At 34.2% G+C, this 72089-nt stretch overlaps 2 protein-coding genes and 4 pseudogenes across 2 annotated transcripts; 3 read left to right on the top strand and 3 right to left on the bottom strand.

Moving 5' to 3' along the window:
• The first annotated feature begins 13764 nt into the window (after positions 1 to 13764).
• Positions 13765 to 17660, top strand: LOC120215453 (annotated as a pseudogene).
• A 2356-nt stretch (positions 17661 to 20016) lies between these two features.
• On the bottom strand, positions 20017 to 21716 carry LOC120215455 (transcription factor DIVARICATA-like). The gene is made up of 2 exons (XM_039213143.1): positions 21158 to 21716; positions 20017 to 20766 (listed from the first exon to the last, which is right to left on the bottom strand). The coding sequence occupies exons 1-2, from the start codon at positions 21571 to 21573 to the stop codon at positions 20448 to 20450; spliced, it is 735 nt and encodes a 244-aa protein (XP_039069074.1). The 5' UTR covers positions 21574 to 21716; the 3' UTR covers positions 20017 to 20447.
• Positions 21717 to 24194: 2478 nt separating this feature from the next.
• LOC120215468 lies at positions 24195 to 24976 on the top strand (annotated as a pseudogene).
• Positions 24867 to 27701, bottom strand: LOC120215463 (annotated as a pseudogene).
• A 10577-nt stretch (positions 27702 to 38278) lies between these two features.
• LOC120215462 (actin-like) lies at positions 38279 to 64197 on the top strand. Its single transcript, XM_039213146.1, has 6 exons — positions 38279 to 38291; positions 56453 to 56460; positions 62426 to 62495; positions 62634 to 63027; positions 63438 to 64051; positions 64125 to 64197. The coding sequence occupies exons 3-6, from the start codon at positions 62436 to 62438 to the stop codon at positions 64188 to 64190; spliced, it is 1134 nt and encodes a 377-aa protein (XP_039069077.1). The 5' UTR covers positions 38279 to 38291; positions 56453 to 56460; positions 62426 to 62435; the 3' UTR covers positions 64191 to 64197.
• Positions 44615 to 46372, bottom strand: LOC120215461 (annotated as a pseudogene).
• Positions 64198 to 72089: the final 7892 nt, after the last annotated feature.

The raw sequence follows: 72089 nt of genomic DNA, 5'->3' as shown, positions 1-72089 counted from the left end.
CATTAAATTTTTAATTCTTTACATTTTGGTCACTGACCTGATGTTTTGGATGTTACAAAGGTAGTGGATGTAGACTTAGTTGAGAAGTCGAACCGCTATAAATCATTTTGACAAATTTTTTATGTTTTATTGCTTCTAGACCAAAGATTTTTAAAGGCCAATTCACCCTTCTTTGCTGCTTTCGGTTGATCGTTTTGAGCCCAATAATTGGTATTAGTGTGGGTCATAATCAATGGTTTAACAACCTTATAAAGATCCTAGAAGTGATTTATCAATTTCTTATTCAACCGAAAAGATGACTTCCACTTCTGGTTCATTCTACATAGAGGACTCCCAACCGATTAATAAGCCTCCATACTTCAATTGAGCTAACTATGGTCACTGGAAGAACTTAATGAAGTTATTCATTCAATCCATTGATCTTGGAGCATGAGAGATGATCATGAATGGCTATTCTTGTCCAACGAAAAAGATAAAGGAGTGGAGTGACCAAGAACGGAAGAAATTTCAACAAAACGTCATGGCCATGCATATTTTATTTTGTGCATTTGGTCCCAATTTATATGAAGAAGTTTCTTTATGTTATAATGGCAATGAGCTTTGGGATAAGCTTGAAGAACTTCATGGTGACAAGAAAGAAGAACCATCTAGTTCAAATCTCCTCCCCAATCCAAAGGTGGTGTGCTTTATGGCTCTTGAAGAGCCCAAGGTATCTTATAACTCAAGTGAATTAAATTCATATTCTTTTGATGAGTTACAAGATGCATATGATGAATTGATTTTGGAATTTGAGACTATGAATTCCAAATATAAGAAATTGGTTTCTAAATTCAAAAATGAAAATGATTTTCTTTTGAAATCAAAATTAGATTTTGAAAAACAAAATGAAATTTTGAAAAATGATTTTGAGTTTTCAAAAATCAAAATTGAAGGTTTAGAAAAAGAAAATTCTGATTTGAAAGTTAAGCTGGAATGCTTAACAAAAAAAATTAAAAACAATTCATCTATTTTAAAAATGGCAAAATGCTTACATTTACATTTTCATGGTCACAATGTACATACTTGTCCTATTAAAAATAGAAAACATTTCAAAATTAGACAAGTATATGTTCTTAAGGGAACTAGAGACATTGATATTAACCCTCTAGGACCCAAAGAAATATGGGTACCAAAATCCAAATGAATATCTCTTGTAGGTGTATTGGAGTAATAGTGATGAAGATAAAGACTTTCAAATGCTCTAATCACACAAAGGAAAGATAGATAACCTCTAAACTTAATGATTATTATTATTTTTTATGTTGGTTGCCTATTTTGTTTTATGCATGCATGAGTATTGATCATGATTGATTACATGTTGTTTGTTATCTCATGTATGTTGAAAATGTGTTATGATGGACATGTTTTAAAGTTAAATGTTTTTATTAATTTTTAGTTCATCATAATTTTTGGGGTCAAATTATATTTCTATGTTTTAAATGATTCTTTTAAAATACTTTGACCTTAATTTGTGCTTTTATTGTAAACCATTTTCAAAACAAGTGATGACATTAATTTATTGAATATTTTTAACATTGGGAATCACTTTAAGCTAATGATGTCAAGTTTGATAATGTTTTGAAATATATTTGTCACACCCCAATTTAGGGGCTAGATTTTATTAATTTAAAGAATCTAATTAAAGTCGTAACAAGGGAAAAGTTGAAGACCAAATTGTAAATTTTTAAAAGTTACAAGTCAGTTTTGGAACTTGTGGGAAGTTCAGGGACTTAACCCTATATTTTACCATTTTTTATGGTCAGAGAAAAATAAACCCCTTGATGAAATCCCGAATTCCTAATTTTCCCCCAAATCCCTAAGCATTCCCCGCATGTCCTCCCCGTTTTTCAACCGTTTGAGTGTCACCCTCATCGTGATCACCGCATCACTCCGACCAAAATCCCTTTGATTGATCATAGAAAGGTCCAGGAATGAATGATTAAAGTTTCGTCGAGAAACCCCCCCCCCCCCGTACGCACGTCAATTTTTCATCAATTCTGGCCACCTCAAATATCAGCTCACCTCATCACCTACACCGTTAGTTTCCTAGTCGTCGTGCACTCAAAACCCGATTGAGTTGTCACCCATCATCGTCATTTTTGCATGTTGCCAGTGTGGGTAAGCTGGGGTTTATAGTTTAGTTAATTTTCTTCTGATTTTGGCAAATATTGATTTTATTTGGTGAGTGCTTGAACAAGGAATAATCGAAAGCCATCCCCCGACTCGCCACTGTTGTCACATGCCACTACGCGTTGCCACGTGCGCATGGGGCTTGTCTCTCAGCTCTGGTTTCTTCTAGAACCGGTCAAGTCAGTCTGAACCGGCCTAACCCGGTTTGAACCGGGTTTGCTTGACCTGAACTAAATCAACCCGACCCGTTGACTTTAAACTGATCCGTTGACTTTTACCAAACCTGTTAACTGTTAACCGGTCTGACCGTTGACCCTTGACTTTGACCCAAAAAGTTAATATTTTTGAAAAGTCATATTTTATGTTTTTCGACGGCCTAAGTCTGAATCTGAAGTTTGTTTTTCCGAATTCTCACTCGGTAAGTCATTTTCAGTGTTTTATATTTGGATCCAATTTGGTTTTTTTTGATTAAATTCAGTTTTTTATGTAAATTAGTTTGTTATGTATCCGATATATTATGGAACGATGAATTAAAGTTCGAGGGCGATCGAATGGAGTTTAAATGGTCGATCAATTTGGCTTGTAAATCGAGGTAATACATTACTACCTTATGCATGTTGTATGGAACATGTTGGTATTGGGAAACTCATGATTGAATACGGTTACATGTTTGTAGTTAAAAAAATTCTAAACTCAATCTAATTTTGAAATAAAATAAATTAAACTGTATAAGGCTCAAACTACTTGCTTAGACACAAGAAGACTGATAAGAATGATTTCAAGTTCAGCGATTAACTAGAAAAATAAATAACCTTAGAAACTCTAAATTTTATTTATCCTCGTTAAAAACTTTAATACTGAAATTACCTGATTATAAAATCACGAAATTACCCCTGAAGTGTAGAATGACCAAAATACCCTTGAAGGGTAAAATAACTATATTATATGGACCAAGTTGAACTAAATGAAAGTATTGTAGGTTTCTAAATTATAGAAACGATTGAATTACTCTGAAAACTCTAAAGTGATAGGGATAACTTGACTACTTAAATGACCTAAGTACCCACAAAGATATAGAATCAAGCGAATAACTTGGATAAATCTAGAAACATTGATGATCTTATATGTTGTACCGTCCATAAGGGTTTTGAACCATGAATCAAGCACGTCGACATTTCTTGAAATCGTTGCAATACAGAAATGAAAAAAATACCATTAGAATACATATTCTTCTCCCTAAGATCCATTCTACGATGATTCTATAGATGATCAATTCAAGAAGAGTTGTCAGTATTAAAGTGTGAATACCCTTGAAGTGTAATGATTTGACCGGCTGATAGGTATCACAGTGTTGGGATTTGTTCAGTTTGAGTTAACTCGATATCCTGATAAATTGACACAAATCTTAAATACCATGAATCATCGTTTCTCTCTTATGAGATCAAATTACTAAGAATTCCCCAAGAACCTAATGTCTAAAATGCCCCCGATTTCCTGAATAATGGAATCACTCATTTCATATATGAAATCACAAGTAACTCTGATGTAAAGAATTTGGAATACCTTTTTGAGTTCATAGTGCCTCCGAAAATTTTTCGAATACTATAAGATCTTGATAAATCATGTCTCGAATAATTGATGAATTAGTCAGTTATCAAACCCTTTTATAAGGATTTCATTTTTGAATTTAATCAGTTTACAGAAGTTTCATGGCTCCCTACCTGATAAATACCAAGTACCTTCGAAAAATAATTGGATCCTCTAATGTGTTCTCTATATGTTATATGATTGTTTTATCTATTTTGAAATATGTTTTACCGAGATTCCTGAGTTACTGGAGTTTTAAGTCTGTTTGTCTAATTCATGATCTCTGGATAATGTTTCTGCTGAATTGATATGTCTGAACTTTGATTTCTCCACTATCGTAAAATATTGCCTTAAAACTAATTTCTTCGGGGTACTCTGGGATCTGGTATGAAGTATTTGCAGGTTCAGCTCGGTCAAACTGGTAATTCCTTATATATGTTCATACTGATCAAACTGGTAATTCCTTACAGATCTAAGGTGACCATTGGGTGGGCTCCTAGGCCTAGAAGGTAATACCTTTTGGACCCTAAAGTACTCCATTAGGGTGGCACCTATACTATGTACTTTAGGTAAGTCCTTATAGAACTGAGAGCACTCCCCTCAGGTGGGGACCTACGTTTTGGCTAGGGTAAGACGTTATGGACCCAAAGTGTTCCCTTAGATTGGCACCTATGCCCAATGTGCCTAGGGTAAATCCTTATGGATGCAGTTCTGGGGAACTTCATATTGGTGTTCGATTGGAAGGGTTTATTATGGTTTTAAAAATATGTTTTAAATTATTATTGTTTTAAAAGGATCTATATTTTTCACTGGTTTTGTAGGAACACACTAGACATTCTATTCCAATCTCCTGAAGTTAATCCTCTGAATATTCTCTCTGAATTGAAATCTTCATGTCTTTTACTCAAAGAAATATCAGTGGAACCACAGCTTATCCTGAAAATCTGTAGGTGTCTGAATCAATAAGGAAAATTATGCTTCCCTGTTATCTACATGTCCTTCAGCATCACTTGGTAGTTTTGTATTACTGAGCTTCCCAAAGCTCACTCTGTTACTCACTATTTCAGGTTAAAAGAATCGAATCAGTGTAGCTATTGATATCAGTAAAAAAGTTCTATACGGCTTTGCTTGCATAATACAATACATGTGTAATTAGGGGGCATGTCTGTCACATTTGATTTTATTTATATTGAGTCTTAAACTTGTATTTTAATTATAAAATGTTTTATGATTTAGGCATTTTAATAGAAATTTTAATTTTTCCCAGATTTTTTTACTGTGGGTCGCTTCGATGGCCCTAATGTGACACCTCGGATCTGACCGGGTCACCTGCATTGGTATGAGGGTGTTACACTCTTTCAATTGGTATCATTTAAATGATGCATATGTAAGAAAATTTTAAATATTTTTCTTAACTTGCTTATGCCTTCTTTGACATCCTCCATACCTAAAATTGATATTATATATATTTTTTCAAATATCAGTTAGTATCAATTTTTGTTTACATAATTAGTATTCCATGAGTTTTTATGTTTAAAAGTTTTCTTGGGATGTCTAAGTAAGGGTGAGTCATAGAAGATGATTTTAATAGATTTGCATGAATGCCAATCTAAATCATGCAAAATGTGATTTATGAAATATTTTTTTCTATTGCATGATTATATAGTAATTAGTTTGAATACTCATCAATTGATTTTAAATGTTTGGATCTTGATATTTTGATGAAATTCATTCTTTTACTTTTTGCATATTTGCATATATATGTTATTTCATCTTTAATATACAAATTCAAATTGTTAAATGTTCATGCATTTGCTTTCAATAACAATTGGTATAAATATTAAATGCATAACATTATGCAATGCTTTATGCATATGAGATTCAATATGTCATTTTTAATTATTGCATAAAGTATAACAAGTCTTAGATTTATTGAATTTCATGTGTTACTAACATACTTTCTCATCTAATGGAAATTCAATATTCTTCTTAAGTGAATAAGTGTTTTTGTGCCAAAAGTTTTTATGGAACGCTTTCATTAAGGGAAAGCGTTGTTTTTAAATTATTTATATGCTTAAACCTTTTATTTTTTTTTATTCTCCATTGTTGAATTATTTTTTATATAACAAAAAGTGGGGGAAGTAAGTGAAAAATTAAATTTCTCAAAGAAAAGGGGGGAGCTTAATTATTTTTTTCCTTAAATTCTTTTTTCAAAATATATTTTTCTAAAGGGCAAATTTTATAAAAAAAATAATTTTTCAAAGAAGTTTTGTTATGTCAAAAAGGGGGAGATTGTTGAACTTATATTTTGATATAATAAATATTTGTAAAATTGATTTTGGACTTAATCAAATTTTTCAAAAATAATTCAAAATCCTAAATAACTTGGAAAATATGTGTTCTTAATTGCTTTATATATATATATATATATATATATGAAATATTTTAGAGTTAATACATATTTAATGTGTTTAATATGTGTTTAAAGCTTTTTAAATATGAAAACAATATTCTGTCACTATTTGACATTGCTCATGACACTGTTCATATATGAATATTGTTCATAGTTTGAAAACTTTGTAAGAGTTTGGAAACTCTTATTAAGATTTTAGTGCTAAACCTCAAAACCTAAAAAATAACAATCCTCCTTCGCCAACCTAGCTCCGACCACCGTGCCGACCACCGCTTATGGTGGCTGAAAAACCCAAGAAGTACCCTAATTACTCCTCTCCTCCACTCAAACATATATCCGAACCCAAATCACCAAGATGAGACCTCCACTGTCGTAGATCTAAACATGCAAGGTTTGATGTTCATACCCTTTCGACGTGGGCTCTTTAAACTTCCCAACTATAGTTCGTCCTCCAGGCGAAGTCGTATTGATTTTTAATTAGTATTTTAGAAGAAATTGAGGAGTAAATTGTAAAATTTCATAGTTAGTAGACCATTTTATAAAGTGCAGGAAATCCATTGACTAAACTCATAGTTTAACCATTTTTATTTTGAAGAGAATTATAAACCCCTATTTCCCGTATATTCTACAGAATTATCCCCAATTTCCCTCCCATGTTGACTCTCCTTTCCATTCCGATCTACTCACCGTCCGGCCACTATTTGACGAACCGAAACAACCATCGTGTTATAGTTTAACCATTTTTTTTGAAGAGAATTATAAACCCCTATTTCCCGTATATTCTACAGAATTATCCCCAATTTCCCTCCCATGTTGACTCTCCTTTCCATTCCGATCTACTCACCGTCCGGCCACTATTTGACGAACCGAAACAACCATCGTGTTCGTTGTCGACTGAAAAACAAAAGCCCTCAAGCCTCTTGTCGTGAATCGGCGTCGTTCGTCGTTAATTTCAATCGGAAGTATCGTCGGTTTTAACTCAATTTTCGTTAGTTTTCCGTTGATTCATGTCAATGCGACCATTCGTTTTCGACACCTCCTGCACCATCGTGTTCCTTGCATCGTTCCGAGTCCACCGATGTCCTCCGTATCTCTGTCGTCGCCAACGTGTGGAGGGGTGAGAAAGTCAAAATTTTTGATGTTTCGGAATCAAGCTCTCCACCGTTCAAAATTTTGAACCGAGCTTGGTAAGTGTCTCAAAATACCTTAAAATAATATTTAGAAATTTTTCAGGAATTTTTTGAACACCGTAATACTGTTCACGCGCCACCCCCTAAGAGTGGGCTTCTTCTGGCAGTAGAAGAAAAAAAGAAAATTGGTTTAACCGGTCCGACCCGACTCGACCCATTGACCAGTGTTGACCGTTGACCGGCGTTAACCACCGTTGACCAGAACTTTGACCGGCGTTGACCGACCCTTGAACGTCCATTGACTTTTTCCGGGTATACCTATCTTGATATTTTTTGACATTTTGAGTTCATTTTTTGGGTCCGTTTCACCAAATTTGAACCCGATAAGCTATTTTTCACTGATTTATCATTCGATTCGATCTGTTTTTCAGAATTAAGCCTTGTTTTTTATGAAATTTATATTGTTATGTATTTGAGGAATTATTGGAAGTTGAATTAAGGATCGTGGGCGTTCGAATGGAATTTAATGGTCGATCAGTATTGCATGAAAATTGAGGTAATACATTACTACCTCTTTATGCTTTATGGAACATGTTGATAATGGATAAATGAATTGATATATATATGATTGGTCTATTATGCCTTTTTTGGATGGATTCGAACCGTATACGGTTTAAGTGATAAATTATGAAATACCCTTATGTTGTATTATGACAAGAATTGTCCCTAGAATTTGAGATCTCTAAATTATAATTATTTTCGTTAAGAGTTAATACCGAAATTATTTGGTTAAGAAATTACGAAAATGCCCTTAAGAATTAAAATTGTCTGAGTTGACCCTGAATGAGAAAGTACCCTAAGATTTCATTCTTAACCCGATAAATTACGGATTTAATTATTAAGATCATGTCTTTGTACAGAAAATTTCTAATATTTTGTTTCTAAAGTTTGAGAAAGCTATTGACCTGAAAATCTCCGAGTTATGAGTAAATACCTGAAGAATGATTTATCGATGGTGTTCTTTTGTCAGAATTGTTTGAAAGGACTGAAGTAAATGATAAGATTAAATTAAATATAAAATCAGATAGAAGGAAAAGATTGAAATACCCTAGATATGTAAAATGACCAAAATACCCCTGTAATGGAAATGACTCAAGAATATCACCAAGCTCAGGAATAATTGGATATCCTCGAGCTCTGAAAAGAATAGAATAAAACTGAGCACCAGAATGACCAAATTACCCTTATGACCTAAACTAAGTATAGGTGTTGGATTAATTAAGGAATCTAAATAAACATGGATGTGGTACTGCTCTTAAAAGTTATGGATCACATATTAAGCCGAGCAACCAATGGTAGTGTTATATCAGTACCTGAACGACATAAATGTCACTTGAATACGTGTTCGTATTCTCAAGTTTGGCTCGATGATAATTTTGGAAGTGTTCAGCTCAGCTCAACTCTAGATCACATTCAGTACTAAGAATTTGATATTTGTTAGACAAATCAACCACGAAGACCAAATTTAATTGAACAGAAGTACAGTATGTATCCGAAATTCAGAAACGTCTGGATTACCCTAGAAAACCCCAAAGTAACTAGAATAGACTTGACTGCTAAATGAATTAAGCAACCTCAAGGATTGAGGATTAAGTAAGTGATTTGGATGAGTCTGGAAACGCTAATGAACATACATGATGTAATGTTTTTTTATGGGTTATGAACTACAAATCAAGCACGTAAGCATTTCATGATATCGTGAAAGCGTGAAAATGAAATAAAGAGCATTGGAATATCTATTAGTTTCCTAAAAATATATTCATGGATGATTCCGAAGATGATCTATGGATAAAAAATTTTGGTATTAAAAAATAAATACACTGGAATGATAATGAATTGGCTAGTCGACAAGTATTAGTTCTGGGAACTATTCATCTAAGAGTTGTTTGATAATCCGATCAATCGATATATATTGTAAATGTCCTGAACCTTTATTTCTTCCTTATCAGCTCAAATCATATTATGAGTAACTGATGATTCTGTCAGTTAATGAACTCTTCCAATAGTGACTCTAACTTCCACATTCTATCAATACACGAAAGATCCTTGTTTCTCTACCTGAAGATTATCCATATCTCTGAATAATATCTTTAAAAAAAACTAGTGTGTTCCCTAATCACATAAATATTTTATCTGATTTCCGACTTGAATTATGTTCTGATACATGACCTGATTCTGTTCTGATTTCTGATCTGGATTCTGTTCTGATATCTTATCTGAATTCTGTTTTGATTTCTGATATCTCCGTTTACTGACGGAGAAATGTTTTATATGGGGGTTTATTGTTGGAGGAAGTATATCTGTAGGCTTCTCGGTTGTGTGCTTAGGGCCTTACTGGTTGTGCGGGGTGTATGGTTCTGGGGAACCTACACAAACAGATTGTGAAAAGATGGGGGTAGTGTTCATGTTTTCAATATATATATATATATGTATATATATATATATATATATATTAAAAGATATGTATCTTTTTACTAGTTTTACGGGAACACACTAGATAACCTATTCTGATCTCTTGAACCCAATTATCCGAAATAATTTCCTTGAACTGCAAACTTACTATCTGTTACTACATGAGATATCAGTGGGACCTCAGCTCAGCCTAAAAATTTGTAGTTTGAACCAATTAGGAAATATATTTTATCTATATATGCACGTTCTTCAGCATCATTTGGTAGTTTTGTATTACTGAGCTTTCCAAAGCTCACTCTGTTGCTCACTTTTTCAGGTTAAAAGAATTGTACCAGTGCATCTATCGAAATCAGTAAAGGAGTTCTTCCGGCGTTGCTTGCAGAGTATGGTACATGTGATTAGGGGGCATGTAATTGTTTTATTTTTTATACGAGTTTGAAAATCTGTTTTATTTCTAAATACTAATAAATTTATTTTGTATTCATAATGATTTTATAAGTTTACATTTTTTAATAAAAGTTTTAATTTTCTGAGTTTTATAGTGGGTCGCTCTGGTGGCCCTAATATGACACCTCGGATCGGATCGGGTTACCCGTATCGGTCTGAGGGGGTTACAATGCATCAATTAAATTTTAATATAAGTTGAACATGTGAGAGTTGAGAGGAATTTGCTTGCAAAAGTTGCCATTTTGTAAACTTGAATGTTTGTAAAATTTGATTTATTTATGTCAATTATTTTTACTTAATTCGAGTCGTAATTAAATTTTAAGGTTCTTGTTATTGGATATTGCTATATGATATTAAATTTGGGTAATAAATAGAAAAAAAAATAACATTTGCAAAGCAGGTTTCGTTTGCGGCGTTTTAAGATAAATAGCGTTTTCAGTTAAAAACGCCACTAAATTACCTACTTATTGCTGAACCTATTGCGATGTTTATAAGGAAAACACCGTTAAATGTATGAACCTATTGCGGCGTTTGTAAAAAAAACGCTACTAAATGTTTGAGCCGCACTGATTCATTTTTTATTTACAAATGCCGCCAATGTTTGCGGCGTTAGCTTTAATGGTGTTTCTTGCTGCGCTTTTTTATATGCCAGGAAGTTTTTTTACGCCTAAAAACGTTGTTATAACCCCATTCTGATGTAGTGATATTAGTCCCCATTCTATGAATGAATGTTGTTAATTATTGTATGCTTACATGAATACTTAATTACTTGTATGATCGATATAAATTATAATCTGAAAAGTTTAAATTAATCTACTTTTCACTTTGATTTTTAAATGTTATGTCTCCTGTCCGTGTAATTATCAAACCAGACGAAAGTATTACAATTAAAATCATGTGAACATTCGATTAAATAATATTTAATTAATTTTAAATCTATATATCATATAAAAACTAAATCTATTTTAAAACAAAAATAAATTCCACAACGTCATTCACATCTAAAGGATGTCATCAAGTTTTTTTATGCAAAGATATCATCAATTTTAAACTAATTCTTATAAGATAACGATATGCATAATGATCGTTAATAAAATAGACATCAATGTTTTATATGAAAAATCCTTTCGAGATAAACCACACACAGTGGAGGAGAAAATTCACTAATATTAAGAGAGGAAGAATACAAGAGAAATCATTATGGACAACCTAATATCTAACCCTAACCTTTTAAATTTATAGAGAGAAACACTTTATTATAAATTAAACTAAATAAAGTAAAAAATCTTCTTTATAAAAAGCTACTTTAATGAAGTTCTCTACTTTTAATCAAATCATGTTTATTATTTTCCTAATTAAATTGTGTCATTTTGAATTCGAGTAAAACTTTAACAAATCTCCACCTTGACAAATTCTGAAAGCATGAAGGATTCGAGACAAAATACTCAAATTCGATGAGGCACTCAAACTCAACAAAAGCAATTATTCACTTCAACGAACAAGTTCTTCACCTTGAGAACATATTTTTTTCTTCTTCCACGAAACCCCTTAGAATGGTATTCTTCAATAATAATTGTCAATTGATTTCAAAATTTATCGAAACTTAGATTTAGTCTTCACATCGATAAGGAAATCATAAGTGCTAACTAAATTGTGTTACTTTGAATTCGAGTCAAACTTTAACAAATCTCCACCTTGACACGAATTCTGAAAGTAACCTAAATTCGATGAGGCACTCAAACTTAACAAAATATTCTGCACTTCAACGAACAAGTTCTCAACCTTGAGACATATTCTCCGCTTCTTGCTCGAAACCCTTAGAAGGGTATCTTCAACAATGATACCAATTGAATCCAAAGTTTACCAAAACTTGGATTTAGTCTTCACATCTGTAAGGAAATCATAAGTACTAACTTGCTTCACTACTTGTTCACTACAAGTAATATCATGTATAACACTATCTTGGTCAATGGCAATTCAATCTTTTTGTGTTGCTCACAGAACTAAATTTTCTTCTTCTCAAATCTGTTAGAACTGAACTCTCTTTTCTTCTCAAATCCGTTATATTCACAGAATAGAACACTTTTTTGCCCAAACCGTTATGCCCAAGGTTGTTTGTTCAACACAAAATTTTCCTTTGCCACGAAGAAAAAATTATAGTTCATCTTCTATAATGTTGAACTCTGTAAATATAAAGGTTGACAGTCTTTCTCTATCTTTCATCATATAAGAGAGCTCTTGCAAATTTATGTACCTTTACCTTCCACAATTTGAATATTATGTTATGATCCAACGACGATATGCATACCATGATTTACGTGGAAAACCCTTGTGGAAAAAACCACGAGCAAAAGAGAAGAAAATTATCAATATTGAGAGAAGAAAATTCATCAATGTCAAGAGAAGAAAAATACAAGAGAAGTCTTCATGCACAATCCAATCTCTAACCCTAACCTTTAATATCTATAATTGATTACAAAGAAATTAAATAAAATAAAATTTATTTTTATAGAAAATTACTTTAATAAAATTTCTACTTTAATTAAATATAATTGTTACAGAACTACTTTTAATCAAACCAAATTATTACTTTCCTAATTAAATTATGTAATATTAAATTTGAGTAAACTTTAAAACTAATAATAACATACACAGAAGGGATTATACTATAAATTAAAATAAAAAGATTAAATCTAATTTTTTAAAACAAATATTAAAAGCATATATTGAATGAGCTACCATGGATACTCATTTCCCTAAGAGGGGTGTTCAAATTTTCGAACTAATTTGGTTAACCGACCGAACCGAATTAGTTCGGCTAATTCGGTCGGCCACCGAATTAGTTAGGTCGGTTAACGATTAAGAAAATTTTTAGAATTCGATTAACGGTTAATTCGGTTCGAAATAGATTAATTAATCGAATTAACCCTTAAATATTTATTAATATTTTTTTCACCCCATAATATGCTGTCCCCCACTTCTTTTAATTGCTCCTCGGTTATCAATTTTTTTATCTTGATTTGTGTAAGGTGTGGGCACGTTCCTAGCTATGTTCATTTTCCCATGAGAAAAAGGACGTGTGGTTGAATGAAATACTCACGTGCATGCTATGTTTTACACTAAAAAGTAAAGCTCTATTGAGAGATAGTGAGAGAGGGTTTGGGGTTTAAAGTTTCCGGCTTTCTTCCCCAGGTGGAGGCGTGGAGCATGACTCTGCATTACCAAAAGTGTAGTATAGTGGAGATCGGTTATCAAAAAATTTTATATTCCACTATTTTTTAATTAAAAAATTTTAAATTCTAAAATTTTAAAACATTTCGGTTAATTCAAAAATTAACAGAATTTTATTCGATTCGGTTAATACTTTCATAAAAAAATCAATTCGATTAACGATTAAAGAAAAAAAATTAATTAAAGGTATTTTAATTCGGTTCGGTTCCATTCGGTTTTAACGAATGAACACCCCTAGAATATATAGAATATCCATTATGCGTGTTCGACAGACTCCTTCGCCAAATCATATGTTCCATATTAATCAAAATCCGAAACGCCATTGTTTTCATCCTTTAGCAGCTAGCTGATGCAGTGCCACATCATGTCCTCTTCGCTCTCAATAAATCTTTATCTCTCTACTCTCCCTTTCTTTGCATACTCTTCAAATTCAAGCAATTCTTCTTCTTGTAATTTATACTTCCCAATTCTGTTAAAGTTTTACCTTTTTCAACAATACCCATTAGCCTGTGTAGTCGAAAAAGACGTTTTTCTGAGTTTCCAAGGTTGAAGAGTGAGAGGAAAAAGAGGTTCAGTGTTGTCAGAGCAAGTGAAACGACTGTTACAGAGCTGAGTGAAGAAGATGGGGAGCAAGAGGAAATTCCTCCTTCGATTGATTCTGAGAACAGTTCAAAACCTCGTCGTATTGCTCTCTTTGTTGAGCCCTCTCCTTTCTCGTGAGTCACTCTCCCTTTGCTTTTTACGTTTCATTCTTATGCTTGATTCATCTTCTTATTGTACTTTGAATGTTAGTTGATGTGCTTAGTAATTGAAAACTACATTTCATGTTGTTTTTCTGTCAATTATGTGGAAGTTTGGGTCTTTTCGTATAGTTTAAGGGTCAATGTGTTACAACTATTCTGTTTAATATAAAAATTGGCACTGAGAACTAATGCATTTGTTTCCGTTTTGCAGATATATCAGGGTAAAAACAGGTTCCAGAATTTCAAAATTTAAGGGAAATGGGAGATGAGGTATACTCACTGCATTCAGCTTTGCAGCTATGATCATTTATTTGTAGCTAATGTGTTTATGGCAGTGCTTTTGAATCATATTCCATGGAAGCTTAGTCTAAGTCCCGTTTGCATCTTAAGAAGCATGAGCACTTGAGTTGGCGTCGTATTGCTTAGGAGATTATTTCTTTTTCTTTTTATTTGATTCATGTCATTTTGTAGTTGACAGAACTTAGAGGAATAATGGTCAAGCGACTAACGAGGCTGTACAAATACTGGTTTAGCTTAAGTTCATTCTCAGTAAAAGTTCACAGCCAAACCAGCTAAATTTTTCAATGATGAACTAAATGTAAGGTTATTGATCCTAATAGGTAATGGTTGTAACGACACACGAAGGGGTCCCACAGGAGTTCTATGGAGCAAAGCTGATTGGATCAAGAAGGTTGGTATACTCCATGAAATTCAAGCTAAAGGTTGCACTATGCTTCCACATTATTTCCATTTTGTTCTTACCTGTGCTTTTCTTTGCTTGATGTTGTGCTTTCCAAGGCTAAATATCTAGAAATGGAAATAGAACTTTATTTAGGAAAAAACAAAATACTAGTTGCTTAACCTTTGATCACATTCTAAAATGTTTACAAGCCAGAGGTGCAACCCTGCAAAAGTTACTATTTACGAAGCATTCTTAAGCAGATTTGATTTTGAACTTCAGAAAGGGGTTGGTAAACAGTGTTATCAATCGCATAAAGTGTAAGAAATGTTTGAGATGAGTATTTACAATTGATTTAGTATTTGTGTCTTTGTCCCTGAGTATTCAAATAGCCTGGTTCGTGAAAGATGTTAAGCACTGTTCTTTTGTGAAGATTTATGAATGCACAACATCCTCACATTATCAAGAATAAATCTCTATAACTGTCGGTTAATCTTAGTTTACTTCATCCTTAAATTTCAATCTTGTTCTGGTCGTATTATATTTTGTTTTGAAGTTACCATCTGTGTCAAACAGTTCGACATAACTGTATGTTTTTTCGGTTACATTAGTTTATTCTTTGAACATTCTTTCTTATATTTGTTCTTTAATATATTTTTATTCTCTTTTCTCATTGCAGTTTCCCCTTTCCTTGGTACCAGAAAGTGCCCCTTTCCTTGGCACTCAGTCCAAGAATAATTTCAGAAGTCGCACGGTTTAAGCCTGATATAATACACGCCTCTTCACCTGGGATAATGGTGCACTTCTAATTGCTGCTTTACGAGATCTTGATAGATTATTGTGATTTCGTTCAATTGAAAAGGTAATAGGAGTGGTAGGAGGCATTCCTGATTTCTATGGACTGCATTGCAGGTTTTCGGTGCTCTCTTTATTGCAAAACTACTATGCGTACCCATAGTGATGTCTTACCACACCCATGTTCCAGTGTGAGTTTCATTCTTCTTTGATTCACATGATAAATCCGTCATCCTATCTCTTAAAAATATAACCAGAAAATCATTTGATACTTCTCAAAAGTTGTATTATTTGAGGTACTAAAATCTGATGAACTGTTATATGAAACCCAATCCCAAGTCTAACTTCTCATTCGTTCTACAGGTATATCCCAAGATATACTTTTAGTTGGCTGGTGAAACCTATGTGGTTGATATTAAGTATGTAATACCTTTTTTTAACCCTCCTTTTAAGCTAGTATTCATGCCAATCTCGGAGTAATAGACACTTATTTTGCTCTCTTTTATCAGAATTTCTTCATAGAGCAGCAGATCTTACACTGTTTCCATCAGTTGCAATTGCAAGGGATCCAAGCAGCTAGGGTAACTGCTGGTAAACATAACATCCTATATTGAACTAGCCTTTACATTTTAACTTAGTTGTTAGTACGATGTCAAGCCATGTAAACACCTTGATTTATTTCCTCTCTCCGTTGCTTAACCCGGTGTGATAAAAGCATCCTTTACTTCATTTTTTCTCTTATTTCCTTCTACGGATGCTGACCTGTAATGATTTGCAGATAGCTCAAGGCTAAACTAACCTTTTAATTTATCAATACTTTCAGATAATAAGATTCGTCTTTGGAACAAGGGTGTGGATTCTGAAAGCTTCCACCCTCGATATCGTTCTCATGAAATGCGTTTAAGATTGAGGTGCTCCACATTTGCTTTATTTTGTTCCTCTCCTAAATTACAATAGAGTATTTAAATGCAGTATATTTTTTGCTTTATACAGCAATGGTGAACCAGAGAGACCACTCGTAATTCATGTTGGTCGTCTTGGAGTTGAGAAGAGTTTGGATTTCCTCAAAAGGTAGCATTTGTGAGTTGCATGAAAATTTGTTGCTAATATATTCCTTGTTAATTTCTTTAAAAAATAACGTCATAGCTGAAAATGGAAAACCTAACAGAGTTATGTCAAAATTCCATTCATATACTCTTTCGGTTTATGAAATTTTCAAAATTTAACATTGGGAATATGATTTTTCAGTGTATGGATAGACTTCCTGAAGCTAGAATTGCATTTATTGGGGACGGACCATACAGGTAATCCTTGTGATGTTCATGAACTTAACCTACTCTCGATGACCAAATACCCATATCTTGTATTAGATTAGCCCAATCAAATATCGTACTCTTTCACCGAGAATGCCCTTATTGGATCAGCGAATGCTTTGTTATGATCTAAAAATTTCAGGGATACTACGCTCTCCCTAAAACAATATTTAATATCATTGCAGGGAAGAGCTAGAGAGACTGTTTTCAGGGATGCCTGCAGTTTTTACTGGAATGTTACAAGGTGAAGAGCTTTCTCGAGCATATGCAAGTGGGGATGTATTTGTGATGCCTTAGGAATCCGAGACACTCGGACTTGTTGTTTTGGAGGCAATGTCTTCAGGAGTCCCTGTGGTGGGTGCTCGTGCCGGGGGGATACCAGATATAATTCCGGCGGATCAGGAGGGAAAAACCGGCTTTCTCTTCAATCCCAGAGATCTTGATGACTGCTTGAGCAAACTGGAACCCCTGTTACAAAATCAGGAGCTCAGAGAAACCATAGGCAAAGCTGCACGGAAAGAAATGGAGAAGTACGATTGGAGAGCAGCCAATAAGAAGATACGAAATGAACAGTACAATGCCGCCATTTGGTTTTGGCAGAAGAAGAGAAAGCACTTACTTAGACCTCGACAATGGCTGGCAAAACGACTTTTCCCATCTCCGGAGATCAACTATAGGTGATTTAGTTGGTAGAAATAAAGGAAATTGCAAGTTTATAGGGATTGTCAACTTCTTATAGGTTTTCAAAGAGGCTCTTGTATGGTATTTATGATCGATTCTTTTGCAGCAACGTTTATTTGTTGTATATCATGGACGTCAAATGCTTGGGATGCAAATTTGCTGTTAGAAATAGCCAGGATGAACTGAGGGTGTATTGTTGTGCGATCGCATCTCTTGAAAATTTTAAATTCTTTTATAATTTAGATATTTTTTTATATTTTCTATTGATGATCTAATTTCGTATCACATAACTTTATAATATAAGTTTCTAGGTTTACACCTTAAGATTAAATCATGCGGAATATATATAATATATGGGGTAAATGGACATTTTTTTGCTCAAATGTGGCAAGTGGATCCAAGCTTGAAAATGTGTTTATTGAGCCTTGAGACTTAAAGAGTAATTAGGGCTCAATAGCCTTAACAAATAGCAATTGAAGCTTCTTCTGCCTAGTTTCATGGCTTCATACCCTCCAAAATTTGGTCCATTTGCATTGGCTATGATGTAAAACATGTCTTAATTGCAACAGATTTTCATTGTTTTGTTAAACTTGGAGACCTAAATCATTTCGGTATCTTATATTTTGAAGAATTTTCTAAAAACAACGAGCCTCGTCCCAATATTGGTACCTAGAATTTGGTATCAATCTATCTTGAACCACAAGTCTTTAATTCTTGACCACCAAGTTTTCCGTGTTTAAGTTTAACATGTTTGATTTAATCTATATTAATGCATGCCATTCATTAACTAACAAAGATTTAGCGGTGATTTATTAATGAGTTGTGCTCTAAGTTGTGACATCACATATCCTTCAGTCATTGCGTCCGATTATATGGAACAATACACACTGTATAGAGATATTTTTGGTTTGTGTTTTAATCAAGTTATTTCAATTTTATAAATTAAACCCTAATTTTTAAATAACGCAATTAAAGTAGGGTTTTAAACCTACAATAGATTTGAAATTTGTATTTGTAACAGGTGTTTTTAATTACAAAATGAATCTAGAAATTTGGCTATTTAGTATATCTTCTAAAATTAATCTTAGTTTTTCAATTTAATCCCTAAAATGCTTTTTTTTTTGTTGCCCTCCAAGTTCCAAGGTTTAGCCCTGACTAATTTGGACCGATGGTGGGTGAGTCTCCCAGTGGAGATTTTCTACATACACAATGACTCGAACCTGAGACATTGCTTAAACGATATCAAATTGCTTACCACTTAAATCGACTCTGATGGTCCTAAAATGCTTATTTTTAAATTTAAAGAGTTTTATAAATTCGTTTAAGCTGATTTTTTTGAGTGATTTGAAATGAAAGTGTAGTGTAATATTTTAGTTTTTAAGTGTTTTAAATAGTTTTGGTGTGAAATAACTAAAATATCTTGTATGTACCATCTAATTGATTTATTAGATTAATCATGTCTATATTAATGATTTTATGTATGTTTGAGTGTGATTAACCTACATGAAGTTGATTCATGCTATCGTTTATATTGTACGTATTAAAGGGAAAAAAAACTAAGACGTGTTGTATCTTTAGATGAATGAAGTCATTTTTATAATTAATCTAACACTTGACATTCAAGTCAAACTGTCTCGGATGGATTTGAGATACCACACCCAAATCCTTCAAAATTATTCATAAATTCAATTTAAACTCTAAAATTTCTCACCTTACAAATTCCAAAATTCAAACATGATCTATTCTTAATATGAAGAATAAGATTTTGTTCCCTTAACATTTGGTCGATGTTACACAATTTTCAAACATCCAAGTCATTTTAAACGACCAAACAAGATTTTTCTTCATGTCCAAGTAACGTTTAAGTTAAACTAGTCACCTCAAGATTTCAAGTTGCTGGTACAATCATATATCGGTTTCATCATACATGTCCTAGACAAAGGTACAGGAATCTGTATGAAGACAACTTGGAGAACGCCATGACTTTCAGTTCGCCAGTCTTCTCCCACTAAATTGCTTCTGATTGATGGTTGAAACTTGAAGTCCATTGATGTAATTATAAGCTCAGGATTCAACAGCTTGTTCTTTTTTGCAGAAATGAAGGTTAAAAAGGACGTGAAGATGACAGGTTATATATATATATATATATATATATATATATATATATATATATATATATATATATATGTGTGTGTGTGTGTTTGAATGAACTGCTAATAAAGTGAGCAAGGTGCATTTCCTATACAACTTGCAGAAAAAAAGTGATCCTTTTAAAAAGGAAAGTGGACTGTTTTGTCATTAAAAATAAAGAAAATTAAAAACTTGTATTTTGCATATTGCTTCATGTTGCCCTTAAATAGTTTTGTCTAGTGGGTGGGACCGAAAATTATATGTGCATTGTGCAACTAGTCTTCATGTAAATAAGCTTCTTTTTACAATGATCCAGAATTCCAATGATAACCTCAAACACCACCAAATGATCTTTGATAAATATGGGTTAAATCTGCATCCTCAAGATATGCACATGTGGCATGGACCAAGGTAGCCGACATTAGGCTTGATCTTCATCTCGTTAATTGATGATTACTTTCGGAACTCTACACACTTCATCACCGAATTCACCAATGTTGCATCGGGAAAGGAGTGTTGTATAATCCGAATTGAGATCATGAAAGATTTCCTCTTAGCAAACTCTGTTCTTCCAGCTTGTGTCCATGTGAAGAAATCACAGACGGGGGAGAGGAAGGCATTCATCTGGTCGAAAACTATAGCTGCTCCTTCATTTTGTTACTTCCATTCGAAATCAAAGACCTCTTCAGTAACTCCAGCCACTTTCGGTTTCCCTTGTGGCTGCATGGTTGTGGAAGAATCATTCGAAGACAAAGGCTTGCCATGATCCAGTGAAGAAGTTGTCGTATCGGGGACGTTAACTGTTGTGATATCATGGATACTTGACCTTCTCTTATCTTTCCCTCCAGTCAGCTGCCTGATGAAGTACTTTTGAGCATGGCTCGCCACCTGTGTCGGGGTTCTAGTCATCACGAAATTGCGCGAAATGTTTCTCCAATCCCCTTTACCATACTTTTTAAGCCCCATTAAAAATTGCCTGTCATTAATAACCAAATAGACATCAGCTGCTATAGGATGCTAGCTAAAACAAATTCCAACATTCATAACAATTTCAAGGATGAATCAAGAGAGCACATACATACCATAAGTTCCAGATTATTTCGCTTTAAAACAGAATCGACTACATTCACAGTGGTTTCAAGTATCCAAATTATCAATCTTCAACAAAAAGCAAACTCCGAGTTCAACTCTACAGATTCTACACTTGATATCCTAAAGACTAGTTCATCCAATCATAGTTAAATGACAACGAAAATTATCAAAGACTTAACTTAACTCTACAAATTCTACATGATAAAACCAACCATAGCTTGATTTATCCTATCACGGTTGAATAACATCCAAATTTATCAAAAGACAACAATCACCTGTGTTCTTCTTCAGTCCATGGCACTCCTTTCTTCCTTTCTTGATCAGAAGGTCCTCTTTTTCCACCTGGAGTGCAATAGTTTCTGAATCCATCAAAGGCTTGACTAACATCAACCCACTCCAATGTAAAAGAATCAGCGCTATATCCAGGGATTGGTATAAGCCCGGCCTCGATATCACTAACATCTTCTTCCAATTCTCTGTAATGTTTGATCACATCTCCTACTGTTTTACCAGGAATCATGGCTGCCACCTTCAACCATCTATCAGGAGTGTCTTTGTCATATAAAGCCAAAGCATTTTCAAAACACTTGTTCTCATAGGGAGTCCATCTTGTACCTTTGCTCTCTTGAAAAAGCCAATTGGATGTCTGGTAATAAGAGGCTGGGGAGAGGATTTCAAGTCCCCTACTCATAGCTGCCAAAAATGAAGAAAATAGAAGACTTTGCTTTTTCTCCTTTGAGTGAAATGCTCAAAGAAAGAGAGAATCCAATACAGAAATATGCCAAGGAAACATTAATGGAATCTGAGTACCCTTTTTCACATAATAGAGGAATCTGAAAAAGAAACCAACTTCCAAAAGCAAGGAAAGTTAGAAGAAAATTTAGTAGATCTTTGATGTATGAATGGAAAAACCCTAGACAGCCATAAAAGATCCAAACTCATACACAATAACTATAAATACAAAGACGATAAATTTAAAAAACTGAAAATCAAAACCCAGATAAAAATTCAAAAACCCAAACCAAGGAGTGAACTTTGAAAGACAAAGGTGAAAAGAAAAACACAGAAAATCCAAGTTGTAAGCTTTAATATTCACCTGGGAAGGTAAAGCCAAAGCAAATAGACCGATGAGAGAGGAGAGCGTGAATGAGAGCTTATATGTATGAAACAGAGAATTAGCAGCAGAGAGTGAAAAGCAAAGGGGTCAGAGGTGGTGAGTTGTGATTGGTGAGAATGGAGATTGTGCGCGCTATCTGTAGTTGGACCAAACCGAAGTTGTATATGTTATTAATATATTGAAATCGATGCCAGTAAAGAGACAATGAGCAATGGCCAAATAGCCAACAGGCTTTTAAGCTTTTCACCCTGCCTGCCTGCCTGCCTTGCTGAACGAATGAATGAAAACAACTAAAATGGGTGTTGGATTTTTTTTTTTTTTTCATTTTATCCGAAGAAAAATATCAATTCTATTCTAAATATGAAACAATAATTCATCTCTAGTATTATCTCTACATTACTATCAACTTTATTTTATTCACAATATTTAACTATTATAATATTAATTTTATAAATATAAAATAAAATATATACATTTATAATAAATATCAAGATAAAAAACATAAATAAAATATTCATAAATAAAATTATAAAAATAAAAATAAAAAAATTACAATTCATAATAATAATACAAAAAATATAAATTACATAATTATATATTTTAATTTTCTGAATTAAAATATTAATTTTAAAAATATTTAATTAGAACATTTCGTAGAAAAAAATAAGCATTTACTATCTTTGATTTATCTAAATCAAATAAGAAAAAACAAAAACTAAAAATTATAAATAAAAAATTGTAGCCAACTATAGTAACACTAGATGTAGCGTAAAACTAATAGTCACGCTAAAGTAGAGAAGGAAAGTGGCGCAGGAGTCTCCAAAGTGGAGATTCAACTCCACTCCAGTGCTGGAGTTGCTCTGACAATGGCGATGAATTGTTGACATGTAGCTGTAGCACGTGACTGGAATTTTAATTCGACATAATATTAAAATTAACCTCTAATATTTATCTTAATGATTATTTTAATTTAATTTTTTTGTAATATTTTAGTTTAATATATCACAATTCATATTCAAAGCAAGTCATAACATATATAAGTTAAAAATCATAAAATTAAGTGAAACAAAATAATTCAAATTAACTACAACATAATATTTAAGGTAAAACATATTAAATAATAAATATAATTATATAACTATAATTAAAAAATAAATTTGGAGTTAAAAAAATCATAACAAAATGATATTGTTTGGTTTAATTTTTTTAAAAAAACAATTTTACATGGCTAAGAAATATAGAAGATCCCAACTAACTTCTATAAATAATAGAGATAATTTGACATTCAAAATCATGGAGCCTTTTGGTGAACATTGAGTGAACTATTCTTTTACTTCAATCAAGCTCGAATTTTAGGCTTCAATCGAGCTTCTAAATTTTTTTTGAGTTCAAGCCTTTTCGAGTTCAAGTTTCAATATTATATTTCGAGTTCGAGTTAAACTTCATAATTTTTAGCTTGTGAGTTTAAGTCGAGTTAAGTTTACTTTTAAATTTTTCAAGTTCGAGTCGAGCAGCAATACTCGAGTTCGACTTGACTCGTTTAACAAACGTCGTCGTTTGGTTTAATTTTAATAAAACAAAAACAAAAAATGCCGTTTTTTCTCGATTTTTAGCCGGTCCGGTTTGAAATGTTCAACGATTCTGACCAATTCACTAGTAGCGGTTCAACCGGTCTAAATTAAACCGGACTAGGTAACGATTCCCGGTTAAACCGGTTGAACCGACCGGTCCGGTCTGATTTTCAAAACAGAGTATCCAACGCATAAAATCCCAAAACTCGAGGAAATGTTCTGAAAAATGCAAAAGATGCATTTTGATACCCCTTTCAAGGTCGAAAAAGGTAAATTCACAATGCTTTATAGTTTCTAAGGGGATAATGTACACATAAAAATGAGATGTTCAACGAAGAAGAACAGCAATATCCAGTTCTAAATAGAAGAAACATACAAAAATTAAGCCGCCATTGGGTCATCCTTCCATCGCTCATTGAATAAAAAAAATGATAGCCCTCAAAGCCATTCAAGCCTCCTTCACCACCAGTTGTAAGCATGCCTTTTTCCAAACAAGAAGAATTGCATACAAAAAGAACTCCATACTGTGTTTCAGCAAGCCGAATGATTCGAGTCTAATTCCGATTCCGAGTCATCGTCACCGGAAGGAGACACCGCAATCAAGAGCTGCTTGCTCAAATAGCAATGTTGCAGGCTCAGAAAGTTTGCCTCACCGACTACTTGAATGAAAGATCGGCTTATCTCACGCAATTTGCGGAAGAAGCCAACGCTGAGTTTAATAAAGTTGGAGAAGATGCTCTTGAAGGACTTGAAGAATCTGGTGAAAGGGTAGGGTCTATTCTAAAAGCTCTCTAAGAGAGTCTTGGTTGATATGTAATTATGCTTATTCATTTGTTATTTAAGCAGATAATGGAGAACATTGAAAGCCAAATGCAAGCCTTTGAAGAATCACAAGAACTGAACAGGCAGGAGATTGAGATGAATGAAGACCAGTTAGCTGAGTTTGAAGGTCAAATAGAGAAAGAAAGGAATGAAGGGTTGTTCTTTAAGAACCTGACAGATAAAATGCCTATTATAGACAAGGAAAAAGCCAAGGAGGAAGCTGAGAAGATTAAGGAGATTACTAAAGAAAAAGCTGGGTCAAAAAAGCAAGGAGGAATCTTTACCTTGCTCTAATTGCACTGCTTGCCCTTGGAATTGCAGACTCTTTCATCTCTGCATCCGATTGGCGAAAAGTTGCGGTTCTTGGAGATATTTTAGTTGCTTTATTTTCCCAGTTCATCTATGAACAGACATTGTTATCAGAAGCAGAAAAAACAGATAAGAAAGATGAAAACAAATAAAGGCTCTTATCATATCTAATCTAACAATCTTATGCTGTAAAGTTATCCATAATTATTCAGGTTAAATGTAGCATGATCCAATAGACCCAAGTAATAACTTAATACTTGGCCTTGATACATCAAGCAATGTTTCTTTTGCATCATCAACATCTGATCTTAGTGATATAGCTGCCATCACTATTACCAATATGCGTTTCAAAATCTGATGCTTTATGAAGTTTTTCTCACTCATTGCAGTGAAAAACAACAAATGTGAATGTCCCAAAGGGAAAGACAAAGCTTTTATCAAAAGGGTGTGTGGTTTCATGTCATTTCAAAACCCTAAACAATGTTAATCCAGCCTACAAGAATCGGTATGTTGTTAAAAGGTGATTGGTTAACAGTTGATTTTTAACCTTAAGTGCTCATGCATCCATACCTCTAAACTTCAAAAGAATGTTCCTGGCAAAAACCATCCTTCATGCACATCCCGTGACTCCAACGAATGAGAATTATAGCAGTTCTTGATCCCAGAACATCTAAAGAACTTGGGATCTCTTAAAGGTACGCAACTCAAAGAGACTAGTCCCCAGGATTCGTGTGCTGGTGAAGAGTGCAATCATTTCAAGTGCTAACTAGAAGAGTAAGACTCTCACATAGATTAAAGGCCAAAAATCCAGAAATGGAGTTTAACTGCAAGTAAATTTTAAATTGAAAGAGCCGTTTTGAAGCCTGTGGTCAATCTGCCCTGACAAGGATGTTCCATGTAATAACAGTTGGAAGAATTCCACGCTCTAAAGCATCATCCAAAAAGCCAACTGCATCTGACATCTTACCACAAGAACAAAGTGCCTTGAGAGTAATGTTATAAGAAATAATATCTGGCTGCAGTCCATCAGTTGAAATTTGTGTCCAGATCTCTGACGCCTTCTTGTATTCTCCAGTTTTGTAAAGCCCTTCCATGATAGTATTATAGGTTACGAGATTAGTAGCATGGTTCCTTTGCCTAATCTTTGAATAGAGCTGTAAAGCATCCTCAACTTTGCCAACAGAGCAAAGGCCATGAATGATAATATTGTGCATGGTTACATCAGGCTTTAAAGCCTTTTCAAGCACATGGTTCCATAAGTTGAGTGCCATGTCAACATTCTTCCTTTGGAAAAGGCCTTTCATCAATGAGCTGTAGGTGATCATGTCCGGTTTCCACCCTTTCTCTAGCATTTCCTTCAAGATAGAGTATGCCTCACCAAATCTTTCAGCTTTACACATGCCAGAAATGAGAACATTATATGAGACAACAGAAGGAAAATAACCCATTGAGTTCACTCCCCTGAAAAATTGAACTGCATCGTCAAGTCTGGATGCTCAGACAAAAGCCTGAATCAAGGGATTATAAACATAAGGATTCAGTTTATGACCACACTTGACAATCCGACAAAGTAAACCAGCTACTTCATCTAGCCTCCCTTGTTTTCCTAACCCATCAATCATTGAGGAATATCCAAAGCTATCCACTTTACCTTCCCCAAGTTCAGACTCTTGCAATATATCCAAAGCCTTTTCTAAGTATCCATTCTTACACAACCCATGAATCAAAACTCCGTAAGTAGAAGCATCAGCACTGCAACCTCTCTGCTGCAAGATCCCCCATAGAGAAATTGCTTCATCTACCTTCCCGTCCTCCAACAACCCTCTAATGAATATATTAAAACTAACAACATTAATACAACTCTCTTTTTCCATCAATTTCCACAATTCAAAACAGTCTTCAATTTTTCGAGCTTTACAGTACCCATTAAGCATTGCATTATAAGTAACCACGTCAATCATGACACCATTTTCAACCATGTCTTTATAAACTCTCTCAGCACCATCAATATTGCCTGCCTCGCATAATCCATGAATCATACTACTATAAGTAAACAAATCCTTCTCCCTTTCATTCTTCTTCATCCTCTCCCATATACTCAAACACTCATCAAACTTTCCACATTTGCACAAACCATTAATCATAACATTATAGGTAACCGAATTCGGATAAGCTGAAGAATCTTCCAACAATCTCTCCCAAACCTCATTTGCCTTAACAAAATCTCTATTTCTGAAAAATCCATCAATTAATATATTATAACACATAACATCCGGGATCACTTCTCTCTCAAACATATCGTCGAACAATTCCGAAGCAACAACCAAGTTTCCACCTTTAACAAGCTCATTAATCAAAGCCCCATAGCTACGTACATTTGGTTGTAAACCCGTTTCCCAAATGCAATTCAATAACTGCTTCGCTTCCTTAAAATGTTTCTTCCTACAAGCAATCTTAATCAAAATATTATAGGTTTGCAAATTTGGCTCCATTCCCACTGTTTTAGCATCTTCCCAGCGATTCGACTCAGCAAAAGCGTTGAGTAAAGTGTTGTAAGATCGAATACCAGGTTCACAGCCGAAACTTTGTTTCATTCTCTGGAAGAGATCTAATGCTTCATCGGACATTGAGTTTTTAGCATAAGCTTTTATTACCGTCAAAGCAACGTCTTCTGGGCAGTTACATTTCTGAGTTTCGATGAGTTGAACGATCCTACTCAAGTGGAAAATGAGTCGGGAGTCGACAAGTCGACGAAGGATGTGGTGGAAAACGTCGGGCGAGTGGGTGTAACCAGGATGACTGGTTGCTGAGTCGAAGAGAGCCAAAGCCTATTGAGGATTTCTCTCTAATTTGAGGAGCTTGAGAAGCCGCTTTGGTGAGAGGTTTTTGGGGAAGGTGGTCATGGAAAATATGCTAGGGAATTCTTAGTCGCATCGTCGAATCATCTAAGCCTCCGCTGCTGAGGACAGAACTTCGGCGGCCAGAAATTGGAAAAATCCAAAAATGGGGAACTTTTGGGCTGGCACGAAGCCACTACCCACCGTAATAAATTGGCCCATTAGCCCCCAGAATTTTATTTTGATATAGAGAGTAAATACTACAGTGAACAGTAAATTTATTGGTTAATGTGATAAGTTTATTCAAATAATATTTTTAAATGGAACTAAGTGACGGAGTCTCGTTGAGACTAACATTTTAATATTTTTTAGAGAATTCATCACGTTAATGTGATGAGTTCATTTAAAATAATATTTATATTTTTAAAAAAAATTATTTATAATAATTTAAAAAAATAAAAGAACCTATCACATTGACATGATATGTTCCATTGAAATTTAAAATTAACTAGTCGTTTATAATCTTTGGACAACAAGCATATTTTTAAATTTTAAAAATATAGAAGTTGAAACTTGTCATGTCGACGTGATGAATTTCGTTGAATTTTTAAAAATATATTTTTAAAATAACAAACTAATTTATTAAAAAATAATAATATTTTTTTAAAACTAATACAATCACTACAAATAAAATTAAAAAATTCTTATATTTCCTTAATTCTTGAGGATGTCGAGGAGTGATCAAATAATAATGACGTGGGGCTCGTCGATTTTTTCGTGGTCATCCGCCTTGATCGCCTTCATCTTTGTTTTCTTCTTCTTTAACAGAAGGTATATTGAAACGTCAATCCACTTTAATTTTCATATTCGAGTGATAGTGATGGAGTATTTAAAGTATTTGACGCTATCATTGACATTATTGACCCAAATTGTCCATAAAAATCAGCACCTTATTGACCATATAGAATATGATCTTATTCACCCACAGGTTCTGTCGAAGATGGTTAAGTGCGTTGCATTACATCCCATGAACCTCCAACTCAATTAAGTCGGCTCTCCATTGAAGCATGATATGAAGGATAAAAACAAAAAAAAATTCGCAAAAGTATAACCAGAAGAAGAAGATTTGATGATGATTTACCTTTGCATATTTTACCTTTATTTCTTCTCATTCAGCCCTATGTTCTGGTGTTATTAAATATAGTTTCTCATTTGCGTTATAATTTCGGAGGTTGGGAGATATTTTGAAACCCAGATCATCAACTGTAATCTTGAAACGCATAGGCATAGATAAATGTCGCTCATTCTATTGTTGAATGTATACAACATGTTTTCTCGGCCAATTCTCTCTATGCTTTGTGGCATGCATCTTAACAATAGAAAAATGAAGTAAAGTAATTATGGCACACCACAACTCTGAGCCTTTAAAAAATCTTACTGACAGGAACCGATGGATTTTCAACACACAATATGGAATCAACTATAAAAAGTAGTATAAATTCTTAATATTTTTTTAAATTACTAAAATAAATGCATAAATAAATATTTACCACATGTCGATCGGTGATATCGATATTGGTTCATAGATCAATTTTTGCTACACCTGACAACTTTATCTCGATAGTTTTATTTCGTCATCTAAACAGGACTGTAGCAAGACTATACAACCCACTACATCAGCTTTTTGACCCCTCTCAACGATATTAGCCTTGTAAAGTTCACGGTATAAAAACGTAAAAAATCTCTAATTCTCAACTAATGTTATGACACTCAGTAAAATTATTCAATATTGGATCAATTGAAGAAGATACGATCGGGTTGCAAATTTGACCTCATCCTCGGTAGAGTTTTCACCCACTTGAAATTTGGAGTCCAACCAAGTAATTTGTGTTCACATCCCGTCTACGACATCTAGTGGTGGCCTTTTTCTCCAAAACTTGCTCAACAATATCAAATCGACTGTAAGTGTTGTGCCTCACCAATATCGCACAATTTATAGGAACATCGAGTTGGTAAGCAACGTTTTTCCATGTAATCATCGCTTCACCACTCAAAAAATGAGATGTGTTTTGGGCCTTCAACGTTCAATTGACACCAAAATCAGCGCATGATTCACCTTATAACCACGGAGAAATATGATTGGATACAATCCAGATTGTTGTAGATATATAATAGTCTACTCGTGTAGATCTTTAAGTATCATTCCTCACTGATGAATACTTCGTTCTTCTTCCTACAATATCAATTTCAGCAAATTAATCAAATTTTCAAAACAACAAAATTAATAATTTGAACAATTAAAAATATAAGAAATTTTTTATCGAAGTGAGTTCAAGCAAGGAAATATGGACAACATCCAGGCATAACCATTTGGGTAAACATTTCAATAGGAATTCTTAAAAAAACATTTTTTCATAAGTATTTTCTTCTTCTTAATAATTCACAATAAAACCCTAAACCCTAAACTTTAAACTCCTACTTAACCATAAACCCAACAACTAGTATTTTTAAAAATATCAGGGAACTCGTCACTTTAACATGACGAGTTTCAAAATGACTGTTGCTTCTGACCGTTGTCTAACGACTATAAACAATTAGTTAATTTTAAATTCCAATGGAACTTGTCATGTTGACATGAAGAGTTCCTTTATTTTTTAAAAAAATTGTTAAAAAATTAAAATTAATTACTTTATTTTCAAAAAAATAAAAATATTATTTTAAATAAACTCGTCACATCGATATGATGAGTTTCTAGAAAAATATTGAATCCCACGGGACCCACTCAATTGGGTCTATTTAAAAATATTATTTGGACAAACTAGTTACACCGACAGGACAAATTTACCGTTCACTATAGCATTTGCCATATATACCAGAATAAAATTCTAGAGAGCCTAATGGGCCTATTTATTATAGAGCTTGGCCTAATGGTCCAATTTTGCCCAAAATATGAGAATATTTGGACCACTAGAAGCCATAAAATAAATTTGTGTCAAAACTTGGATTGGGTTAGTGTCATAACCACTTTTTAGGTGGAAAAAATCTTTATTGTTTAAAAACAGTTATAACTTTTAATTTTGGAAAATAGGTGATTTTGAATTAAATTGGATAGAGTCGCCATCAGCCTTTGAGTTAGGTAAGTCGAATACCTAAAAACGTCTTTTAAAAACAATTTAAAAAAATATTTTTAAGACAAAAGGTGGTCTACGTTTACAAAGATTCAATTAAAACGGGTTCGAGAGTCGGTTACGTGTGGGGAAGGATTAGCACCCCACAACGCCCAAAATTGGTATTGTTTCGCTTACACGTTTTTCGTAAATGGTGAAAATCATGAATCGAATACAAAGTTAAACTATGATCCAATTATTGAATATTAATTAATTTGTTTCAAATTAATTATTTAAAAGAAAATCCTTATAATCGATAAGAAATCTAGCAACAATGTGTACTTAAAGGATTAAAATAGTATAAACAAAAATTTAAAGGTTTAAAATAACAAAAATCACAACATAAAAGACTAAAATAGTAAAAAAATGAACCTTAAGATACTAAAATAGTAAAAACAGAAATTTAATGGACAAAAATAGTAAAAACTAGAATTTAAAAGACTAAAAAAATTTAAGGAACTAAAATAACAATTATAAAAAACATAATCAAAATCACTAAAATTAAATATTACAAATATTAAAAATGAAATTAGTCAATAAATTATGTATAGGACTAAAACAAAATGACAAGAAACATAGAGGACTAATCAATAATTTATCTTAAATGTCAAACAATGATTAAATTGAAATATTTACAAATGTCAGGACAAGAGTCAAATATAAACAAAAATAATATAACATATAAAGAGTGACTTAAACGTAAAACTTGAAAGATACGAGCTCAACATAAAATATTATAAGATTTTTGTTTATGGTTAAAACAAAGTATTAAAAACCAGGAGGGATCTTAAATGTAATTAACCCCTCAAGTTGAAACACGCATGCAACGGTGTAGTTTTGAAGATGATATAACATCATCTTTTAAGGGTTTCATTCGAAACTTTACTAATTTTTCCCTCAGCCGTTTTCCTTTCTTTTCCTCTCCCCTTCTTTCTTCTTCTTCGGCCGAACCTTGCCAAGGCCGATACTCCGATCAGCCACCGTAAAATGATGGTCAAACTTTAAACCGACGAAGCACCCAAGCTTCCTTTTTTCCTCTAATCCTCAAAACGAGCAACTAAACAAACACAACGATCCTTAGTTCCCAAATGAAAGCTTCGACCGAAACTTAAGCCCTTCATAGCACCGTCGTAAATAAGTGGTTTTTGTTATCTCGGCCACCACCAGTGGTGGCCAAACAACTCAAAACTAACCTTAACTCAAAAAGGTTTCAATTTTCCCATTTTTATAATTCCAAATAACCCTAAAACGTTCGATATTCCACACAACTTAAATTTCTGGTGACCGTAGTTTCTAAAGGTGGAGACTTTTTGATTTCAACGGGTATCCCTAACTACAAAGGTAAAAATAAATATAATATTTTTCTTATTTTTTTATCATTTTTCGAAAATGAAGGTAAAGAGCACTTGCATGTAAAATACCTCGAAAAACATTTCTTGCATATGGAAATTTTTATTAATCTGTATATTGATATTTTCGAATAGTTACATCCCCTTTTCTTTTCGGGTCCTTGCATGCATCATTTATAATGATTTTCTGAATGGGTTTTCTACTGTTTCGAATAGTAGTAGGGCATGATACTGAATTTCTTGAGATTTTATTTGATTTAAAAAAACAAGTTTAGTGGATGGTTGATTCAGTTGATTTTTGGTTGTTGTTTGACGTATGTAATGACGCAGCGCCTTCGATGGTTCATCGGTGATGGCTGGTCCAGTGGCTCGATTAGAGCATTCGACGACGACTGGATAACTTTAGGGTAAAACCCTAATATATGCTAGCTGAAGACCGTTGATTTTTCATCAGATCCAATGGCTACAAGGGTGATGACGACTTGATATTGTAGTTTTAGGGTTTTAAAACCCTAGCTGAAGATGAGTCAGTTCGTGGGGCCTTGGGCCGGGTCAGATTCAAATCAGTTCCTGGGCTTCTGGACTTAAACTTTTTTTGGACTTGGGGTTATTTATCTTGTAATGGCCCTACAAATATTATAATATAATTAGAATAATAATAATAATAATATTTATAATAATAATAATAATATATTTTCGACCCGAACAAAAACGGGTGTCTACAGCAGCCCCTCTTTGTACATTCTTGTGTTAACAAGAATATTGCAATTACAAAAAAGATAACCATTTTTTGTCCGATTCTTTTTTTTTTGGTTTTGAAAACTTGATGGTGTTTGATTTGGGAGACGACACTGTTCATACGTGATGAAGAGTTCGGGTCGTCTAAGGATGACAAAGCTCCTACATAATGAGGAGATCTAGTCAGGGAATAACACTTCTTATACATGATGAAGAGTTCTTGGCCATCTTTATGAAGGGTGATAACTCGGTTCCTACGTGATGAGGACGACTGGTTATCAAAGGTTGACACGACTCCTACATAATAAGAAGATCAGGTCGGGTGATGACACGGCTCATACGTGATGAAGATTTATGGCCATCTAAAGGTGATAACACGGTTCCTACATGATGAGGACGGATGGCTATCTGGGTTGACATAACTCCTACATAATGAGGAGATATGGTCAGTTGATGACACGACTCATACATGATGAAGAGTTCTGGCCATCTAAAGGTGATAACACTGCTCATACTATGATGAATCTTGGTTATCCAGGGTTGACACGGCTCCTACGTGATGAGGAGATCTGGTCGGGTGATGACACGGTTCATACGTGATGAAGAGTTTTGGCCATCTAAGGGTGATAACACTGTTCCTACGTGATAAGGACTACTGGTTATCTAAAGTTGACACAGCTCCAACGTGATGAAGAGATCAGGTCGGTGGATGACAAATTGTTGTGATACTAAGTCGTCCATTTGAAATAGTGAGTGACTTCTTCGTCGTGAAGTCGAGCTTTGAGTTGGATATCTTTCATTGTGAAGTTGAAATCCAATCTTGTGTTGTATTGTTTCACCAAATTAGCTTTGAGTTGGATATCCATCATTGTGAAGTTGAAATCCAATCTTGTATTGTATCGAGCATGATATCCTTTACTGTGAAGTTGAAATCTAGTTTGACATATTCAACCTTGGTCTTCTTCTTGGCTTAAAGACCTTAGTTTAAATTTCAACTGAAAAGTAGTTCCTCGTTTCCACATGTAGTTGATATGTCATCGAGGTGAATGTAATCGAACTCGAAAGTTTTCATTAACGGATAACCCTCCTCGCCTTGAGTTATGCTGTACTAATCTGAGAGATTGCCCCATATATTCTTCTTGATTTAAAGACCTCGATTTAAACTTTAACCAAAAAGTAGTTCCTTATTGCTGCCATGCAGTTGATATGTTATCGAGCTGAATAGAATCGAACTCAAAAAACTTCATTGACAGATAACCCTTTTCGCCTTGAGTTATGCTATAAAATTTGATATGCCTTTGAGCTGAATGGAATCGAACTCGAAGGTTTGAAAGATAGCCATTCTCGCCTTATGTTATGCTATAAATTTTATTGGGATATAGTTCATTATTGCTAAATCACAGCCAACCCAGGTCTTCTTCTTGACTTAAAGGCCTCAATTTAAACTTTAACCGAAAAGTAGTCTCTCATTGCTACTATGCAGTTGATAAAGCTTTGAGCTGAATGGAATCAAACTCGAAAGTTTTCGTTAACAGATAACCCTTCTCGTCTTGAGCTATGTTGCGAACAGTTCTTTTAAGTGAAGGATGGCTCCCCTTTACGGGTCTAAGCTAAATAAGATGATCTTTGGATGACTCCCCTTCACAGGAAAGTCTGATAATCTGATTTTTCCTGCTTGTGAAGGAAATGCCTTCAGAAGATCTAGTCGTTCGTATCAGGATGTTGAATCCCCAAAGATGCCCCAATATTCAATATTGAATCTCCAAAAATACCCCAACATTTAATGTTGAATCTTCAAAGATGCCATCTATTGATTCAGCACTGATTCTAAACATGAGCTTTGTGTCTGAGAACCACATGTCAAATACCAAGATCCACTCTAGAGAGATTGTCTTGTTTGAAAAGTATTTTTCTTCTTCTTTTATTTTCAAGATATGAAAATATCAATTAGAAGAGTTTTGAAAAATGTTTAATAAAAAGTTTTGAAAATATTGTCCTTTTCTAAGTTTTACAATTGAGACAAATCATAAAACTAGAGTTCATTGGATATCAAAGAATTAATTACACTGTTAATCCTTCAATAAATGATAGCTATTTGACAAGTGTCAAGATCAAAGCTATCTTTGGGAAATTGTTAGGTAAGGAAAGGAAAAAGTCTCAGGTTATTGCTTTTTTGGTCAATGGTTTGGCCTTCTTGTTTCTTTGATGTTCACTGATTTTATGGGGTAACTGGTATGCTCCTCTACTGGAAGTGTTCTCTGGCTCCCAGCTCTCATGGTCATACTCGGATTGTGCAATGCCTTATCAAGGAATTTGTACGATCGCCTCAGCTGCACCATTTTTATATTCGAGCCGTCTTTTCAGGTTTTTAACTCGAATCCTCTTTTGATTTCACAACGTCATTTAAAATTTACGTCTTGAATCCCCTTTTGTTATTTTTCTATCATGCATTAAGGATTTTAGAAAACCTTTTGCAAATAAAGATTAATCCTGATGTGCAGGATGAAATCTGAAGATAATATCTTTTGTTTTAGATATCCATGCATTAATATAAAGGACTTTTTAAGGCACGTAATGTAAGCCACAGTTCATGGTTATGAAAGAAAATGATAAAAGGCCCAAACAAATATTTAAGGGTTATTAAACTAATGATCAATTCATTCTGATGCATTCAATCCTGTCTTGCTCAATATGAATCTTCTCGTATGTGTCTCTCTCTTGATGCTCTATGATCTTCGAGTGAAGTGATTCTGGAATGATTGTGCTTGATTAATCTCATGGTTTGAAGTTTGATGTGTCATTTGAGTCAATTCTCGTTCATTTTTCTTTGCCTTTGCCTTTTCTTTTTTCTTTTTTTCTTTCTTTTTTTCTTTTTCTTTTTATTCTTCTTCAAGTGTAATATCGCTTGACTGAGTCAGAATTTACAGGATTAGGCAAATATTCTCCATCCATTTCAGTCACAACCAAATCTTTTACAACATAAGGACCTTCCCAGTTTGGCATCCACTTCGCTCGAAAGTCTTTTTGCATAGGGAGGATCTTTGTCAGCACTAAATCACCTTCATGAAATTCTCGAAACCTGACCTTCTTATCATAAGCTCGCATCATCCTTTTCTGGTACATTTGGCCATGACAAATAGCTCTCAGTCTTTTTTCTTCAATCAAATTCAATTGATCAAATCTACTTTGTACCCAATCAGCCTCATCAAGTTTCAATTCCAACAATACTCTCAAAGAAGGAATTTTACTTCAATAGGTAAAACTGCTTCCATCCTATATACCAAAGAAAATGGTGTTGCCCCAGTAGATGTGCGAACGGAGGTGCGCTAAGCAAGTAGTGCAAAAATGTAATTTCTTATGCCAGTCTCTATATGTTTCAGTTGCTTTTGTGATGATCTTCTTGATGTTTTTATTCGTTGCCTCTACTTTCTCATTCATTTTCGGGCGATAAAGAGCCGAGTTGTGATGTTTGATCTTCAACTTTGTGCAGACTTCCTTCATTAAAATCATTATTCAGATTCAACGCATTATCTGTAATGATCCTTTCTGGTATTCCATATCTGCAAATGATTTCTTTTTTTAAAGAATCTGCAAACTGCTCCTTTTGTGACATTAGCATAAAAGGCAGCTTCAACCCATTTGGTGAAGTAGTCGATTGCCACTAAGATAAAACAATATCCATTTGAAGCATTCGGTGAAATTGTTCCAATGACATCGATGCCCCACATTAAAAATGGCCAGGGTGAATTCATTACATGGAGTGGTGAAGGAGGAACATGTATTTGGTTATCATAGATATGGCATTTATGACATCTTCGAGTAAATCTGATGCAATCTCCTTCCATTGTGGACCAATAATATCCAAACCGTGTCAATCCATTTGCATGTGTTCTACAAACCCCTTTATGGACTTCTTCAAGTATTTTCTTGGACTCAATTCTATTCACACATCTCAAAAGCGCCTAATCTTTACTTTTTTGTACATAATGTCTCCATCGAGAACATACTCTATTGTCAATCTTCTCAAAGTTCATTTGTCATTCTCAGTTGCCTCAGCTGGATAAGCTCGATACTTCACATATTGGAGAATATCATAATACCAAGGGAGACAGTCTTCCTATTCTTCCTCAATGTTGCAACAATGAGCTGGCATTTCTCTTATACTCATTCCAATAGGCATCATTTGAGACTGATCATCAGCCTTAAACATGGCTGCCAACGTAGCTAGAGCATCAGTTATTTGATTTTCTTCATGAGTAAGATAAGTGAAAGAAATTTCTTCAAACTCCTTGATCAGATTCATCATCAAGTCCTTGTATTCTATCAATTTGGAGTCTCGAGTCATCCATTCCCCTCAAAGTTGATAAATAATCAAATCAGAATCACCAAATACTTCCAAGATTTTAATTTTGCGCTCAATTGCAGCTTGAATACCCAAGATACATGCTTCATATTAAGCCATTTTGTTTGTGCATTCAAATATGAACCTACTAGTAAAAGGATAATGATCTTCTTCTGGTGAAACTAGTATTGCCCCAATTCCATGTCCCACAACATTCGAGACACCATCAAAGTTCATTTTCCAGGCCTCATTATTCGGAGCATCTTCTTCCATCGCAAATATACTCATTACGTATTCATTTGGAAAATCAAATTTTACTGACTCATAGTCTTCTAATGTTCTGCTTGCCAGGAAATCAGCAATAACACCTCCTTTTACTGCTTTCTGATTTATATAGACTATATCAAATTCAGACAACAACATTTGCCATCATGCCATTCTTCCGGTTAAAGCAGTTGATTCCATCAGATATTTTAATGGATCCATTCTTGATATTAACCATGTTATGAGATACAACAAATGTTGTCTCAGTCTCTTAGTAGTCCATACCAAAACACAACACAACTTTTCAATTGAGGAGTATCGACTCTCAAAGTCAGTGAATTTCTTATTGAGATAGTAAATAGCTCGTTCTCTTTTTCCAGTTTTTTCATGCTTTGCCAGTACACATCCCATTGAATTCTAAAAAACAGTCAAGTATAAGATCAATGGTTTGTTTGGGATTGATGGCATTAAAATCGGAGCATTAGTCAAGTAACTCTTAATTTTATCAAAACATTCTTGGCAACTATAATCCTATTCTCCTGGGTTTTGCTTTCTCAATAATCGGAAGACTGGATCATACTTCTTCGTTAACTGAGAGATGAATCTGGCAATATAATTTAACCTCCCCATAAATCCTCGTACTTCTTTTTGCGTTCTAGGGGTTGGTAATTCCAAGATTGCTTTGACTTTATCAGGATCGACCTCTATCCCATTTTCACTGACTACAAATCCCAATAATTTCCCTAAAGTAGCTCCGAAAGTGCACTTGGTTGGATTAAGTTTGAGCTGGTATTTTCTCAATCTTAAAAATAGCTTCCTTAGGACCTTCACATATTCTTCTTCAGTTTGTGATTTGACAATAATATCATCCACGTATACTTCTATTTCTTTATGTATCAAGTCGTGGAACAAAGTAACCATGGCTCTTTGATATGTTGCCCCAGTAATCTTAAGTCCAAAGGGCATCACCTTGTAACAAAAGGTGTCCCACAATGTCATAAATGTTGTATTTTCCCTATCTTCGGGGTTTATTTTGATTTGATTGTACCCTGAAAAACCATCCATGAAGGAGAAAAGAGTATGACCAGTTGTATTGTCAACCAATGTGTTAATATGTGGTAGTGTAAAATTATCTTTGGGATTTGCTCGGTTGAGATCCCGGTAGTCTACACACATCCAAACTTGGCATTTGTTTCACCTTTCGGTATCTACTCTGCATTGATGTCTTCACTCATGTGAGCAGATTTCTTCCACATATATAGATAAATGAAACAAATTCGTTCAACATCTCATACACAGAAGTCCTTGCAGAAGAGGTATCCCCAGGGGAATAGATTTTCAGGAATAATTTTTATTCACATGAAAACAATTTAATTAATGCATGATAGAATTATTTTGAATTAACTCTCCTTTCTGCTTCTTGCTCCCAGCATGTTTCAATTGTTTAGACCCAACTTCAGAAAATTGATGCGAGATGCCTCACGTTGTGTCTTCTGGTATGAAGGTTCATGCTCAAGTGAACAACTCAATGCCTTAGGTTTTATGCAGTGTTGCATCTAAAAAGACGATGGTGTGACTTTATTGACTCAAAGGTATCGGTATGACTCTTTGTATCTTCATGTATTATTCTCGGTAAAGAATCGATGGATTTTTTAGACAGAATAAGAAAGGTTTGATCTTGCCATATGTCATAAATCTATAATTCTTGAAGAATTAAAAGAATCTTAAATTCATTAGATATTCGAAGAACTAAAGATTTAAAAAATAGCTCAATTATTCAACCTTAGAAGGTAACATAAGTTCATTCATTTAAAAGATTAAACAAATATAAAATATAGAATAAAAATGATTTTTAACAAAACAATGTTCTCATTGCAATGTGGTAGATGAAATGCTCTCATCCTTCTTCGATTGCTCATTCTCCTGAATCCATCAGGTTATGGATCTTGCAATTCAATGATTTACAGTTCTCAGCGAAATGTCTGGAGCTTCCTATGTGGTAACTATACATGAGATCAATATCCTAGCCCTCGGGATATGGGGACTATTTTCTCATATCATTCTGGAAGGCTCAGTTCTATAACCAGTTGAACAAACTCCAACTATACTGATTTCAGCTTCTTGCTTCCATGTAGTGTCACGTGGTTAGGACCACTTTATAGAATCCTTCATGAATTAGCTCCATGTTTTTTCTATGAAAATGCTTAAAAATGAAATGCATATGCAAAATGAAAAGATGCAAATGCATATGCAAAAATGTTGATCCCAATGATGAATATTGTAGAATAATTTTCACCAAAAATAAATGCTTTCACATTATAACATAGCCCATTTTTCATACACGCCTTCGCTTAAATATTGAGTCTGAAGTGGATCGTCATTTCATCTTGGGTCTTCGTCCTTGAAAATGATGTCCCTCAAATGCTTTGTATCCTAATTCTATTAATGCCCCGGTGATGCTGAAGTGCATTACTCTTTAATAGTTAATGATAAAATGATCATAGATAAAAATCTATTGCTGGACTACTCCTTGGATCAGTGGATCGTCATTTAAGTCTCGAATGTTGCAAGATCTTCAAGATCACTACTTTGTATTGTATCTTCTTATTTGGAACTAATGCCCCTCAACGCTTTGTGGACTAACTTTATTATTATCTCGGCGATGCTGAAGTCAATGCGTCGCTTCTTGAAGGCTAGTTATGAGATGATCGTAGATAAGAATCTACTGTGGGATTACTTCTTGGATCAAATGATCAACTTTCCAATCTCAAATGTTGCACGATCTTCGAACAAGTCTCATTCTGGTACTCTGGACTTCTCTTAGCCCTCAACGCATGTCTATGTACGCGACTACTTGATTGAAATTTTTTATCTCTTCTTGTGCAAAATTTCCACTTGGGTATCCCCTTGAGAATCAACATTTTCGCATTATGTTATGACGATGCAATACAAAGAATGATGAAAAATGACACAAACAAAAGGAATAAGTTAGTGTATAAAAACAAAATAAAAAAAATTAGTTAGTACAAGTAAGATAATCGATACAGATAAAAATGTTATTCAAAGATGAATATAACACTTACCCCATCATGGTATCTACCCAAACATTCTTTAATTAAATAACATTCCTACCCAGACATGATTTCTACCCACAATGATTATTTTCAAGGAAATGATCATAACCGTATGGTATCTAGTTCACATGCTTTTATTTGGAAAGAAAAATATATTCTATGATTTTAAAGTAAAAGAAAAGGGTTTAGAAACGCTCCTCCTTTGTGTACACTTAATTTGGGTACCTATTGACGGAAAGAGGTTCGGTATAGCTATACCTAGGTGATCGTTCTACGGTTCACTATATGCATGGTTTTGGCTCTATGAGGAAAAAGGTACTTGAATTGTCCTTGATGTCAGTGCCCCCTTGGGTTGCCAAACCCTCGATCCTCACCCACTACAGGTTTCAAGCAGAACGAGTTTAATTCGAGGGGATTCACTACCTTATACCCATACGACGAATAAATCCCTACGAAGGTATAAAGTATGTATCCCGTGGGTTATTTGCTAAAACTCATATGAAGAATAAATTCTTACGAGAGTAAAGCATTCACCCCGACTAATTTGGATGAAAGCTGGGGTCTAGAGCTCATGTTATGCAAATGCACGTGATGTGTGTAAGGAGGAACATTCAACCCTTTGACTCAAAAGGAAAACGAAACCACTCGATAAAAACTTGGACAGATCTGAAAGCAAAAAATTCAAATGTTAGTATGACAATAAAAATAATGAAGCAATTAAAAACTTTAATAAAAGGATCATAAGTTAACTAAAGACTCGAACTCATAATTTCCACCACAACAACAATGAGTAACCGACTTACAGCCTAACTCTCTAAAAAAAATTCCCCATCAGAGTCGCCAAGCTATCATAACCATTTTTAAGGTGGGACAATTATTTATTTTTTAAAAATGGTTACAACTTTTAATTTTGGAAAATGGGTGATTTTGAATTAAATTGGATAGAGTCGCCATCAACCTTTGGGTTAGGTAGGTCAAATACCTAAAAACGTCTTTTAAAAACAATTTTAAGAAAATTTATTTTTAAGACAAAAACAGGTCTACGTTTACAAAGATTCAATTAAAATGGGTTCGGGAGTCGATTACACGTGGGGAAGGATTAGCACCCTACAACGCCCAAAATTGGTACTGTTTCGCTTACACATTTGTCGTAAATGGAGGAAATCATGAATCGAATACAAAGTTAAACTATGATCCAATTATTGAATATTAATTAATTTTTTTAAAATTAATTATTTAAAGAAAATCCTTATAATCGATAAGAAATCTAGCAACAATATGTACTTAAAGGATTAAAATAGTATAAACAAAAATTTAAAGGTTTAAAATAACAAAAATCACAACTTAAAAGACTAAAATAGTAAAAAATGAACCTTAAGATACTAAAATGGTAAAAACAGAAATTTAATGGACAAAATAGTAAAAACTAGAATTTAAAAGACTAAAAAAATTTAAGGGACAAAAATAACAATTATAAAAAACATAATCAAAATCACTAAAATTAAATATTACAAATATTAAAAATGAAATTAGTCAATAAATTTTGTATAGGACTAAAACAAAATGACAAGAAACATAGAGGACTAATCAATAATTTATTCTAAATGTCAAACATTGATTAAATTGAAATATTTACAAACATCAGGACAAGAGTCAAATATAAAAAAATATAATATAACATATAAAAGAGTGACTTAAACATAAAATTTGAAAAATAAGAGCTCAAAATAAAATATTATAAGAGTTTTGTTTATGGTTAAAACAAAGTATTAAAAACTAGGAGGGACCTTAAATATAATTAACCCCTCAAGTTGAAACACGCATGCCCCCAGCCCTTTAAATGGTGTAGTTTTGAAGATGATATAACATCATCTTTTAAGGGTTTCATTTGAAACTCTACCAATTTTTCCCTCAGCCGTTTTCCTTTCTTTTCCTCTCCCCTTCTTTCTTCTTCTTTGGCTGAACCTTGCCTAGGCCGATACTCCGACTAGCCACCGTGGAACAGTGGCCAAAACTTTAAACCGACGAAGCACCCAAGCTTCCTCTTTTCCTCTAATCCTCAAAACAAGCAACTAAACAAACACAACTATCCTTAGTTCCCAATGGATAGCTTCGACCGAAACTTAAGCCCTTCCTAGCACCGTCGTAAATCGGTGGTTTTTGCTATCTCGACCACCACTAGCGGTGGCCAAACAACTCAAAACTAACCTTAACTCAAAAAGGTTTTGACTTTCCCCTTTCCTAATTCCAAATAACCCTAAAACATTCGATATTCCACACAACTTAAATTTCCGGCGATCGTAGTTTCTAAAGGTGGAGACTTTTCGATTTTAGCGGGTATCCCTAACTACAAAGGTAAAAATAAATATAATATTTTTCTTATTTTTTTTTATCATTTTTCAAAAATGAAGGTAAAGAGCACTTGTATGTAAAATACCTCGAAATTTTTTTCTTGAATCTGGAACTTTTCTTTGCTCTGTATATTGATATTTTCGAATGGTTACATCCCCCTTTTCCTTTCGGATCCTTGCATGCATCATTTATAATGATTTTTTGAATGGGTTTTCCATTGATTCAAATAATGGTAGGGCATGATATCGAATTTCTTGAGATTTTATTTGATTTAAAAAAACAAGTTTAGTGGATGGCTGATTTAGTTGATTCTTGGTTGTTGTTTGATGTATGTAGTGACGCAGCGCCTTCGGTGGTTCGACAGCTCGGTGGTTAATCGATGATGGTTGGTCCAGTGGCTCGGTTGGAGCATTCGGCGACGACTGGATAACTTTAGGGTAAACCCCTAATATCTACTAGTTGAGAACCGTTGGATCTTCATCAGATCCAACGGCTACAAGGGCGATAATGACTTGATGTTGTAGTTTTAGGGTTTCAAAACCCTAGTTGAAGATGAGTCAGTTCGTGGGCCTCGGGTTGGATTCAAATCATTTCTTGGGCTTCTGGACTTGAACTTTATTTGGACTTGGGGTTATTTGTCTTGTAATGGTCTTGCAAATATTATAATATAATTAGAATAATAATAATAATAATAATAATAATTAATAATATTTTTTTGACTCGGACAAAAACAGATGTATACAGTTAGTTTATTTAAAATTATTTTTAAGTTTGTTTATATTTGATTTGGATTAGTCCTTTAAAACTTTTTATATTGATATTCATTTCTTTAATATTCATGAAAATGTTTGATTGGTGACAAAAATATTTTTAAAAGTCAAGGACAATGAACATTCAAACTACAAATAGACATATTTCTTATTAGATGTAAAATAATAAACCATAATATGAGTAATTATATTATAAATAAATAAAACTATTTGAAGTAACTTTTTATATGAAAAACATTAACTTTAATAAGCATAATCAAGTTACCTGGTTAAGGAGATGGTTGGTGTCTCTAGAGATTTTAGTTTGAGCACTAGAGATTGTAAAGGTGATCATTTTTATTATCAAATTGTCGAGAATCTTTAAAACTGATATTGTAATCATCCTAGATTAATCAAAAACATTTTATCCTCTAAGTTCTTTATGGCACTTTTTATTTTTTCTCTTTTAAGTTCCAAACTTGATCAAAATCTTAGATTTTAGATCTACTACGCATCCAACTCATATTTTGTTGGTTGAGAATTATCAACTATCGGCTATGTATGAAAGTTATAATCATAATAAAAATAAGAGAGAAATATAGAACACAAAATGAGAAAAGAATAAGTTTTCTTTTGCTTGTATTCTATTGAAAGTTAAATTTGGAACATAATTATATTAACAAAATTATTAACCCACATCTTATCTTGTTTTAATTGTGACTTTGTTTGTCAAGCATTTGGCTTTTGGTTGTCAACTTGTTTTTATCTTTTGACTTTACTGGCAAAAGGAGAGAGTAAATGATGAGCTTTTACATGCCGAGAGAAAAAGGAGGGCAAAGCATGATCCCTAACTCTCTTTTACTGATAATGTTTGAAGAAAACGATGTTAATGGGGAAACAATCATTGCTTTTGCCAATGCGTAATGATGCATGCATGTGGGCTTTCAACATTCAAAAGCCAAGGTGAAAAACCTTAAATTTATTTCAAAGATGGGATAATCTCAAGCTAACATGAGATCAAAGATCGAAAAATGTCCTATGTATAACATATTCCATAAAAGAAACACCTTGTATTAATCTCAAATTCAGTACAACCTTGAAATAGCATGTGAATGGTTTACCTTGCTTTTTCCCGACCCGCATCTCCGGCTCATCGGTGTAAAGTCAAAACTTAACCGTCCATTCGGCTCGACACTGTTCTTTCTTGCACCACTGAAATCTCTCGAACTCCGCCAACTTACGCAGCTATTGCTTCTTAAAAGCTTTGGATTAAAACCTCCTCTCAACTCGGACCAAGATTCGGAATACGTATATGATCTCTCGACACCATTAGTTCTACTATACTCATCTTCTTCATCCTCGTGATCTTTGTAAACACTCCTATGAATAAAGCCGAAAATGTTCCAAGCTTTACTCCATTTCCTGGATTTCTTAGACGACCCTTTGCGTTCCCCATTGTCAATCATAGATGCATTGTCTGTAAAGCTCATCCCTAGACTATCAGAGTTGGAATTCGAGTTCCAGTCCCTGCAATCCAGAAGAGCAGGCGAAACCTTTACAGTGGAAATGGATTTCACATCGTCCATCTCAGCTACTACAGCTGGTGCAGTTTGCCTTATAGAACGGGACCTATCGAGACTCTTTCTTCTCCTGGAATCAGAATAATAATCCCTTGTTTGAGCCGACCCTCCAGGGAGAGATTCACCATTAATGGAATCCATTACTAAAGGATCCTCAACAGGGATTTGAGTATCAGACCTTATAACGCTATGAACTGGAGCATCTTCCATAAGAGAAACCATTGCTTGGATCCTTGGGAATGTTTTCCAATCAAATACCCATCCCAGGAAACTCTTGGTTCATCGACTGAATACCTTGGATCGTCAAATGAAAGCCTCGGATCTATATCACAAGATCTTCTCCCTAAAGAGTTTCCCATTGGCAATCTAACCGACCCACCTCCATTTTTCATCTTTCTGAGCTTCTGTTTTTGCCTCCATTGTTGCAATTTCTTGCTGTAAACTGAAGCGGCCGACCAGATGCTTCCGGTACTCTTCCTCTTTGTTTGCGAATCGTGATTTATATGATCCTTCATGGGCTTCACCTTGATTTCTTCAACTTTCTCTTCGATTAAACTCTCTGTATCGACACCCACCTCAGGTCGTCGTTCTTCTACCAACTCTATATCGTTTTCGTGATTGGTTTCCCTCTCGGTTTGCTCTTCTTCGTTGGTTTCTAAAACAGGTCCTTGAACAACACTTGAAGATGAACCGAAATTTCCAGCTGCGTCTTTTTTATGTGGATTTCTCTCGTAATCTTGAGAAAAGAGTGACCAAGATTTCCTCTGAGGCTCAAAACCTCCGGGAAGGCCGTCATTTTTTGATGCCGAAAAGGACTTTGTTCTCCGGAGTTCGGAGGAACCGCTTCCTCCAGAAGGTTTGAAAATGGATTTAAGCGCAGCGGTGGCTGTGGAAGTAGCGGCAACAAGGGGAGGTTTCCGAGAAGAAGGGTCGAGAAGAGTGAGACGTTCGTAAAGGCATGAGGGACAGAAGACGGTGAAACGCTCTTGAGGATGGCGGGCGCAGGGAGTGGAAGCAGGAGGAGGCAGCGGCAGTGGTAGTGGTGGATCCAAGTTGGGATTCATAAGCAGTGGTGTGAAATGAACAACTCCTCCATATTCTTAGCTTCAATTCAAAGGGAAGCATTTTCTTTCTAGGATCCAAGTAGACGTGAGCATCATGAAAGAGAAACATAATGATAGATTGATATCTGGAAAAGGAGAGAAAATCTCGGCTTACAATTAAGACTGCCCCACCATACACCCATCACTACTCATTTCCAATTAGCAATGCACCATTGCACTTCTCCTTCATCTTTCATTTTTCTTGCATTCTTTTTTACCCAATTTTCTTACGCTCTTATTTTTATCATTAAGGTTTAACTTTTTCAAATTTAATTATTAAAATTTTAAATTACTCTTATTTTGAACAAGCAACTCTCAAATCATAAAAGGTATAATAACATAATTTGTTTATTAATATTTATATCACATAAGATTAAGAGAAAAAAATAATTAATCAGGTGGTCTCATTTATTAAAAAAATATTTATCTTCTTGAGTTCTTGGGGTTCAAGTAGTTACATATGTAGGTTTGTGAACGTTGTCAACGACTAAAAAAGATTCTAAATAAATACTATTTTGTAATCATTCTAAACTATTAAAAAAATTCTTTACTCTCACCCCAATCTTACAACCACTCACCCCTAGGGCTGTTCATGGACGATTAACCATATCGTTTAACCTAAACGGTCGATTAGGTTCGTAACTTAACCGTTAAGAAATAGTTAATCGCTAACGATTAATTGTTATTAACGATTCGGTTACAGGTTAACCTACGGCTTACCTATTACGATTGTTTGTCAAAAATTTTCATAATTCACTACAAAAAGTGTAACACTTAACACATATTTACACCGGTGTAAGTGAATAAAATAAAAAAACATAACACTTAATGCATACTTACACTGGTGTGAGTGAATAAAATAAAAAGTGTAGCACTTAACACATACTTACACTGGCATAAGTATGTACATCCCCCAATATATTGATACATAACAATAAACACATAATTATATTGATGTAAGTTTGTTTTTGTATTTACAAAGAAATGAAAAAAATAAATTAATAAAAAATATTAATTTTTTGTGTACAAATTTTATGAATATATATAATTAAAATTAATAGAAAATTATATTAATTTATTTGTGTAAAATATAATAAATTAGAAATATAGTTATAAATATAGTTTGTTAACGATTAACCGTTTATCAAAATTTGTAACAATAATCTTAACAGTTAACCATCATTTTTAGTAGGTCGGTTAATTAAAATCGTTTAATATTAGTAATTCGATTAATTAACTTTTTAAATGCAACGATTATATCATTAACGATAATCTTAAGCGGTTACGAGTTTTTTTTCCAACACCCCTACTCATCCCTTCACAAAATCAAAATCCAACATACATCGTTAAACTGAGCCTGATCTACCCTCACTTACTCTTAACCAATCTAAATAACCCTTAAATTGAAATCTCCCCTATCCATCTTTGCTAATATCATCAAACCCTAAACCAATCTAAACAACACTCTTACCAATTATCTACCCATCTCTTCCATCTACTTCTGTTACCCTTACTCTACCTCTTTTACCAGTCTCGTTAAACCCTAAACAAGCTTAAACCATATTTTTACCCATTAGTGACAAATTTAAAATTTAAAATTTTAAAAATGGAGTAAAAATATATTGATATTTTTCAACATTACCCATTAGTGACAAATTTAAAATTTTAAAAATGGAGTAAAAATATATTGATTTTTTCAACAAAATAGGTATGATATTTTTTCAACAAATAGGTATGTTTTTTTACCCATTAGTGACAAATTTAAAATTTTAAAAATGGAGTAAAATATATTGATTTTTTCACAAAATAGGTAGGATATTTTTTCAACAAAATAGGTATTTTTTTTTTATTTTTAATATATTAAATTATTTAATAATGGGTATATAATTGCATCACCTCTTGTTGCCCATTACTAGACCTATTTCCATCATCTACCTTCGTTAACGCTTAATTGAAACCATTCATTATTACTCTTATTAGTTTCGTTGGATCTTGAACTAACCTAAAATATAATCATTCCTCATTATTATATCTATGAAATTAAATTAAATCAACAACAAAATCACATTAGAGAGCATGCAAAAAATTTAAAAAAGAAGAAAACTAAAAAATTGATATAGGAAGACCATCATTTTTGTCGAAACGGTCCCTACCGGCTTTTTAGGGCTTATAGGGAATTGGTCCGACTTAAATTTTGGGAACATGTGGATTTAAAATAGACAAATTTGGAGTCGTCATCAACTTTTGGGTTAGGTAAGTCGAATGCCCAAAATATCGTTTAAATAATTTTAAGAAAAATAATTTTAAAAGATAAAAATTTGATCTACGATTGACCAGAGATTCACTTTGAAAAGGGTTTGAGAGTCGGTTACGTGTGGGAAATGATTAGCACCCCCACAACGCCCAAAATTGGTACTTATGATTATAAATCATGTTAATTATTAAAATTGGCAAATTCAAATAATATTAAACTATGATAAAAATAAAATGAAATATTATTTCATACGAATAATTTTTAAAATACCTTCCTAGAAAGTAAGGAGATATTTTTATAAATTAATCGAATAAATACATTAAAAAACATTATAATTACAAAATTTGATAAATATGTAAATATATTAAAAAGTAAACTTAGTGATTAAATTATAAAACTACAAAAGTTCAAGGTTACCTATGTAAATAAATCATATTTTATGTACTAAAATGGTAAATAAACTAATAATAATATTTAAAATTAAAAATAGAAAAATCATGGCTTAAATTGCAAAATAATAAAACTTATAGCTCTAATTCGAATTATCACAAAAGCTAGGTACTGACAGTGTAATTTACCCATAATAAATTATTTAGGACTAAAAATAAAAATTATTAAAATAACAGGGACTAAATAAGATATTAACCTTAAATATATATAAACATAATTAGTGACTAAAAAGAAATAAAATAAAATTCGAATACCAAATTGAAATACACAGAAACATGATTTCAGTGACTTAATGTTAAGGAATACAAAGTACAAGGACCACAGACGTGATTTTCCCATTCCCAAAATTACGCAGAGGCCCCTCCCCAAAACGACGTCATTCGGGAAGGGGTATAATACACCAAAAATTAGCCTTTTACGCAGAAGCTCTCACTTCTCTCTAGCTTTCCCTCAAAGGAGGGAGAACAACCACCACACGCCGGAGGCGACAAGCACAGCCGACCATCGTTCACGGTGATCAAAATTCAAAAAAAAAAAACCAAATCGAAGCTCTCACCTTCCTAATCCCGATTTTGAGCCCCTTTTATCCTAAAAGCCTCCCAATCGGCCTAGATCTATATTTTTTTACCTTCAAAATCCGACGGTTTGATGACGCGTGGAGGCTCCGACGAAAGTAAGATCACCTCCTCTTTTCTTTTCTTTTTTTCGTTGTTTTGGTTATTGTGTTGGTTGGTTGTCCTTGTTTCATTCTCTATTGTTTCTTTCATTTTACTCTCTGTCTCCTCTTATTTTTTTTGTTCATTTGGTCCTTTCTCTTTCCTTTTCTTGCAGGTGAGTCGAGACTTTTTATAGGCCTCGGAATGCATCATCTTGGATCGGTTGCAATGATGAAATCCAGTGAGTCACCGGAGCTATGGTGGTAACTCACCCTAGGGTTTGTGAGGTTTATGGTTGATTTATTGGAGCATTAAATACACCTATATCTTCTTTGATCTTAGCTGGTGTCAGTGGTTGCATTGCAGCATCAGAGTGAAACACTTGGAGACGGCGACGGTGAGCTCACCATCAACCTGAGGCGACGGCCGGAATAGCCCTAGGGTTGTAATGAAACCTTAGGGTTTCTGCTAAACGAATATGGGCACTCCATTTCCCTTTTTATTGAACTGTGATGATTGCTGGCGGCTGGAGCTGAGAGTGGGAACCCTAGCTACTGGGTTATGGATTTCTCGGCCTGGATCGATTTTGGGCCTGAACCGATTCTGGATCTGCTGGACTTCTCGGGTCTGGGCCTCCGATTTATCTTCTCAGGTCTTGACCTCCATTTTATCTTTGGGTTTGGGACTTAGGGTTCTTGTAAATGGGCTTTGGATTTGTTGTTTTGTAACTGGACCTCAAGTCTGGGTGTATTAAGCTTGTAATAATAATAATATTATTATATAATAATTGTCGCGACCGTCTTTTGTGTGGGCCCAGAATTGAGCTTCGACTTGAAATAATGGGTTAGAGTCTCCACCGATCATTTTAAAAATATTTAGGTGGATCGGACACCATCTTAGATGATATGCGTTTTACCAGAAATGTGCGGGTTCGGGAGTCGGTTACAGTCAAGAAAGGATTAACACCCTTGTACTGCCCTTTCAGTATCAATTTATTTTTCGATTGTCTTTAATTGCGAAAATTAAAATTTAAAAATTCAATTCGAATTAATTACCATTGATCGATTGAAATTATCCCTAAAAAGTCAAAAGTGTTAGATTGTAAAAATGAAAATAAACATGAAAAAATAATAATAAAAATATTAAAATAATAATAGTAATAAAATAAATAAAAATAAATAAAATTGAGTAAAAATAAAATAAATAAAAAATGAAATAAAATAAAAAATAAAAAAATATGGTTAAATTTTGAAAATTAAAAATGTTTGGAAGATAAATATTAACAAAAAAACGAAAGGAAAAATAAATAAATAAATAAATAAAAGGACCAAATTGAATTAAATTGAACTTTATGGACTGAAATTAATGCTAAAAATGGACTGCAAGAAAAAAAAACAAAATTAGAAAGTTAATTCGCAAAATATAAAAGTATAAATAGGGATTAAATTGAATAAATTGAAAATTCAGAGGCAAAATTGGGACAAGTGACCAAAATAAATTACACTTCAAAAGTTAAGGACGGCGGAAAGAATTTAACTATCCCCTAATTACACATAAGCCCCTCAGTTATAAATAGCCCAAAAACTAAAAAAAATCATTTTTACCTAAATCTTAAAAAAATCTCATTCTTCTCCCAAAACACTCTCAAGGTTCCCCATCTCCGACCATCATCTCCGATGGAACCCCACGGACGAGTGCCGTACGAAAATCGCTCCGGCCACCATGGGCGGTGGCTGGATACCTATAAACCACGCCCTTCGAAAGCCCTCAATCCCATGAATACAACACCACAACCCAAATCCCCAAAACTCCCTTAAATCAGCATAGATCTAACAAAAGCCCCTTCGATTTTTACCTTTTCCGGCGACCTTTCATTTTTCCGGCAACTTCTTCAATTGAAAATGCTATTCTCTTTTTATTTTTGTTATTGCTTTATTTGTTTCTTTTGTGCTTGTTGTGGTTGGATGTAGTCGTTGTGGCCGGTCGTTGTGTTGCTTTTCTGTTTTCGTGTGGGATCATTGTTGTTTGGTTTGAGTTTTGGCTGTGTTGTTATTGTGTTTCATTCCCAGTTGTGTTGTTTTTCCTGACTGTTGATTATGTGTTTTGATCTCTCCGTTGATGTCCCCTTGTGCCTCCGTTTGGTGGTATTTATATAGCCCCCCAACGCGGTTGTTTCCGATGACAACGGGGTTGTTCCCGTTTATTTCGGGCTGTGAACCGCTCGTGGTTGACCGGCTAAAACGGGATGGGTCAGTCCCAATTTAGCCGAGATTATTCGCATGATCGATGAGTGGTCAAAAATCTCGCTGGCTGTTAGCTTCGATCTACATGAAAGTATGGCGCCCTACTTAAGTCTTAAAACCCTAATCCAAGATTAGGTTGGATCAGGCCCAAACCCGGTTGGGCTCTTCGTTGGAATTCATTTGGGATCTGGACCGAAAAAACAAAAAGGAATTAAAAAAAGAAAAAAAAAACATATATAATAAAAATAAATAAAATGAATAAAAAAGAAATAATAATAATATTATATATAAACATATATTCAAAAACTACATAATATATATTTTCAAAAATATTTTGAAATTATATTATATTTAAAAAACTTTTACAAAAAATCATATATATGTAATTCTCAAAATATTTTCAAAAAAATATATATATATATATATATATATATATATATATGTTTTTCAAAATGTTTTAAAAACTATAATATATATGTTTTCAAAATGTTTTAAAAAATATAATATATATATTTCAAAATGTTTTAGAAACATATATTTATTATATATTTTCAAAATGTTTTTAAAAACTATATATTATATAATTTTCAAAAAAAAAATTAAAAATCATATATTATATAAGTTTTCAAAAATGATTTCAAACTATATAATATATACATTTTCAAAAAAATCGTTTTAAAAACTATATTATATATATATATATATATATATATAATTCGGACGGAAATGAGTGTCTATAGCTGTCCCTCTTTTTTCTTTTTCGTGGAACGAAAAATATGGCAAAGATAAAAGGACGCCAATTTTCATTCGGTATGAAGGGGACCCCAAGTCTAATATCCTCATTTGAAATTGACTCTGATATCACAATTAAGAACAACTCCATGTCAAATTGAGTTACGGATGACTACTCCGTAGTGAAGTCAAGTCTGTCTTGAAACGATATGGAATTGAAGCCGTAGTTTGGAGTTTGAATCGGAATATGGCTTCTCGTTGCCAAATTATAGTCAACTTCGGTCTTCTTCTCGGTTTAAAGACCCCGGTTTAAAAATTTGACTGGAAAATAGTTCCTTGATTCCATCATGTGGTTGATAGGCCCTCGAGCTGAACAAAATCGAACTCAAAAGTTTTCATTGATAGATAGCTTTTCTCGACCTAAGCTATACTGCTGGAAGATGGTTTCTTATTGCTAAAGCACAACTAACCCAGGTCTTCTTCTTAACTTAAAGACCTCGGTTCAAACTTTAATCGAAAAATAGATGATACGTCATCGAGCTGAATGGAATCAAACTTGAAAGTTTTCGTTGACATATAACCCTTCTCGCATTGAGTTATGATGCACTAAGCTGAGAGATTTCCCCATATCTTCTTCTTGACTTGAAGACCTAGGCTTCAACCAGAAAGTAGCTTCTCGATGCTACCCTGTGGTTGATGTGTCATCGAGCTGAATGAAATCGAACTCGACAATTTTTGTTGATAGATAGCCCTTCTCGCCTTGAGCTATGTCTTTGAGCTGAATGTAATCGAACTCGAAGGTCTTTGCTGACAGATAGCCCTCCTCGCCTTGAGCTATGCTATAAATTTGAATGCCTTTGAGCTGAATGTAATCGAACTCGAAGGTCTTTATTGACAAATATCCCTTCTCGCCTTGAGCTATGCTGCAAATAGGCTGGGAGATAACCCCCTATTATTGCAGATGACTAATTTGCAGTGAAACTAAGTCAATCTACTTGGGCACGATATCCTTCGTCGTGAAGTTGAAATCGTTGATGGCTCATTCTCTGTGAAGTTGAGCTCTGAATTGGATATCCTTCGTTGTGAAGTTGAAATCCAATCTTGTAAGTTACATTGCTTCCAGTCCAATATCATTCACTGTGAAGTTGAAATTGAATCTGAATAAACCTTGAGAGTTGTTTGTCGATAGACAACTTTTCTCGGCTTAAGCTGTGCTGTAAATTTCCTTTAAATACAGAATTGTCCCCCTTCACGGGTCTTAAGCCGATAATAGTTCTTCAAATGACTCCCCTTCACGGGAAAGCCAAGTGGTAAATTCTGTCAGTTGAATATCATCCATCGTGAAGTTGAAATCTGGCTTGAAAACGTTAACTGGAAACTAGTCACTCGTCGTTGAGTTAAGCTGAACTGGGTCCGTTTCGAATTGGCTCTCAAACCCGTATGAAGCTGATTCTAAAATCTGTCGATATTTCAATATGTCAAATTGGTTGAGGTGTAGCTCCTCGCTTCTGAGTTAAGCAACCACCATCAATTCCTGAAGGTGCGTTTGAATTGAGTGTCTTTCGTCTTAAAGTTGAAACTTGACTCTTGAAGCTGCAAAAAATTATGTATGCTAAAAAATGATAAATGTGATACTCTTAAGTATGTCTAAGATGCATGCAACATGAATTAGTTCTGTTTTATCTTCTGGATGGAGTCTCGTTCTTTGTCTGTCAATCTGGACTTTGGAATCGATCATGTCCTATTTTCTTCTCGGGTTACTGACAATGTCACAAGGGAGTGTTACAAGTTCTATCTGATCACTTGGATTAATTGCTTCCAAGAATGTGAAATGCTCAAAATTTGGCATTGTTTGTTCTTTCTTCAAATAAAGGCAAGATGAGCCTCAACAACTTCCAGGACTTTTCACATTTGAGACTTTCCTGTTTGAAAATGTTTTTCCTCTTTTCTCTTATTTTAGGAGGGAAGAAAAAGATATGAAAATATAATAATTTTGAAAACATTGCCCCTTAATTCAGGCTCGCAATCGAATCAAATCATAAATATGAGTTCACAGAAAATCAAAAGAATCAATAGTTCTTCAATGCTTTCAGAGTTATAACTCTTTGACAAATGTCCAAGTTGATGAGTTAGTTTCAGGTTGACTTCCTGTTTTCTAAAATTTTGGCCACCAAAATATCATTTTTAACATCACAACATGCCCTTCTTTCTCGACTTGGAATTTTAATCGGATGTGGAAAGGATGACGCAACTAGCACAATCAATTACCAGACCTTCTATTTTTGGTTCTCTGAAATCTTCCATTTGTTCAAGCTTCGTAGGCTTCTATAATAAAGACAGTGAAAAAATATCGATCTAAAAATGAAATTCCTGAGTGCTCGTGTGAAATTAACTATAACAGGTGTTACTTAACTCCATTAGTCCATCTTTACCGAGACTCCTTATTTAGATAAATTTGATTTAATTTGCCATCGTCTGTTAGCTGAATCCAAAGTTGGGATGTTTAACCAATTACTTTATAGGGACAACTTAATATTATAATCACTTTTATCAGGTTAACTGAAGGGTTCATCTCATCACAAAGTCTTCAGTCTGACAATTTCAGTGGAGCTAACATCGAATCCCCAAGTGTCTAAGAAATGTCATGATTTGAATGCAATCTATTCATAAAGCCAGGGCTTTCGAGTTTCCTCTATAACCAATTGCCTTAGTGGAATAGCTCAGCTTTACGGATTCAATTTCTTAAGATTGCCAAGAAGAACTTGTTATAGTCTATGTATTGTTGAAAGTAAAAAAATTAATCTTTTAGAGTTCAATTTCTAAGCAACTAACCTAAACTAGATTTACCTACTCAACTATTTTTTCTGTGAAGATCATTATCTTCATTGAACGTCTTAAACAAAAGTATAATAATGTCATACGCAAAAGATACCCCATGTTGTCTGCTCATATGTACACCTAAATACCAAGCCTCTTGTTCATTCTCTTACAAGAGGAAAAGGCTATATCGGTTCTTGTAAGAGAAGGGTATGATGTTCGAGCGTATCTTCTAGGGTAAACTCAAAGTCCTTTGTTTTATCAGTTTTTAATTCATGTCACTTTGTCCAAGATCTGTAACTCTGAATCATTTACAGAGTTTTTTAATTCAGTTGATATTCAAAGAATTTCAAGTCTACAAAATTGATTCATTGCTCATAATCTTTAAAGTAGTATACATTCATTTAAATATTCATATAAAGAAAAAGTTCAAAAAACAAGTTACACAAAAATATGAGAAAGTTTAAAAACAAATTCAAAGAAGATGCTGCAAATGATGACATGAAATGATCTTCTTCCTCATTTGGATGCCCCGAGTTGTTAAAGTCGATCTAATTCTTGTTACGCATTTTCTGTACGATTCTCTTGGATGCATAACAATTCTCAATAGTGTGCCCTAGGACACAACCATTATATTCGTAATGAGGATTCTCATTGTACCACTTGGGGTATATAGGCTTCATGGGTTCCACCGGATATGATGACACTACGTGGGTGTCAAAAAGTTGTTGGTAAAACTCTTTGTAGGTCATAGGAATAGGGTCAAAATATTTCCTTCCCTTTTTAGGTTCTCTGGAATCTTGACTAGAAGTACCTGACGGTACAACTATATTTGATTTTGGGCCAGAGATTGTAACACCTTTATTAGTGTTGTGGGTATTGATGTTGTTAATCTCTCCATCCCTCTTTTTAATAGGAGGTTTCTTACTTACCTCCCTTTCCTCAATCTTGCATTGCTTTATGGTTGTTTCTGCCATCTCATGGCCATAACTAAGTCTGAAAAATTACCGAATATGATTGTAACTAGGTGCTCGAAGTAAGGAGCCTTCAGTGTTTGCATGAAGAGCTTTCTAGTTTCATTCTCATCCAATGGTGGATAAACTTGCACAGTTAAATCCCTTCATTTTTGTGTGTATTGTCTGAAACTTTCGTTATGTTTCTTTTCCATGCTTTGTAGCATAACTTGATCTGGCCTCATGTCAGACATGTTTGTATTATTTCAGAAATGACTTGGCTAAATCCTTCCAAGTCTTGATATGGGATCACCTTAGCTGATTGTACCACCGAATGGCTGAGCCCGACAGACTCTCCTAGAAGCAATGAATCAGGAGTTGGTCGTTTCCTATATATCCTGTCATCTTTCGGCAAAACATGGTGATGTGGGCTGATGGGTAACTATTCCCATCAAACTTCTCAAATTTTGGGGTTAGATACAGAAGTTTGTACCTTTACAGTAGACGAGGCCTTTGCTTTTGCAGCGGATAAGTCCCCTTGAAGTTTCGGTAAGATTCTAGGTGAGACAACCACCAGTGAGGTAGGTGGTATAGTTATCCCTTCCGATTAAACTGCCCCAGGCGCACTTGTCTGATGTAAGCCAACTAACTTAGCAACAATCTGATCGACCAGGGACTATTGGATCTTTGTGATTGTATCCAGAGTACTCCGATTGTTCTGGTTTATGTTCTCTTCTAACTCCCTCTGTAACTTTAACATGTTCTCCTCGAGTTGAGCAATTTTTTCTTCCATATTCTTCTTTTTTGAGCGGGTGTTATGTGGATGGGGTGTGTCCAATGCTTGAGGTGGTATATCCAACATTTGTTCCCTTTTTTGACGAGACATTCTTCTGTTAGTTAATGCGAATGTAAAGAAATGAAAATAACAAAATACAAAATATGTCTAAATGCATGATGTATGAAATGTTCGAGGTATTGATCCAAAAATGTGTCTGTTATTATAAATAATCCTTATAGGGGACAAAAGTGTTATTTCTTAAGAGACAAAAAATATATTAAAGGTATGTTCTTTTAGACCCCGAACAGCTTCTAACAGGTTGATTCGTCTTCTGCATTTTTCTGTCACCGGTTGAATACCCTGTCGAACTGTCCCAACCTCTCTGAGCTGCTTTTTGTACTCACCCCAAGAAGTCTCGAATGGCTGCATCTTTGGTTTTCACCCTTTGTTGAGTTTGCTCCCTAACGAAAACACCATTGGAGCCTTCCATCGATAGGAACTATCCGAAGTTTATCTGCTTGTTCCTTGAATTCATCAACAATAGCCTCCCATTTCAGCTATCGCTTTACCATCTTGTTCTTGTTGTCTTTGAAGGGACTCCCAAGGTCAGTAACCTTTTTCTCTTCTTGCCCCTGCAACCTTTGCCAGCTCAAAAAGTTGACTTTTGGTGTGCTCGGTGTAAATCCTGGTTCATTCTTAGTCCTTTACAATACAACAGAGTGACATATTCTTCGATTGCGGGTACTACATCTTCTTGGTTGAATTATCTTGCAGATTGTCTCCCTGACCATAGCCAGACCTCTGCGTTTTTCACCTCTCGTATTACAACCACTTTGTCCATTAATGCAAATTATTTAGGTTTAACGAACATGTTTTAGTGGATCAACCCCTCTTTTGAATGATGCAAATAAAATGAAAGAGAAAAAAAATGAAAAGAGTTAGCGAGGTAAGGATAATAATCAAAAAAATAATGAAAATAAAAGTTCTACCCCACATGATGTCTTCCCCACATGCTTATTATTCCTACCCGGACATGATCTCTATCCCGCATGTTAATTTTGAACAAGTCCTAACCGCATAAATTTCTAGTTCACATGCTTTGAACATAAAATAAAGCAGGAAATATTCTCAAAATAGCCTAGGGTTTGCAATGAGGTTATGGGGTGGGCTCTAATTCCCTGTAGTCTCCCAGTTTTGGTTCTAAAGAAGGTACCTGAGTTCTCCTTGCTGGTACCCCCTTGGGCTTGCCAGACCCATAGTCCTAAGCCCATTACAAGCTTATGTGGACTAAGTTAAACTCGAGAGGATGCATTCCCTTATGCCCATACAAAGAATAAATTCACACGAAGACATAAGGTATATGAATCCCGAAGGTTACTTGCTAGGCCCATACGGAGAATAAATTCCCACGAAGGCGTCACTTTCACCCCCACCAGAGCTCGGGTATAGAGCCTGAGATGAAAAACTTTTTTCAAAAATCTGAAATAATTAAAAAACGTCAGTACAACTATTTATTTGGAAAATAATCAAAGATAAATAATTGGAATCGAATAAATAAATTTAAATTTACTATTTTCGCTTAAAAAGACAACCGAAAATTAATTCTAGCCTAACTCACTTACATGTCCCCAATAGAGTCGCCAAGCTGTCGAGGTCGTCTTTCGGGTGGGCTCGAAATTGGTCTTCGACTTGAAATAATGGGTTACAGTCGCCACCGATCATTTTAAAAATATTTAGGTGGATCAGACACCATCTTACCTGATATGCGTTTTACCAGAAATATATCGGGTTCGAGAGTCAGTTACAGTCAAGGAAGGATTAGCACCCTTTCAATGCCCTTTCGGTACCAATTAATTTGTCGGTTGTCTTTAATTACGAAAATTAAAATTTAAAAATTTAATTCTAATTAATTATCTTTGATCGATTGAAAGTATCCCTAAAAAGTCGAAAGTGTTAGATTGTAAAAATGAAAATAAACATGAAAAAAAGAATAATAAAAAAATTAAAATAATAATAGTAATAAAAAATAAAAAAATAAAAAAAATAAAATTGAGTAAAAATAAAGTAAATAAAAAATAAAAAAACAATGAAATAAAATAAAAATAATAAAAAATAGGGTTAAATTTTGAAATTTAAAAATGTTTGGAATATAAATATTAACAAAAAAACTGAAAGGAAAAGTAAATAAATAAATAAATAAATAAAAGGACCAAATTGAATTAAATTGGACTTTATGGATTGAAATTAATGCTAAAAACAAACTGTAAGAAAAAAAAACAAAATTAGAGGGTTAGTTCGTAAAATATAAAAAGTATAAATAGGGATTAAATTGAATAAATTGAAAATTCAGAGGCAAAATTGGTATAGGTGACCAAAATGAATTACACTTCAAAAGTTGGGGGACGACAGAAAGAATTTAACTATCCCCTAATTACACACAAGCCCCTCGGCTATAAATAGCCCAAAAACTAAAAAAAAATCACTTTTACGCAAATCTTAAAAAAACTCTCATTCTTCTCCCAACATACTCTCAGGGTTCCCCATCTTCGGTCATCCTCTCTGATGGAACCCCACGGACGATCGCCGTCCGAAAATTGCTCTGTCACCGTCCACAGTGGCCGGATACTACCCTTCGAAAGCCCTCAACCCCATGAATACAACACCACAACCCAAATCCCCAAAACCCCTTTAAATCGACGTAGATCTAACAAAACCCCTTCGTTTTTACCTTTTCCGGCGACCTTTCGTTTTTTCGGTGACTTCATCAGTTGAACGATGCTCTCATTTTTTATATTTGTTGTTGCTTTGTTTGTTTCATTTGTGCTTGTTGTGATTCGATGTTGTCGTTGTGGTCGGTCGTTGTGTTGCTTTTCTGTTCTCGTGGGATCGTTGTTGCTTAGTTTGTGTTTTGGCTGTATTGTTATTGTGTTTCATTCCCGGTTGTGTTGTTTTTCCCGACTGTTGGTTCTGTGTTTCGATCTCGCCGTTGATGTCCCCTTGTGGCTCCGTTTGGTGGTATTTATATAGCCCTCCAATGGGGCTGTTTACAATGGCAACGGGGTCGTTCCCGTTTTATTTCGGGTTGTGAACCGCTAGTGGTTGACCGGATAAAACGGGATGGGCCAATTTCGATTTAGCTGGGATTATTCGCATGACCGATGAGTGGCCGGAAATATCGCAGGCTGTTAGCTTCGATCTGCGTGTGACTTTCACGCGCCATACATGTGGCGCCCTGCTTAAGTCTTGAAACCCTAATCTAGGATTGGGCTGGGTCAGGCCTAAACCCGGTTGGGCTCTTCGTTGGACTTCATTTGGGACTTGTTCCGAAAAAACAAAAAAGGAATTAAAAAAAATAAAATAAAAAAATATTAAAAATAAAAATAAATAAAATGAATAAAAATAATATTATATATATATATATAAATTTTTTTAAAAACTACATAATATATATAATTTCAAAAATATTTTGAAACTATATATTATATATTTAAAAAACAATTTCAAAAAAAATCATATATTATATAATTTTCAAAATGTTTTCAAAACCTATATAATATATATATTTTCAAAATATTTTCAAAACTATATAATATATATATGTTTTCAAAATATTTTAAAAACTATATAATATATATATATATATATATATATATATATATATATATATATATATATATATATATATATATGCTTTCAATGGTTTAAAAACTATATATTATATATGTTTTCAAAATGTTTTAAAAACTATATAATATATATATTTTCAAAATGTTTTAGAAACCATATATTATATATTTTCAAAATGTTTTTAAAAAATATATATTATATAATTTTTAAAATGTTTTTTTAAAAATCATATATTATATAAGTTTTCAAAATGTTTTTAAAAACCATATATTATATAAATTTTCAAAATGATTTCAAACTATATAATATATACATTTTAAAAAATCGTTTTCAAAACTATATAATATATATATATATATATATATAAATAAATTCGAACGAAAATTAGTGTCTACAATAATAATAATAATAATAATAATAATAATAAGAACTCGAACGAAAATGACTCTCACCAATTTTGTTTTAAGTTATTGAATGAACCCAAATTTAAGCACTGTCTTTGTATTTATTATATTTGGTATTTATGAAATTTATTTATTTTTAAATATTTTTAGTAAGTCTGAAATTATCAAATGCTGGGTAATATTTATGGTACATCTTAGATGTAGCGGATAACGAACATTCGATAATTCCACGTGGTGAATGATGACCCCGTTTGTAAATCACCCACAAAAATCCAACGCCAGGCTCCAAACGCGGGCGGCAGTTGAGAAAACAACCTCAAGGACCCGAACTCTCTCAACACACCTTCTCTTTATTCGTTTTTTTTTCTTCTCAGAAGCTTAAATCTTCAATCCGTTTTTAGGGTTTTTTTCTTCAATCTTCGATTTTATTATTCGTTTGATTAGTTCCCCGCATTTGGTAACATTTTGCTTTGGAACTTGTAATTTTTTCTTCTTCATCTGTCGGTTTCTTTTGTTAAATCAAGTTTTTTTTCTTTCACGAATCTGATTTCTCTTTTCTACGAACTGTACAAATTTATGGAGTTTTTAAGATTTTACACTGTTTCTTTCCGCCTTTTGTTTGATTGGTTTACCTTTTGATCCAACTCATTTTTAGTTTCTGGTTTGGAATGTTGGTTAACTGTAGGGATGACAGTGCGGAATGAGATATTTGTTGATACATGACTTTTGTGTGTGCCTAGGATTCGGATTAATATTTCAATCTAAATATTCTAATTGCTATTTGGATTAATATTTCAATCTAAATATTCTAATTGCTATTTGCAATGGATTAGTAGCAAAGGCGGATATTGACATTCAGATATGCATTATCCGAATTCTCTTTACTTAAGATTGGAATATTAAAATTCATTATCCTCTTTGCCTTTTTAAGGTATTCTTGGACTCATTTGATGATTTGAATATCCTGGAGTTGATTTAATTAATTTTGATTGGACAGTCATATGCAGATTTATTGCGGATAATTTAAGGATTTGAATTTTAAAACATATTTGTGGAATTGGATTTTACAGAACTTACAGATATCTGAGTTGGAAATTTGAAAGTACTAATTACTTATGGTTGAATTGTTTAAATATCAGATTTCACACCAATCTATGGTATTGTTAGATACGACTTTAAGTTCCTAGACTTTTGTTTCTGGTACTGATGCTGTTGCTTTTGTTTCTTGGTACTGATACTGTTGCTTTTGTTTCAGACCGTAAAAGATGGCTGATGGTGAGGATATTCAGCCCCTTGTCTGTGATAATGGAACAGGAATGGTTAAGGTACTTGGCTTGATACCTTATCATTAATTTTAATGCTGTTCGAATTATAAATTTGTAAATTTAGCTTGACATTGTTTTGAGAATGGTATTATTAATTTAAATGTTGTCCAATGACAAGTTTTGAGAATTGTTTCTCAGGCTGGATTCGCTGGGGATGATGCTCCCAGGGCAGTGTTTCCTAGCATCGTCGGTCGTCCGCGCCATACCGGAGTGATGGTCGGTATGGGGCAGAAAGATGCCTATGTTGGCGACGAGGCTCAATCTAAGCGTGGTATTTTAACTCTCAAGTACCCAATTGAGCATGGCATTGTCAATAATTGGGATGACATGGAGAAAATTTGGCATCATACGTTTTACAATGAACTTCGTGTTGCTCCAGAGGAGCATCCGATTCTCCTCACTGAAGCCCCTCTTAACCCAAAGGCTAACCGTGAGAAGATGACCCAAATCATGTTTGAAACCTTCAATGCTCCTGCTATGTATGTTGCTATTCAGGCTGTTCTTTCTCTGTATGCTAGTGGTCGAACAACTGGTAAGCCATTTGTTTCCTCTAAACTATCATCTGTTTCAATTTGTCTCGCAATGTTTTGTGTCATTACCCATTAACTTGTTTTGGTATCTCATTGAAGGAAGATCACATGCCTTCGCCAACTAACAATAATTTCATTGTTGAAAGGTCTCTCAGTAGGAAGGCTTATTATTGTACCTTGTTAGACAGCTAAAATTCGGAGAAATGAACTTCCAAGAATAGAATATGATCTATAAGAAGATTTTGTGTTTAGCATAGGCTAAAATGTATTTTGCTTTCTTGCATCATATTACAAAGTTATCTGAAAGATCATATGCTTGACTTGCTGCACTTAATATGCTTGATTTGCTGTACTTAATATGGTAATGCAAAGTTATCTGATGCGAGATATTTGTTGTGTGTGTTTGGCGCAGGTATTGTTCTTGATTCTGGGGATGGTGTTAGCCACACTGTCCCTATTTACGAGGGATATGCTCTTCCACATGCAATCTTGCGTCTCGATCTTGCCGGTCGTGACCTCACTGATGCCCTGATGAAGATTTTAACCGAGCGTGGTTACTCGTTCACCACTACAGCTGAACGGGAAATTGTGAGGGACGTGAAGGAAAAGTTGGCTTACATTGCCCTCGACTTTGAACAAGAACTAGAAACTGCCAAGACCAGTTCTTCTGTCGAGAAAAGCTATGAGTTGCCTGATGGTCAGGTGATAACCATCGGTTCCGAGCGATTCCGATGCCCAGAAGTCCTTTTCCAGCCATCCATGATTGGTATGGAAGCTGCTGGTATCCATGAAACAACTTACAACTCCATAATGAAGTGTGATGTGGATATCAGAAAGGATTTATATGGAAACATCGTGCTCAGCGGTGGCACCACCATGTTCCCTGGTATTGCGGATAGAATGAGCAAAGAGATTACAGCACTGGCTCCTAGCAGCATGAAGATTAAGGTGGTTGCACCACCTGAGAGGAAGTACAGTGTGTGGATCGGTGGTTCCATATTAGCATCCCTCAGCACTTTCCAACAGGTAAGTTTATATTCTTGGCAGAATTTTACGAGCAATTTTCAAACACGGGACTGAACTATTGGTGTAATTGCAGATGTGGATTGCTAAAGCTGAATATGATGAATCTGGCCCTTCAATTGTGCATAGGAAGTGTTTCTGAGCACAAGGGAGGAAAGAAACTGCTCTGTCTGAGCAAGTAAATGTTTTTTTTGCGATTTCATATTTTTGTCATCATCCTTTTTTTCTTCTTCCTGGTTCCCTTGTCTCGTCGTTTGGACAATGATCTTGAAAGAATTGATGACTGGTGGAAACTTTTAATATTTTATTTCACTTATCTTTCTTGTTTCTTTTGTAGTGAGAGATGATTGCCTAATATTATCTATTTTCCATCTCTACTGTATTCCCGAGCCACCACCAATTTTATGAGTGAATAATCAAATGCTCTGATTCATTACTCACATTGTAATATGCTTACAACTGTGAAGGAACAAAACACCTGGAAAATCATAGATACTAAAACGTAACAAGATGATTGGAATTAAATAAATTGGACTACACTTGTGGAATGTTTTTTAAAATTATATTATTTTTATAATAATCGATACACCATCAATTAATTTACATTAAATATCGTAAATATTCATTTTTATAAAATCAACCGAGTATTACTTAACTTTTTTATTTTATATTTAAATAAATTAATAAACAATTTAAATGATTCATTTTTTAAATGAAATAAATTAAATTATACTATATTAATAAATTAATCAAGCAATATATGATGAGTTAATACACAATATAAATATAATGCCGTGAATAGTTAAAAAGATATTTGTAAAGTATAATATAAAATGCAAAAAAATAATACGTAAAATAAGATATAAACATAAAAATATTAATTTATTATAATAGAATATGCAAAACTTGAGGTTGATAGAGTAATAGCACAAACCTTGAGAGGTGACATAAATATAAAATTTGAGGTCAATAAAGTAATACCACCAACCTTTGAGAGGTTGCATAATGTAAGGTCCATGCCTAAAATGGCCCTCTAACAAGAGTTAAATGGAAAATCTTGTATGTCCAAAATGACAAATATTTGAAGAAAAGGTAAATATATATTCTAATACATGTAGTTAATGATTTAATTTGATATTTATGGTGTTTTTGGTATATTAGTTCTTTGAATTTAGATTTTGTTATATAATTTATTTAATAATTTCATTAAAAAATTCAATATAAATATATTTTAATATTTGAATTTAGTTTCCATCTTCAATCTAATACTTAAATTTTTATAATCTAAATTAGGAACATTAACATGATTTTTCTGGATTAGTTTTGTATATAGTTTTAGTTTTATAATTTTAATTTATTCAAGTAAGTCATTTATAGTAAATATCAATTTGGATCAAAATATCATGTTCATGTACTAATTTAAATAAAAAAATCTACTTTAGATACCAAATTTGACAAAAAAAGAGTATCAAATTAAATTTTAAAGCCAAGCTCAAGTATCAAATGTATATTTGTCCAATTTTTTAAGAGTTAAAACTCAAATTAACACGTAAAAACTCATTAATTCAAATTAACATAATAATATTTTGAATTAATTAGTTGTATTGTAGTAAATGTATTGTTCAAATAAATAATTTCAATTGATTATTATTCAGACATTTTTTTTCATATCATTATTCTAAAAAATTTGCCAATGGAAATGTCCACGAAAGAAACTTTATTGTTCAAAGACAAGATTAAGAACCCATGTTTGTTTATTTTCCTTATACTTAATAAAATATAAACATTGGACTTTTCGTTGTATGAATCGTCGGATTTGGAGAGTGATTTTCTCGAGAAAATGAAAATAATGAAAGAAAGGAAAAAAGTTCCAAAACCAAAACGATCAAACGTGGGGATCGAATCTTGAATGTCTCCATCGAACTCTTTTGGGTAAAGAGTTTAAAAGGTGATTTTGTTAGATCATTCTTGTTTTTGCTTTAATTTTTGCTCGGAAAATATTGAAATTTGGTTCTCTTCCTTGTTTGTTGTGATCCTTTGAATGAAGATATGTAAAGAAATTTCTTGGGTAAACTACACGTTTAGTACAACAATTATTATTTTTGATTCATTTTGGTCACTCAACTATCATTTTCCGAAACTATACCTAACAGTGGCGGATTCATGTGGCTCTCTAGGGAGCATTTGCACACCCATTATTTTGGGCAAAATTTTAAATTTAGTTTAATTTATTAATGGAAATAGGAATAATAAGGAAATTTGCATGCCCAATTTTTTTTTTTAAATAGAGTATTATAATTTTAAACCCTCATTTTTAATGAGAAAATAACTTCAGTGATCAAAAATCCCATATAATATACGATTTTAACCAACTTTTTCCGGATTTGCCAAAATGACCAACAAAATCGCAATGCGATCGCTAATTCGCAACGCGATCTCCATTATCGCAAATTCGCGTTGCATTTTCGCAATGCGATAGTTGAAAATCGCGTTGCGATGGTCTACAGTATCGTTGCGATTTTCCCAATTCACAATGCGAATAAGTAAATCGCAACGCGAATTGGGAAAATCGCAATGCGAATAAGTAAATCGCAACGCGAATTGGGAAAATCACAATGCGATACTGACTATCGCAATGCGATAATAAAAAAATCGCAACGAGATACTTACTTTCGCAATGCGATACTGACTTTCGCAATGCGATTTTGACTTTCGCAACGCGATAATACATAATCGCAATGCGATTTTCAAAGCGCCATTAGTATCCTGGCCAAGTATTTTATTTTTAAATTCCAAACACGAATATTAATATATTGGAACACTGAACTGTCCACAGTATATCCCATAATCGCAACTCATAACCTAAAACCTAAAATCACAACTCAGTCCCATCTCCATCTCTCACTCTCTCACCCATCTCCGACGAAATCCGTCCCCATCTCCGGCGAAATCCATCTATCTCCATCTCTCAGAGCCACCCTCACAATCAGAAATGGAAAAATCAACCAAATCAACCAACGAGGGTTAGTTTTTTTAATTATTTTCTTTTTGAAATTTTTGCATTATTATTAGGATTTTCATATTGAAATTGATGATAAGTTTACTGGTAATTTCAATAATAGATTAACCATTTCACTTAGATTGCTTATTAAATCAACCGAGAATCGCAACGCGAAATACAAATCGCAACGCGATTTTAGTTTCGCGTTGCGATTCTCTCGTTGCGATAGTCGAATTCGCGTTGCGATTTTCATTTTCGTGTTGCGATTTTCATTTTCAGAAACTATTCTTCTTCTGCAAATTGAAACTTGAATGAATTGCATTACTTCAACCAAAAAACAAAGACAAATACGAAATTCACAGTGTTGCATATTTAAGTTTGAAGAATAAACTACTACTATTTATGTTTATTATTGTTTTTGGTATATCTTCACAGTGTAGTTTTTGGTATATCTAATTTAGTATGTTTATTGTTTTTGTAGAACTTTTATTCGGCTCAATTGACCTTGAGAAATAAAGTCAGCCTGGCCAAAACAATTGCGTCGAAGCTTTCACCTGCACAAAGAAAAATGTTTGAGGATACATGCTTCGAAAGTACAACATCCCGGTGGAGATGCGATGTTGACACACCTGTTTCTTCAAACCATGACTAGCGATCTACCAGAGACTATACAACGTCGTGATGAAGAGATATGGTTTGATTTTCCACCGGCGTATACGTGTTTTGGGCGGGAGGAGTTTTGCTTAATCATCGGTCTACGCTTCGAACACGATGATGTAGGTCGGTACACTAGATACATTACCCGCCCATCATGGCTATCCCGAGTTTTTCCTGAGCTGGAGAGGCCGAGTCTACACGTAGAAGACCTGACAAGATTTTTGAATAATAAAGATGGTTTTACTCGGATGGATGACGTCGACGTTGTCCGAGTATGCCTTCTAATTCTTTTGCATGCCAGCTTTTTAGGCAGAGAGGCCAGACAACCTATTCCAAATGATCTAATCAAATTGGTAGAAGACCTAAATGCGTGGAACCTGTTTCCGTGGGGCTCGTATTTATGGAAAGCTACATGGAATAAGTTATCGTCTGCCTTGGATGATCGAAAAAGTTTGCATGGCGATGGTTCCAAATACACTTTGACAGGCTTTATTTGGGCCTTTAAGGTAAGAATTTTTATATGATGTTTCCAAAATTATAAGTAATTATTTAACAATTACTAATGTTTGTTATTATATTGTTTGTAGATTTGGATATTTGAGGCCTTTCCCACCATGAAGACATATGCAATAAAAACTTCAAATGATATTCCCAGGGCTATTTCCTGGAAGAGGAAACAGACCTTGCAATGGGAAGATTTACTACGGTATACGAAAATAAATAATGTAAGTTAACATAAATACTACCATATGTTTATAAACAAGTTATTACTAGTACACGTTTAACTTTGTTTGAGCTTTTATATTGTTAGGAGGCCAACACTCCTCTACAGAGGCTGACACCCACGGAAGCTGAGCTTGCCACTGATTGGTGGCAAGCTAGTAAGCGTTTTTTTTTGATGGAACGGTTGATGAGCAGCCTCCACTTCGGGAGCCATCACCTCGCCCAGAGCTATCACCTCACCCAGAGCCATCATCTGATCGACCCGGCTATACACCTCCACAACGACAGCCATCACCTATTATGTCACATCATCGAGCCTCTTCTCCACCATCACCGCAAGATAGGCGACCGGCAAAGATGCCACGACGTTTATCTCCCTGTTCTCCACCTCCACCTCAACGGGATGAGTTAGGGGAGTTACGTGATGAGGTCAATGCCTTGCGTGAGGAGGTTGGTACTTTACGCAAAGACGATGGTGCATGGCGTGTTGAGGTGTCTACATTACGCGGTGAGGTAGCCGCTCTACGTGAGATGGTAGCATCGTTGCAGAATGAGGTTCATACTCTACGCAACGAGGTAAGTTTAAGATTTTTCATACTTGTAATTCATTCGGTTGCTGCCAATACTGCTAAACTGTTTTTGTTAGTATTTGTTTTTGGTTTTGTTTTTGTCTTTTGGTTGAAGTAATGCGATCCATTCAAGTTTCAATTTGCAGAAGAAGAATAGTTTACTTTCGCAACACGAAAATGACTATCGCAACGCGGAAATGGCTATCGCAATGCGAAATGAAAATCGCAACGACAAAATCGCAATGCGAAATGAAATCGCAACGACAAAATCGCAACGCGAAATGAAAATCGCAATGCGATTTGTGTTTCGCGTTGCGATTTTGTCGTTGCGATTTCATTTCGCGTTGCGATTTTGTCGTTGCGATTTTCATTTCACATTGCGATAGCCATTTCCGCGTTGCGATAGTCATTTCGCGTTGCAATTTTAAGTTTCGTGTTGCGAAAGTAAACTATTCTTCTTCTGGAATGTTTATATATGTTGTCCTTTTAAATGTTTATATAAGTGCTTACTTCTGGAATGTTATCTGAGCATTTTGTGAACTATGATAGAATAATGATTTGGGTGAATACAATGCTAGTTTGAAACATATTTGTCTTTGTTTAATATCATGTCTGTTTATTTACTGATTTATGTATTAATTTTTTTTTAGCAGCCCGATAAGGTGGATGCTTTACGTCGGGTTTTCCTTGCACGACCGAGTTCACGCATCAGACGGCGTGGACGTGCTATTACGTCTCCGTTCACCCCAATGGTGCGAAGACTCCGCAAGAAGAAGCCCGACTCACCGGTCATCCCTCAAGAGTCCCCTCCAATCGTTCAAGAGGCCCCTATTCTCCCTCAAGATTCCCCCCCACCGTTCAAGAGGCCACTGTCATCGTTGAAGAGGTCCCTCATACCATTCCAGAGCCCGATTCACATGGGGTAATATATCGAAGTATTGAGAAACCCCCACCGGTTCCGGACATGATGGATGAGAGTTGGCTCTCGTATGAGTTACCGGCTAGTACCCTTCCGGTATCTGAAGTGGAGAGGAGACAACTACCGGAAACAATTGTGGATAATACCCTTGGACTAAGACCGCAGTTGATTTTTATCTACATGAGCGGAGCCAAGGGTGTTACACTGACATCAGCAAACTCAACGATGAAATGTTTTTGTTGCTTGATCGGTCTTGGTGGGGTGTGCTATTAGGGGTTGAAGACAGTGGCTATTTGGATGGGGAGGTAAGTCTTATATTTGTCTTATATATGATTTTGATTAATTTGTTTAAAAATTAATGTAATTTACTAATATATGTATTTTTTTGTAAAACAACATATCGATGCGTGGGTGTCACGTCTATTAATAATAAGGAAGCTTAGGAAAAATAAAAAAAAATTCGCTATATACAATAATGCCGACGGCTTTTCACGCAGTTCACTTGAAGAATCAACGAGATGAATCATTTTTGTTGGGCAATGGACAAGCTAAACTTTATCCTGCATGGTGGGAGGTCGATAAGGTTAGTGTTTATTTTTTAAATTTTTTAAAGGTGTTCATAAATAAGTGCGCAAATAAATGAATTATTACTTATGATCGTAGGTGTTTATCCCTGTTTTGGAACGTCGTCACTGGCTTCTCGTCCAACTTCAGCTCCCATCCCTGAAGATAATAGTGTATGACAGCATGATCAATTACATATCACTGTCTGATTTGAGAGATATTTTCAAGGGATGGAGCTCTCATTTGGCTAAATTCTTGGATGGGATTAAGTATTGGAGTCATTCTGGACACAAGAAGCCAAAAAAGTTCAATGTCACAGTTGTCAGAAACGAGACCGCGCCACAGCAATCGCCGAGAGCCAGAGGGGATTGTGGTCCTCTCGTATGCCTTTGCTTGGCGCGTTTGACGACGGGAAGCACAGAGTTTTTACCTCCCACCGATAGAGATAGAGCTGCAGTAGGCTTGTGGTTTCGGCATTATATGGCTAGAGCAATATATTCGAGACGCTGCCTACCTGCATCCGCATTATGAAAGTGTCCATTGTTAATTGGTAAGTCAAATGCAAGTTTTGTTAATATATATACTCCTTTTGGTTTGAAAATGTTTGGTTAAGTACCTAGAATTCAATAATTTGCTGTTTGTAGGTTTTAGATGTGTAGGAAGTCTTGTTTTAGCAAATGTTTGGTTTCTGCAGGTTAATCCTTAAGTGAGCTGCGTGAAATGGATGTACAGGGTCACAAAGTTGTTGATTCATTGATTCAATAATTGATGAAGAAATAAGAATTATTATTATTTTTTGATTGTTTAATTGATTTGTAAAAGATGATTTGTAAATGTTGATTTGTTTAATTGATGTGTACATAATTTGTGTTGAAATGTAATAGTTGATTTGTTGATTTTCAATCTGCTTTATGTTGAAGGCAAAACAGACTATCGCAACGCGAAATGGCTATCGCAACGAGAAAATCGCAATGCGAAATGAAAATCGCAATGCGAAATGAAAATCGCAATGCAAAATGAAAATCGCAACGAGAAAATCGCAATGCGATTTTCATTTCGCATTGCGATTTTCTCGTTGCGATAGCCATTTTCGCGTTGCGATAGCCATTTTTGCGTTGCGATAGTCAAATGAATGTCTAATAAGTGATAACAACTGAACAGATCATAGCAATGTTCAAACTCAAGTTACTAATACATGCCTAACTGAAAATGTTAAAAGTGCACACATAAAATACACATAATGCAAGTTTTGTTAACATATATACTCCTTTTGGTTTGAAAATATTTGGTTAAGTACCTAGAATTCAATAATTGTTAAAAGTTTATGCATGTTAATCCTCGTTGCCTTTTTCATTTCGCATTGCGATTCTATCGTTGCGATTTGCATTTCGCATTGCGATGGTCAAATGATTGCCTTTCGCAACGCGATTCTGACTTTCGCAACGAGATAATACAGAATCGCAATGCGAGTTTCAAAGTTCGCAACAGGTTTTAGTTTCGTAAGCCAAATTTTTTGTGTATATATATACGCAGCAGCAACAACTCATAATGGTTAAATCCCTAAATCGTAACTCATTCCATCTCCATCTATCACTCTCTCCGGCGACA

The sequence above is a fragment of the Hibiscus syriacus genome, unplaced genomic scaffold, assembly GCF_006381635.1.
Source record: "Hibiscus syriacus cultivar Baekdansim isolate YM2019G1 unplaced genomic scaffold, ASM638163v2 tig00110120_pilon, whole genome shotgun sequence".
Classification (NCBI taxonomy): domain Eukaryota; kingdom Viridiplantae; phylum Streptophyta; class Magnoliopsida; order Malvales; family Malvaceae; genus Hibiscus; species Hibiscus syriacus.
The sequence above is the reverse complement of the archived record's forward strand: the minus strand, read 5'-3'. Positions and strand labels throughout refer to the sequence as shown.

Bases quoted from the DNA above. Each gene is read 5' to 3' on its own strand.
- LOC120215455 (XM_039213143.1), bottom strand. From the start codon at position 21,573: ATGAGTAGGGGACTTGAAATCCTCTCCCCAGCCTCTTATTACCAGACA. The intron at 20,767-21,157 runs GTGATTGTTGTC...TATTAATGACAG, and splicing joins TGGACTGAAGAAGAACACAG to GCAATTTTTAATGGGGCTTA.
- LOC120215462 (XM_039213146.1), top strand. From the start codon at position 62,436: ATGGCTGATGGTGAGGATATTCAGCCCCTTGTCTGTGATAATGGAACA. The intron at 63,028-63,437 runs GTAAGCCATTTG...TGTTTGGCGCAG, and splicing joins TGCTAGTGGTCGAACAACTG to GTATTGTTCTTGATTCTGGG. The intron at 64,052-64,124 runs GTAAGTTTATAT...GTGTAATTGCAG, and splicing joins CCCTCAGCACTTTCCAACAG to ATGTGGATTGCTAAAGCTGA.